The sequence below is a fragment of the Teleopsis dalmanni genome, chromosome 1, assembly GCF_002237135.1.
Source record: "Teleopsis dalmanni isolate 2A chromosome 1, ASM223713v2, whole genome shotgun sequence".
Taxonomy (NCBI): Eukaryota; Metazoa; Arthropoda; class Insecta; order Diptera; family Diopsidae; genus Teleopsis; species Teleopsis dalmanni.
In genome coordinates this window covers 111346692-111399045 of record NC_051846.1, presented here as the reverse complement: position 1 = coordinate 111399045, position 52354 = coordinate 111346692, and the positions used below count along the sequence as shown (strand labels likewise).

The following is a 52354-nucleotide window of genomic DNA, read 5'->3' as shown; positions in this document are numbered from 1 at the left end:
TTTTATACAAAATTATAGCCTTTTGGCGGGGCGTTGGTTGACCGTTTCTCCATGGCGCTACGGACATTCTCCTTGCATATTCTACCTTATTCTTCTGGCTGGATGGTTCCGATGCGTTCGGTAACAACTGGCTGCGTGGCCTAGCGGCATTAAGCGCTTCTATTTGTTCGCGACACTTTGTCGCGGTTGCTAAGAATTTATCTTCATCGATGGGCTTCTTAGTTGCTGTGTTATTTGTTTTACTTGACATACTGCTGGAACTGATTTTTGATCCGTGTGTTTAGTTTGTAGGTTTAAGTCTGACTGATGTATTTTTGGGTACTTGCTGAAGGTTATTTTTTCTTAACGGTGCTTCCTGATTTCGTAGGTCGTGGGTTTTTTCTTATTACTCTTGCTCTTTGATATTATCACTGTTGTGCACTCTAAGATGGGCAACGTGGGCTGTGATTGGTCTTCCTGCTTTGCATGGAGTGAGACGTGCTATCACCGGTGAGATAAAACTTTGTACTTTGTATGGACCATTGTATCGTGGTGCTAGTTTAGCGGTGAAGTCGTTTGCAGCCTTAGACAAGTGATGTTGCTTCACCAAAACGATCTGGTTGAGTTGCGGCTTCCAATTTCTTCTCCATAGGTTATAATAGTGTGCCTGGGTGTCTGCAGCGTTCCGAAGGTTCTCTCTGACATTTTTGAATACTCTTAGGAGTTTGTGTGCTCGTGTGATTGATGTTAGCGTGGCTTCGACATTTCCAGGGGTGCATTCGTCAAAGAATGACGCCGGTCATCTAGGTTCGCGCCCCTGAAGTAAATATGCCGGGCTGTATTTTGTGGAGTCTGACGAAGCTGTATTGATCGCCAGCATGATCTCCGGTAGCAGTTCGTCCCACGTGGTGTGTTGTTCCTGTACTAGTTGGGACATGAGGGTTTTCACTGTCCGATTTGTGCGTTCCGTCGGATTTTCTTGCGGCGTGTATGGTGCTGTGAGCTGGTGTTTCACATTAATTTTCTCCAGCCACCCTTTGAACAAATTACTGATGAATTGTGGCCCATTGTCGGTGATGACAATCTTTGGGGCTCCGAATCTCGCCAATACCCTTTCTCTAAATGCCCTGATGGTATTTTCACTGGTGGCGCGACGCATGGCAATGAGTTTCGTCCATTTGGAGAATTTGTCCACTATTACCAATAGCATGGTATTTCCTGATTTAGACCGTGGTAAGGGTCCAATGAAGTCAGCGGACACTACAGCGAATGGTTCGTTTGGGACGGTTGATAGCATCAATCCTGCTGGTTTATTTAGATTTGGCTTGTATTTTTGACATGATTCACAAGCCTTGACATGTCTAGCAATATCTCGTGACATTCCCGGCCAGTAGTATTGGTTTTGCACTCTCGTGATCGTCTTCCGAATCCCAAAGTGTACGTTGTCATGATTTTCCTGGATTATACGTGTCCGCAGGGGTTTGGGTATGCATAACCTCCAACTGTTGTCCTGGTACTTTGTTGTGTCCTTGGGCAGATGTCTATACAGTTAATTATTACAAACAGTGTAGTCGGGATTCTGTTGTGGATCACGCTTGAGCTCTTCCAACCGCTTTTGATACCATTTGTCCTCATGCCTGCTCTTGGAATCTGCTTGGATCTGCCTTAGTATTTCCGTTGGTTGACGTGAAAGAGCATCGGTCACCACATTGAGTTTCCCTCGGCGATACTGGACATCAAAGCTGTATTGTTGGAGTTCAAGATATGGTGGATGCGCGGAAGGGGGTAGGCGTCCGGTACTGAGTTGTTATTTAGTTGACGGTAGTCAATGCAAAACCGCCAGTCGCCATTCTTCTTCTTGACTAGTACTACTGGAGAACTGTAGGGACTTCGCGACGGCTCTATACACCCTCTGTGTAATAATTCGTCAACCTTGTTGTTGATGACCTGCTGCATGGCCGGGTTTTTGGGGTAGTACCTTTGCTTAATGGGGCGATCGTCCTTCATCACTATCTTATGGGTAGTGATGTTTGATACGCCGGACATGTTACTGAAACCCTCCAATTCCTCTGCTAAGCCTGTGTTGATTTCCTCAGTTTCTTCCCCTTTGGTCAACCGGAGTGTAGGGGATTGTAATTGCAGTGTTCGTACCTTTGGTTCACTTACTGTGATACTCGCTCCTCCAATAGTTATCGTGGTTCCAATTGCTTGGCAAAAGTCCATGCCTAAAATTATGTCGTCTGTACTTTCGTCTAATACCAATAGCCGTGTTTGAATGGTGTCATCTCCTAGTCGTAACGCTACCTCTGCATCCCAGGTAAGATCACGCGTTGTGTTGTCGGCCATTCGAACTCTAGTAGTGGTCCGAAATTCCCGAGTTCTTAGTTGTAAATTTTCTGCAAGAGTCCGACTGATGAAACTTCGTGAGGCACCAGTATCTATGGTGGCTTCTAGCGTATAAGTATCTAAATGTACGGTGGCCATTACTTGGACCTCCTTTAGGTAGAATGGTTGTTTGTCATGTGCGCAGGGTTTTTGTCGGTAGGAGTCACTGTCCCCGCGATGGAGTGCTCCTGATTGCCGTTTCCCGAATATTTCCGGCAGCAGTCCACGGTCCGTATGTTCTTTAATCCACATACCCAGCAGAAGAGTATCCGTCGCCCTTGGCATCTCTTAGCGAGGTGTCCATAATGCCCACATCGACGACAGGCCAGGTTGGGATTGACTATTTTGTCGGTCTGGATCTTTACAATGTGGTTACGCTCTTCGCGAACTTTATGGTGATTGGATTTCTCCTGTTCCAGACGAAGTATCTCGAAATCTTCGGCCAGCGCAACTAGTTCATCCAGGCTTGCGAAGTCGCGACGCTTAATATACATCTGGTAATCCGTGCCAGAGTTCCGATAAATTCGGTCCAGTTGTTGACACATGTCGAGGCCGGCATGACGCATTAGGTCCTGCATAACGATGACGAAATCTTTGAACCCCTCACGTTGCTTTTGCTTGCGGGCACGAATCTCGTCCTCTAATTTTTCGAAGTATCGCATCGGTAGGAAGCATTTGAGAAAATCGGCCTTAAATGTAGACCATAGTTTCCATTGCCTGTTGTTGTTACGATACCAAATCAGTGCCTTGTCTCTTAATAACTCTGGCATGGTCCGTGGCATTGGATTTACGTTAATACCATATACGTCGGCCAATTCTTCAATCCTTTCTATAAACATAAGTAGGTCCTTACCACCATCATACTTGATGGCCCACTTCCTAACTTGCTCCATGGTTTGTGTAATAGGTGGGAGTACGATCTGCACCTCGTTATTAGGCTCTTGTACTGTTGGCATCGTTTTGATGTGTTTTCGTGCGAGCTCCCACAACATTTCTCTTCTTGCCATATCATAGTCCTCTTCCTCAATATATGCCGCCAGCCTGCGTCGAAGTTCCTCTACAGAACCGGTTTTACCCAATTCCATTTCGTCCAAGTAATGGATGAGCTCCTCCTTTCGTAGGTTGTATAACCACGACTTGCTGGGAGTAGGAGGTCTTCGAGATTCTTGGTCACTGGTCACCTTTAAATCCACCGACATCACTAATCTTGGTTTTCTTTCCTGTTTGGTTTATTCTCGAACTCAGGTCCCTGCTCGGGCGCCAATTGTAACGACACGGATTTGTCGTTTTAAAATTTGCTGAGGTATTACTCAATCGTGGTCCGGGTCGTTGCAATAAATTTGGTTTTATTGACCAGTTCGAAGCTGGTAAACCAAGGAAAGTTAAAAAAAGAACGTTTGTTATTTTAAACAAAAACTTTATTTATTAAAAAGATTTCTTTAATAATTTAATCTTGACTCTACTCAATAATTTTTACCCAAAGACGTCAGAACATCAAATGGTTTTTTCCAAATCTACGCAATTAATTTTTAGCCAAAGACGTCAAAACATCAAAGGCGTTATACAATCTACTTAATACCTTCTACTGATTTATTAAGCCTTAGCGTCGAAACACCATGGACTTCTAAAAAAAAGACTTAGCGCTGGAGTAGAGTACTACTCGTTTCGGTGTGCCGGTGCTAAGTGATCTTTCATATAAAATCTCCGCTATTTATATACGACACTTTGCTTTGCTTAATAGCACGCACAACCGCACAAATATAATTCGCTGTCAGCTTTGTTCTGCTTGTCGTGTGTGCGGGTGTTCGCGGTTGGCTTTGTTTTGTGTGTCGTTTGTGCGTATGTTCGCGGTTGGCTTTGTTTATTTGTTTAAATAATTTTTACGTAGACGAAATTTTTATAACTATTGTTTTCTTTTATTCAAAATAAAATCTAAAAATAACTCTAGCCTAAATATAGTCACTTCATTTCATATAAACATTAATTTTGTATAAAAATAACTTATGTCTAGCAATTCATTTCATATAAACATTAACTTTGTATAAAAATAACTTATGTCTAGCAATTCATTTCATATAAACATTAACTTCGTATAAAAATATATATATATAAATTAAATTTTTATTTATGCATATATGTACATATTTTAAGGTAAATAAAATTTACTTTATAAGATCAATTTTATTTTTACTTCAAAAATTAATCATTACACAACTTAGCAAAAATTTTTTAATGTGTGAATCGTACAACTGAAAGTTTTTAATTGTTGCTTCGTATCCAAATAAAAATACCTTTCTAGTTTTTGAATCCTATTTCTTTTGACTCATTTGTTTCCTAATTTGCATAAAGTACTCTGTTCCAAAAATTTTAAAGTGACCCAAATATGGTTTTTTACCGAACCATTTTTCATACGGTGTTGTACCGATACATTTGCTGTTTGTAGTGCGTTTCAATAAATATGCAGCTGTATTCACTGCTTCTGGCCATAACATTTTTGGTAATCTACAGCAATTAAAATTGTCCTTGCACTTTCTTGCACAGTACGATTATCTCGTTCAATTTAACCATTTTGTTCTGGAGTGTAAGCGGTTATAAAAAAAATTTCGTTCTCTGACATTGAGCAACTGCTGGTATTAGAATACCCTTATTCTTTAACAAATTTTGTGCCTCATGATTCACAAATTCAGTTCTACTGTCAAAACGAAAATTTTTAATATGTGTATCATAAACATTTTTAACCATACCAATGAACGAATTTAAACAGTCAAATACTTTATCTTTGGATTTAAGTAAGTATGTATGACGGAACGTAGTTGCTTCACCTTTAATTAACATAAAACAACGTATACCTCTAACTCCAATCTCTTCCATTGGTCCACATAGATCTACGTACATAAACTCACCCTTTTCTGATTGTCGCACCAATGACAGTTTATGTGTTGAACTTGTCATTTTTCCATACCGACAATCTTCATAAAAAAAATTTCGTTCTCTGACATTGAGCAACTGCTGGTATTGAGCAACTGAACTATCTTTGCACATTTTTTTAATTGAATCAACGATTATGTGACCCAAACGTCTGTGCCAGTAATGTTGTGAGACAGTTTCAACTTTTACTCGTTCGTTTATGCGTAAACGAAAATTCATTTTTAGTTGATTCAACTCACAGCGTATACCAACTGCAACGACATTGTTTGATTTATCAATAATCTGGCATCTTAGATTATCTATTAGAACTTTGACACCTTAATCTGTCAAAAGCGCTGCTGAAAATAAATTTTGTTTAATATTCGGAACATAAAGTACATTCTCTAAACGACGTGGCTCCCACTGATTGCTTACTCTCGCATCAATCAATACTGTACCTATTCCACTTATTTTCAAATTTTCAGTTGTTAGCAGCTTTGACCATATTACCACCATTATCTTTTCTCAGTTCTGTAAACCATTCATGATGAAATGTCATATGACTTGACGCACCTGAGTCTGCATACCAAGAGTTTGATTCGTTTTCGTCACTATATTCAACGGTACACCATGTTAATTCATTTTTATCTTTATTTTTACTACATTTACCATTATCTTTTTGGTATTTGTTTGGAAAATTTTTATATTTGGGACACACTTTGTCCTTTGTCCAATGACATTTTGGCCACACGAATTACACTTGGTTTTCTTTTTCAAAATATCAATTTTTGATAAACTCAACTTTGATGCAACTTTCTTTAATTGAATTTTTACATTAAAAGCAACATCAACTGATGAAGCTTTTTCACCACTAATTCGATTTAAACTCTCCTCTTCTAACCGTAACGACGACATTAGAGTATTCATTTTACGCGTGTCATATGTATTGTACCAGGTGGTTTTATAATGGTTGAATCTAACTGACAAACTGCTAATAATGTGAACCACTTTCAATTTGTCCGACAATTTCTCACCTTGTTGTTCAATTTCTGATGCTAACTGATTAACTTTTGCAACATAACCTGTCACGGTTTCATCATCTTTCATTTTCAATGAAAAATATTCCTCATAAAGAGTCTTGAAACGAATTTCGGAATTCTTTTCATAAATGTTACTCAATTTATCCATCATTTCTTTTAGTGTTGTGCATGTTAACACAAAATTCGATCGTTCAACATCTAACGGTTGAATAATAGCATTCATAGGTCTTCCTTCATTTCTTTCGTATAGTTCTTTAAATTTTTCCTCTGTATTTGAAGCGGGAACTATACCCTCTATATTTTTCATTAAACCCTTTGCCTTCATATGGGTATGCTGTGATTTGGAACTTCCATAATCAATAATTCGATCCATTCAGAATGTGACCACTGAAATTATTATCTTCCTTGTTTAAATTTCAATAAATTTTCTCAAAAATTTTCTCAAAATTTGTGATGAAAATTTTGATGATGAAGAGATAAAAGGAACTTTCATACTGATGCGAGACAGTTATGAAGAAATCTTAGAAGAAATAGCTATAAAATACGACGAAAATATAGCAACTGAACACTAAAATCCAACTCGATTAGAAGACATAAGGTTACCCAGTTTTAATGGAACAGTGGATAATTGGAACTTTTTCCAGGAAATATTTTCAAAATTAGTAGATGGTAACAAGATGTTATCTAACGTTGAAAAATTTTACCGACTAAAAACCACCAAAAAAAGGGGATGTTGCACGGCTAATTCAACATTTTCAAGTAACGGGAGAAAATTACGATGCAGCATGGACAATATTAGAGAATAGATATAATAACAGAAGATTATTGTTTTGTACATTATTTGATAGAATCATTGATCATAGCAGTTTAAACATACAAAATGCTGCAAGTATTAAACATTTGCTAGACACAGCAACATAATCATATCAAGCTATAAAAGCAATGGGAATACTAATTAAGGATGCAGATCCCTTTATAGCAAGAATCCTCTAACGAAAACTGGACAAAGAAGGTTTGCTGAGGTACGAACAATGCGTTTAAAAAACAATGGAGGTTCAGACAGTAAAAGATGTTATGGCATTTTTAGAGCAACAATATTTAGTGCTGGAATCGGTTGGCTGCAAAAAAGAAAATATTACAGGCCAAAAAGTAAAATCAGCAAATGACTTTTAAATTTCTCAAAACGTATGTTTTGTAACATAATAGGTCACTCTGTTTTTGAATGCCGGAAGTTTACTCAGTTATCGGTAATTAATGAAAACTCCTGGATTAATAAAACTAAATTATGTAAAATATGTTTCGCACATAAAAGGAACAAGAAATGCTATAAGTTGAATAGAAAGTGTGAGCAATGTGGAGGGCAGCATCACAGTATGTTACACTTAAAAAAATTTGTGCAAAATAAACCGCAAACTAGTGCTGGCGCAGCTGCAAGCATGATTACCAAATAAAAAAATAAAATAGTGCAATCACTTTGTTAGCAACAGCACAGATTCAAGTAGATTCAGCAAGTGGTGAAAAGGTTTTGTTAAGAGCACTGCTAGATCAAGGTTCACAGAGGACCTCAATTTCAGAGGAAGCGGTACAAATATTAAGGTTACACAGAACTAAATCGAGAACAGATCTGATTGGACTAGGAAATTCATTAGTAGGAATATTAATATCAACTGTAGAAATCGTAATTCGTCCAAGATTTAAAAGCAATAACAGTTACAAAATAAAAGCTATGATTCTTAGCAAGCTTACATCAGCACAACCTAATAATTCTTTTAAAGAAGATTTAAAAAAATGGGACAATTAGTGTTTAGCTGATCCAATGTTCAATAAATCTGATCGAAAGATGTAGTGCTTGGAGCAGAAATCCTCGCCGAAATATTGCAACCGGATTTGAGAAAATGAGGTAAAATCTTAGGTCAAGAAACTTCCCTTAGTTGGATATTATCTGGAGTAATCAACACAAGCAGTACAGTCACAACTATAATATCAACAGTTACTACAGACGTTGAGAGGTTTTGGGAAATTGAAGAAGTGCTTGTAGCTCCTGAAAAAAATGAAATTGATGAAGAATGTGAAAATTTGCTTAAATCAACAACAACATTAAATAAGGAAAACAAATTTATCGTAAAATTACAATTTAAAAAAGAAAACGAACTAGGACACTCAAAGAAAATGGCTATTGCCAGGCTTTTGTGTTTGGAAAAAATATTTAAAAGAAGTTCTAAGCTGAAAGCAGAATATGTCAAGTTCATGAATATATGGATATGGGTCACATGGAGAAAGTTTCCAAAATGATGTTTGGTAAATTTCATATGCCTCATCAAGCTATAATTAGAGATGACCATTCAACAACAAAAGTTCGGGTAGTATTTGATGCTTCAGCAAAAACTACTAACGGAAAAAGCTTGAATGAAATACTACACACTGGATCTAAGCTACAACTGGATATATTTCAACTACTAATCAAATGGAGATTGTGCAAATATGTTATGACAGCTGATATAGAAAAAATGCATCGGCTGGTGTTGGTAACAGAAGAGGATCAGCCATACCAAACTATCCTATGGCGTGAGGATCCGAAACAAACCCATAGAAGAATTTGTACTGAAAACAGTAACATACGGAAATTCTTGTGCACTATTCTTGACTAAAAGAGCTCTACTAGAAGTTGCTCATGATTGTGTGAATCAAAATTATATCAGGTAATAATAAGACTATGATTGATCTTTTATGCTACAACAGACCCTAACTGAACAAAAGACATTCCGCCTTTCGAATGAAGGCCAAAATGTCGGTTGTTGAGGACTTACTAATGTCGGAAGGTGCTAGCAATTCCCTACCCAGTGATTTCCTCCTGGCCCAGATCAAAGCTGGGCAGTTACATACAATGTGGCTGGTTGTCTCCTCTGCCTCCAAGCAGAGTCTACAATTATCTCTTCGGATAGGCCCATTTGGTTGAGGTGGTAACGTAGCCAATGGTGACCCGCTATATATCCCACTAGCAATCTCAAATCTGTTCTGCTAAATGAGGATATCTTATTATAACTATAGCTCTTTAGCCTGACGGTTACTTCGACTGCCAGTAGCGACTTCTCTCGGCAGATCAAATCCGATTATTGATTAGAGACCTAGTTGTAGACTAACTTAATCCACAAAAAGGTTGTGGGCCACAGATTAGAGTGGCGGATCCTGCCCGTGCAAGACTATCGGCAGACTCATAACCATTAATTCCTGTGTGACCAGGCACCCAGCACAGTGTCACTTTATTATTGCTTGCCAGCTGCTGCAGTGTGTCATAGCAGTCTGCTAGAAGTTTTGAGAAAAACTTCCAGGAACATAACGCTTTGATTGCTGCTTGACTATCTGAATAAATACAGATCCGGGCGCCTTTCAACCCCTTGTTAATGTTGATACGAGCGCAGACCTCGATGGCGTGAACCTCTGCTTGGAAGACAGTGGGCCATATAGCCAGCGCGAGCGAGATTCTGGTGTTTGGACCAAATATTCCAGCACCAACTCCTTCTTTGGTTTTCGAACTATCAGTATACCACGGTATCACTTTTGGTTCGAGTCCAGGAGTGCCATTTACCCAGTCCAATCGATCGGGTATGAGGACTTCGAACTTCCTACCGAAGCGAAGTTCGATGTTCCTGCGATCTGTCCTATCGCAGATCTCTATACCAGGAACTAGTCTGTAGATAGAGTTTTGACTGACGAGACTTCCGTGCATGTTGATGACAGGGTGTAGCCTAGCTGCACTCATAGCTGCTGTCTTTTTAATAAAGAGGTGCAGAGGGGTGAGACCCACTACAGACTCTAGTACTGATGTGGGACATGTTCGAATAGTTCCCGTCATAGCGATGCACACGAGTCTTTGCAGTTTATTGCATTTGACTATTGCAGCATTTTGTTGTGCTTTATTCCACCAAAGAAGAGCTGCGTAGGATACAATGGGTATGACTATTGTGCGGTATAACCATGATATAATTCTAGGGCTTATGCCCCAGGTTCTACCATATGAGGTCCTACATGTCCACATGACCCGGGTGGTTTTGCCAATTATATTATCCAGGTGAGTGTTCCAGTTAAGACGCTTTTCTAATGTGACCCCTAAAAATTGGATTTCATCGGAGCATTCAATAGCCGTATCTTTAATAGATAGGGACCCAATATTTACTTTGTACCTTCTGAAAATGGTACAATTACCGCTTTTTTGGGTTAATACTTAGGCCTTCTTTGGTACACCAGTTCGAGACTTTGTGTAATGCCGCCTGCATTACATCTGTAACTGTGGTGTCAAATGTACCTGTGACAATGATTGCCAGGTCATCTGCGTAACCTATGGCATGATATTCCGATTGCTTTAGTTTAACTAGAGTTAAACTCTAGTAAGGCGATCTCTTTAGATTGAAAGGTGCTTTCAATTTTGCTGACTAAATGATACAGCGCGACCTCCGTAGATTTGCCTTTTGAGTAGGCATATTGGGTGGAGTGGAGTGGACAGTTTGTTCCAATTTATTCTGTATGTACAGATCAATTAGCCTTTCGACGGTCTTCAATAAGAAAGACGTAAGACTAATGGGTCTGTAGGACTTAGGTTGGCCCATAGGTTTGTTCCCAAGTTTGGGAATAAAGATCACGTTCACTCCTCTCCAGGAATGAGGGATATAACCCATAGTAAAACAAGCCTTAAAGAGTCTTATTAATGGATCTATAATGATATCTATGCAATTCTGTAATAGAGCAGGATAGATATCATCGCCTCCAGTCGCCTTAAATGGTTGAAATGAGCTGATCGCCCATTTCACCTTATCCCTGTCGAAGATAACACCAGATAGTGCGTAATCCTGACATGTAGGAGCAGTAACTTCCCTATATGAATGTGATGTTGATGTTGATATGAATGTGATGATTGCTGGTAACGGAGCCAGCGAAGTGTGTTTGCAAGAGAAACTCGAGGGTATCTTTACGACCAATTGTGAAGGATCCGTCGGGTTTTTTTACTTCATTTGTTTTGACCTTATTTAAAGCCTTGTGTAGTCTAGCAACTTCAGGCAACTCATCAATACTATCACAATGGCTACACCAGCTGGCCCGTTTGGACTGTCTCATTGAATTGTTGTAGTCGGTACGCGCAGCTCTATAATATTCCCAACTACCAGAGCGTTTAGCTCTATTGAATAAGCTCCTTACTAGTTTGCGCTTATTAGCTAGTTGCGAGTTTCACCAAGGAACCTTACCTCTAATTGAAGCATTGCCTGTAACCATGCTGTTGTGAAAGGAGGTTAGTAATACCTCACCTAAATGGTTTGCGGCCAACTCTATCTCTTCACAAGTTCTTAGTGGCCTAGCTAAAGAAAAATTTTCGGAACCCACCAAGTCCCTGTACCAAAGCCAGTTGGTTTTCTTTGGCCGGTACGTTTTATTTTGCTGTTCGGATATACCGAGAATTTCAAACCTAATATGTTGATGGTCTGAGAAGCACACCTCGTCCGACAGATGGCAAGGTGCAGCATCTAATCCTGCGTCAGTCTGCGAATCACCTTCCACCGTTTGGTGGAGAATTTGTTTTGGGTACCAATGGTAGCCAAAACTTTTTCGTTTGACAAAGTCAAACTTTGGGGAAAATATCCACGAACTACATGAGTTCGTGGGAAATCCGTTTACTTAACCATGTTAATGGCGAGCCCGCATTTGGCCCCTATGTGACCAGAAAATCGCTTGACCCACTCCGCGGTTTTTACATCGCTGCAGACGATAAGTAGCCACCCCGTTTTAGGTAAACACCCTTCGAACTCCGGCTGCATATCGTCGCAATGTTGTTCTATAGCAGCATCAATAATCGCCTCCTGGAGACGCGTTATTTGCTCTGTAGAGAGCGAAGTGCCAGCTGGATCTGCTGACGTGAATCTTAAACGTACGCCTTTAACAGCTAGGCTGTACGATAGCTTGGTGAGCCCCACATGAACCACCTTAGGTTTTTTGGCGGAATCAAACCAGGGGATTGCTCCTCCGATCTGTCCCACTTGTTCGCAGGCGGATGTTGCATAGCGATTTTTAGAGCCTCTGCCCTGCTATGGCCTGAAGACATAGCCGCCTTAAACGTTCTTCGCTCACTTCTTTTAAGGTGAGTAAATTTTGGGGATTCCAAAGTGAGGTTCCCAACTTTGGAGCCAACGACAGTTAAACCGGATTTTTGTGATACCACACTGCCGGTGTCGGAATCACCACACTCGGCGGCTTCGAAATTTGAAGACAAGACCTCAATAATTTCCTCCGCTTTACCTGAGATCGCGACGAAGTTACTGCTGGTGCGTACACCGTTTCCGCAAGCGGAGAAGTAGACAGTGGCCCATCCGGGTCCATTTTGACGCACAGAGTAGCGCTGCCAAATTGGGTGGAGGCTTCCAGCCCAGTGGCCGGCACACACTCAGCTACAGATAATTCCGTAAAGGAATCATTTAAAGGTGATACCGTTAGAGTGACATCAAGCTCATTTGAATTTATATTATTTAAATTTTCCATGCAAAATTTTTATATATTCGGGTCACCCACGACATAGCCCGTTTATCGTGAGAAGTCTAATTAAAACTAGAGGTCAACAGGTATTCAGAGTTCGCATATTAAAGACCAACTATCCATGGCCATTCATCCCTCGGCATATGCTGTTTCACCTTGGATTTGAGCTTTGATTTAAGACGCTTTTACATGCGTCCGCCCGATTACAATTAGCCAGCACCCATAGTAGAGACATGACCACACTATGAACCTATTTCTAGCCGTCCCTGCGTAGAGGATGTCATCACACTACCGACAGTGTACAACAGTTACGGCACATACACAAAGTACGTGTTTATCCCCTTGTGTATCTGATGGCTGACGGCCATTATATCAGGTAATAAATAATGATTTCTATATGGACGATTTGATGACATATTCAATCCGATATCAGTCAGCAGCTAAAAAAGTTTAAATTTCATTTACGAAAATGGGTGGCAAACGAAAAGCGAATTTTGGGTGAAATTCCGAACTCTGAAGACAATTATATAATTAAAGTAGAAGAGGAAGAAGCTATTAAGACGCTCGATGTACAATGGGAACCGAAATCAGATCATTTTACCTTTTACATCAAACCAGTAGATAGTACTAACATAACTAAACGCAAGGCACTGTCTATATTGGCTCGAATCTATGTCGTTGACACCAACGACAACCATGGCGAAATTATTTATACAAAAGCTATGGCTCATGGATTTGACGTGGGATACGAAACTAGACATTAGATTATCACGAGAATGGAATGCGATTGTTTCAATGATTTCTACTGTTAAAAATATAAAAATTTCTAGATGGATATCAACGTTAAGTGACACAATGCTTGAGCTTCATGGGTTTGCGGACGCTTCAGAGAAGGCTTATGCAGCAGTAGTTTATGCTAAAACTTCTACTGCTATTATGTGGAGCTCATCTACTAGGACAACTTATGAAAAGCATTAAAGAAGTTATAAACCGAGAAGTCAAAATATATGCTTGGAGCGATTCAACGATAGCATTATCATGGATCAACAATAAAAATAAAATTAAAGATAAATTTATTTGGAATCGGGTAAGAGAAATCAAGCAATACATACCTTCGGCAACATGAAAGCATATCAGGTCAGAAGACAATCCAGCGGATGTGGCTTCAAGGGGCTTAAAACCAGAAAAACTTGCAGCACATAAATTATGGTGAAATGGTCCTACATGGTTAAAAGATGAATCAAATTGGCCAACAACAACTGTTTCTGCTCTTTGTGCTACAAATAATATAAACTTTTCACAGACAATAATCAATGATATAATAGAGCGGTATTCCAACTATAGGAAGCTAATACGTGTCATTGCACTTATAAACAGATTCATCAGAAAGCTAAAAAAGTAAAAGTTTCCTGTATGGTTGACAGTAGAATTAAGAAAGGTAGAAAATATTATAATACGGAATACTCAACATTTGCATTTCACAAAAGAAATTAATTTGATCAAAAACAAAAGAGAACTTCCATCTGAAAATAAAATATGTAGTCTTTACCCGTTTCTAGATAAAAATGAAATACTGCGAGTCGGAGGCCGATCAGAAAATTCTTCTCTCTCTTTTACTAGAAAACATCCAATACTATTATCAAAATGTCACTTAATGATGCTATTAGTTGATGATTATCATTAATTACACTACATGGCGGTATAAAATTAATGAAAAATATGATAAGCCGGCAATATTGAATAATTAATGCTAGAAATATTATAAAAAAGTGTGTTCGAAGTTGTGTTAGATGTATACGATATAGGCGTAAAACCGCTACACAGTTGATGTGCTACTTACCAAAAAGCAGAGTTTCAATATCAAGGCCATTTGAGCACACAAAAATAGATTACGCACGACCCATACAAATGAGAGTATCTAAAGGAAGAGGTCAGAAATCATATAAAGGTTATATAGCCGTTTTCATTTGTATGGCTACGAAAGCAATTCATTTAGAAGCTGTAAGTGACCTATCAACAGATGCGTCTCTTAGAAGATTTTTTGGTCGAAGAGGCAAAAGTTCACATTTATACTTAGATAATGGTACAAATTTTGTCGGTGCTGCTAAGAAACTTTATAGTGAATATGAAAAAGCTATAAGAAATCTTTCTTCAATTGAAGCCGCAATCAAGTTAATAAAACATCATTTAAGACGTGTCATTGGTGAAGTGACTTACGAACTTACTTACTATGAAATGTCGACACTGTTAATTCAAGTGGAAGCAGTTTTGAATTCTAGGCCGTTATGTGAAGTACGAAATGATATAGAAAATGCTGATGTTTAAACTCCCGGCCATTTCCTAGTTGGAAGATCTTTAATTGATAATCCAGAAGAAAGTTGTTCAAAAGCAATTGATTCATCTTAATCGTTGAAAAATAATTCAGAAAATAAAAAGCGATTTCTGGAATAAATGGAAAAATGATTACCTCGTAAGCCTTCAACATCGTCGCAAGTGGAAGCATTCTGCCACAAATTTAAATAGGATCAGGTGGTTCTTATTAAAGATGAAAGAACATCACTAGTTAGATGGCCTTTGGGTAAGATTATCGAAACACATAATGTTATAGATGGAAAAACTCGAGCTGTTACAATTAAGATGTAAGATACCATTGTTAAGAGACCGATGACTAAAATATGCCCTTTAGATATTTATCATGATCCAGATATCGATTCTAAATTAAATGCAGCATCTAAAAATGCAGATATAAGCATGTCTAAAGTATTACTAACAATGTTCATAATAGTGTTTGGTCAAGTAGCAGCAGTTCAAAATACAACAAAAACATCTATGTCTTCATTTAATGAAAGAACAGCGGTATATTTAGATAAATTAGACAGAATGGACGTTACATCTTGACCACCATGTTCCATTTTGAAGAACACCCTAACGACCTAACGATATATATAGCGTCAGTTTCGCAGATAACAGATGTAATTGAGCATAGTTGGTAGATATGTGGAAGACTTGGGGAGTTTAGATATCATTGTGAAGAAACTTTGATGAGAATGAAAGAACAAATTGCCGAAGTAAAATCCAATAATAAGTTATTTGGCTTAGAACACAATAATCGTATCAAGAGATGTTTAAATGCTATTGGTTCCGTATATCATTTGCTGTTTGGATTGATGGACAATGATGATCGGGGAGAATTTAAAAATGACATGAGAAATGTTTTAAGCAATCAATTCAAGATTGAAAAACTGCTTCGCAATCAAACCCCATTGGTTAATGCCACGATAAATGTTCTACAGAAAACCACCAACGATGTAAACGAAGGTTATAAGCAAATTCAGAAAAAGGTTGCCAATATGATAGAGATCACAAATGAACAATATTTTGTCTATAAAGAGTTCATAAAATTTGTGAAAGTCGCAGATCAGATAGAGGCTGAACTACAAAAGATAGAAAAGATTCAATTCTAAATGCTAAGGCCAAATGCTATTAGATATTAATCATGAAAAAATTAGTTCAGTTTTGTTAAAACCAGAGCAGCTTAGCTTGGAAATTGCAAAAATAAAAGCATGGCTACCAGAGAAGATGAAATTACCTGGTGATACAACCAACCAAATTACCACAATTATCCGTCTTCTAACGGGAAAGGCAGTAATTGTGAACAGCAAGCTAGTCATCAAACTGCAAATTCAGTCAAACATGGTAATTCGAACGTATTGGCTTCTACAGCTCAACTTTACCTAGTCTACAGTCACGAGGGTGATGTTGATTATTGAATGTCTGAAGTGGAGTTCCATCAATGTAAAGTCAAATCTGACCGATAATATTTATGTGAAGAGACGGGCATGGCAAGATGCAAGCGATAACTCCTGTGAAGTATCTCTTTTGAAACCACATAAGAAGATTGTATGTCAGTTTGTAGACGCCAGTAACAAACACATGTGGGTGAATCTAAGTAATCGTCGGCAATGGAATTTTAGGGCATCGCTAAACGCTACTTTACACATATTTTGTGACCAGAAGCATCAAGATCAGTTAGGTTGTTCTGGTCAAATTGGAAAGACGCAACTGCTGAGCAGCAGATTCAACGCATTCAAGAAGCAGACTGGACCCTGAAAGGTTCACACTTCCACCACGCAAGTGGACATATATCATTAAATATTTTAATTATATGTATTATAAATATGCTAGTTTACTTTATAAGAAAATGTATGTTAAAGGGAAAAAAGAATGTCATTATTATTCGTAGACCACAAGAATCTTAGTATTAAAATAATATACATTTTTCACTTCGGCGGCCCGCAGAATGTTCAAATTTCAATAAATTTTCTCAAAAATCCTTATCTTAAGAAAACTCTGCGGCCGTTACTATTTAGTTATTTTTTTATTTTATATTTAGATTAAGATAAAAAATCTGTTCACAAGAGCAGTGGTGGTTATTTAGATGGCTTATCATTCATATAAGCAAAATGCCACCAAAACACAAGACATTAGAGTATTCATTTTACGCGTGTCAAATGTATTGTACCAGGTGGTTTTATAATGGTTGAATCTAACTGACAAACTGCTAATAATGTGAACCACTTTCAATTTGTCCGACAATTTCTCACCTTGTTGTTCAATTTCTGATGCTAACTGATTAACTTTTGCAACATAACCTGTCACGGTTTCATCATCTTTCATTTTCAATGAAAAATATTCTTCATAAAGAGTCATGAAACGAATTTCGGAATTCTTTTCATAAATGTTACTCAATTTATCCATCATTTCTTTTAGTGTTGTGCATGTTAACACAAAATTCGATCGTTCAACATCTAACGGTTGAATAATAGCATTCATAGGTCTTCCTTCATTTCTTTCGTATAGTTCTTTAAATTTTTCCTCTGTATTTGAAGCGGGAACTATACCCTCTATATTTTTCATTAAACCCTTTGCCTTCATATGGGTATGCTGTGATTTGGAACTTCCATAATCAATAATTCGATCCATTTAAATTTCAATAAATTTTCTCAAAAATTCTTATCTTAAGAAAACTCTGCGGCCGTTACTATTTGGATATTTTTTTATTTTATATTTAGATTAGGAAAAAAAATCTGTTCACAAGAGCAGTGGTGGTTATTTAGATGGCTTATCATTCATATAAGCAAAATGCCACCAAAACACAAGGAGATAACAAATGGAACTTTCTTTGTTTATACGCATGCTCAAATTACGCATGTTTATTTAGCGATAGAAGGTTTTCCTTTGTTTCAATTTATGCATGTTTATTTTGTGATAGAATATTTTCCTTTGTTTCCATTTATGCATGTTTATTTTGGGATAAAATATTTTGTATCTCTATTGGCAATAAACCTATATCATGTATTTAGCGATAAGATTATATGTTACGTTACTATATAAGCAATTCAATTTTGTAAATAAGTTCAGTGTCTTACAAACATTCAAAGCGTTAAATTTTACTTCGAGGTAATATTTAATATCCTTGTGCATGATGACTGGATATACGAAAATTGCGAGGTTATTTTTGATAACCAAAAATATTTGTACACGATACAACGAGACGACTGAAAAAAACTTTTTCTTGTTTATTTATTGCGCAGTGTGCTGTATTCTGGGCCCATAACCTAATGTTTTTTTAATGATTGCTTACTTTTATTGTTCAATCGTAAAACAATCGTATTACAAAAAACAAAACTAACTATTTGACTAACTAAAAAGAATATACATATATATAACATACAAATTTTTATCTGTCAGAATAAAAACTATTGGCATTGCCATCTCCGTTCTTATTCTTCAATACCTTCAATCATATACCTGAAGTATTTAACTGCCATATATATGGCAAGGAGCTCGCGGTCATAAGTACTATATTTCTTTTGCGCCTCTATCAGCCTGTTAGAGTAGAATTTGAATGGTAGCATTTGTCCGTTTATTAGCTGGTGCAGCTACTCCTATTGCGACGTTACTAGCGTCCACATTTAGCACTAGTTTTTCGTTTGGACCCGGGTGGGCCCACATCGCAGCATTTGCTAAGTCATTTTTACACTCTTAAAATGTTTTGTCGGCTTCTGCTGTCCATTCAACTGGGGATTTATCGTTCTTCTTATTACATTTTATTAACGCGTACAAGGGAGAAAACGCCTGTTAAAGTTTAGCAGAGCGATAAATATTCTTAATTCTCGTGCCTCTGTTGGGATTTTAAAATTTTTCATTGCTTCAACCTTCTCGGCTGTAGGACTAATTCCGTCTCTATTAACTTTGTGCCCCAGGAAAGTAACCTCTTTCTTATAGAATGCACATTTACCCAAATTGATTTTCAGATCATGGTCACGCAATCGCTTGAACACATCTCTTAAGTGACTCTCATGTTCTTCCTCATCAGATGATGCCATGCATATGTCGTCTATGTGCGTTACTACGTAATCTACGTTTTTTAACACGTCATTCATAAATCTTTGAAACGTTTGTTCATCGTTGCATAGACTAAAAGTCATTACGTTAAATTCATATAAACCGAATGGGCTTATTATTGTTGTCTAAGAGCTATCTTCTTCGGCGATTGGAATTTGGTTGCATGCTTTTTCTAGATCGATAGTTGAAAAAAAATTTTTATTGTGTAGTATGCGGATGTATTGAATTGGCAATCGGTCTGCCAGTGTTATGAAATTGAGTTTTCTATAGTCTCCACACGGTCGCCATTTACCATCCTTTTTCGCTGCTAAATGTAAAGGGCTTGTCTAGTTGGTGTCACTTGGTCTGGAAATCCCTTTTTATATCATAAAATCTAACTCCTTCTTCGCTATTTCGTATTTCTCCGGGTTTACTCGCCGGGGTTTCGCGAATACTGGTTGTTCTCTTGTGACAATTTGATGCTGGACTAATGTGCCTTTCTATGCTATTTCATTTAACGTAACTGGTTCCGGTATTCTTTATAGTCTTTAAGCACGTTGTATACTGCGCTAGCTGCGTCAACAGTACTTAGTATTATACAGTGCGCTTTCCTTTTTGTACCCCATATCTGGAGGCCTGTGATGTGTCGCAAATTCTTTTATTTTTAAGATTCACAATTAAGCTAAATTATGTAGAAAATTTGCTCGAATTATTGGATGATTCACGTCTTCAATTAGGAACTCCCACTGGAACTGTGTACGCAACCCTAACTTGATTTACATTAATTTTGTTCCGTATGTGATAATTTTCGTTTCGTTCGCCTCATATAGACAGTACTGCTTGGCGTTTACATTGGCGGTTTGCATTCTTTTTCGTAATATTGAAACTCCGGTGTCTATAAGGTAGTTTAAACTAGCATCCTTGTCTTTGAAGAATAGACGGTATGTTTGACCATTTGCCACTTCATCTGACGTAGGGAATGAAGTGGGATTTAGTTTCCCGCTGAATTTTGCGGTTTCTTGAACTAAGAGGGCTGTACACAATTTGTAAAATGTCGGTGATAAAAACAGATATCACTTCTTTGTCCACTTGGTGAGCGTCCTTTACCGCGATTTGCACCATTTTGTTTACTTGAATGGTTAGATCTTTTACCATCGCTTTTAGTTCTATTATTTCTTTTTTCATCTCGGCTATTTCGTCTGTTTTGCTGTGTTGTACTGCATACACCGTTTTTGTATTTTGTACCTCAACTATTTTTTCCGCGACTTTGGCCCACTGTGCCGAATCACCTTCCACCGATGCTACTATCGTTCTAATAGCCGCAATCTCTACAGCCATAACGATTTTTTAACGTCATCTCCCATTGAGTTGCCGGCCATTTTTTTAATATTTTTTAGCAGTTTCGTTGGCTTCATATCGCCCAGCTCCAACTCTGTTAATAATTTGCGTAGCCTTTTATACTCAGACTCAGTGAATTCATTCATTACCCGTTTTTTTATTGTTTCGTACTCGATGTTGCTGGTGGGTCTCGAATTATATCGGCTATTCACCCTAGGTTCTTTGGCTTTAGCCCTGCCACCATGTGATCGAATTTGTCCCTTACTATGCCGGCGTTACTAAATTGCGCCTCCATTTGTAGAAAGTAAAGGTCCGGTTGCTCTTGCGAGAAAGGTAATGGTTGTAACGACACTAATCGAAATCCTCGGCAGCTTCCTGCGCGAGAGGTTTTCTGTGTAAGAATCAACAGTACCATCTCGTCAGTGCGCAGAATAGAAGCCGGTGTTCCTAAAGGATCTCTACTCTTCCCCATGTTATGTAACATCTTTACGTCTGACATCCCAATACTAAGTCCCTCGGTGCTATCCTTATGCGCAGATGACACGCGCTTGTTATATTCCGATAAACTTCCCAGAAATGTGACCAACACGCTGCAGGAGCATGTTAATCTCATTCTGGAGTTCTTCCAGAAATGGGAAATAAAAATAAACAATGAGAAAACTAAAGCTCTATTTATCACTCGTAAACACAAGCAACATCCACCGAGAGTGAGACTCGGTGACATCGCGATTAATTAAGAGGACAGCATTAAATACTTAAGAATCACATTTGATAAGCGGTTCACTTGGCATAAGCTCATACAAGTCAAAAGAAATAGTTGCGTAAAAACACTGCACTGCTAACAACCACTTTTCAAACACAACAGCCTTAGCGTGAAGAACAGAAAGCTGATCTACAGCCAGATAATTAGACAAGCACTACTTTATGGGTAGTTCTTCTGCTGGAAAAAATTTCTCAATCTGGTTAGTCATTTTTTCTTAACGCCTTTCACTTTTTCTTTTGTTTTTTTGTGCGCGTTTTATCACGTTGGGGTCGATATCTCCATTACCTCTTCTGATGTTATTAGTGGTATGTTAGTATTTATAGTCACATCAAAGTCCTGGACGGTTAGTGCTTCTTTTGGTGAAAAAAATACCAGTACGACTTCTTCCAAAAGGATTGGGCATGCAGGGTATAGAGACCTCAGTCCTTTTACTCTCTGCATGATGGTGTTGTAAAATAGACCCTATAGATCCTTATCAGGACTGTCTTACATGTGCTTAAAGCATCGATTTTTGTTCTGTTCAATTGCTTTTTCAAGATCATGTTTTCGCATGCGGAATCTTGCATGCAGCTCATTTAAAGCTTCTAGTCCTTTGCGTGTTTTTTCGTGCTTTTATACAGGCTCTGCATATATCGGCTAGACCACTAGTAAACAGGTTGTCGTATGCCACTATATATGTATCTTAGTGTAGATATATCGCACGCGGTTTCCATTTATATGGCGATTTGTTCTACTATGTCTTTCAATATTATTTCAGAAATGCGAGCGTGCTCCGAAAAGGAAAAGCTTCCGAATTGAAGCCCGATATTTTCCATTTTTTCTGCCGTACTCTTTTGTCTACTTGCTGTCTCACCGTGCTGCATATTTCTAACACTATAGCACTGTGATCACTATGTGCATAGAGAGGTTCCTCTATTTTCTATTTGGTGAGGTTTGCTGTGACGCGGTTTGCAAAAGCCAAGTCAATTATTGATTTACCTTTGATACCGTCAAAGATATGAATTCTGGGAGTATTCATCATTACAAAGTCCATTATCGCAAATATTTCTTCTAACAGTCTTCCTCTTGGATTTGTGTATGTGCCTCTACAGATTGTTGACCAAGCGTTGAAATCCCCTGTAATGAGAATAAGGCGCTTCCCTCATAGTTTTTGCTGTATTGCAGTCATCATACGCTCAACAACTTCTAGAGACCACCTTGTAGAAACATAGCAGACCATCTGATAGGGACCTTCCAGATTCGCAGTATGTGTTTTAAGGTTGAACGTTACAAGAGCTTTTTCAATGGATGAATGGTATTTATTTGCTGATATATCTTTGCTCCTCTTAAAATGTATGTTGTGTTGGTTTGAATAGTTCTGACATTTTCACCAAGAGCTTTGACCTCCAAAGTGGGTTTTACTTTCCTTCGTATGTCCGCATACGTTGAAGTCTATATGGAATAGACGCCTGTATACACTTTGCTCTACTCTAGTCCTGTATTGAAGGACTCAAATTAGATGACAAAGTCGGCAGCGACATATTTTCTAAAAAATGAAAAAATCAAAACATATTAGCATCTCGTTTCGATTAACTACTATAGCAACTCTGATATGCCTACAGATATTATTATTAAGACATGTTATAAGAGTTAAAATTTGAAAATTAAAACTTACACAAATAATATTTACTTCCAAATAATATATACTTCCATACTTCTGCCTGCTCGTTCTTAGCAAACACCAGCTGTCTATTTTCGTTTTCAATTGGAGCGCGGCTTTAGAAAGATTTTCCACCTAGTTGTTTAGTTAGCTTAAACAGCTACTTTGTGACACGTTTTATGAGGAAATAGGGATCCTCTAATCCTGAAATCATAATTCACACAAAGTTCCAAAAGCAGCTCCCCATCCATAAGATGAGTGCTTAACATTTTTCTTACGTAAACTGCAACGCCTCGGACGTGAGGGTCCTGCATACCGTGGAGATAATATCGGGTCTTCCCAACAGACCACCCAAAAACAATTTGTACACCCGCTGTCGTTATTGGTGAGGTCGTAAGTGACGTTGCTATTGAAGTTACTGATATTGATGCTGTGGTTGTAGTTGTCGATACTGTTCGTTATTACCGCAATGACGTTAAAATGAAACGCTAAACATTTAGTTTTTTATTGTTTCCATATTTATTTAAACATTTAATTGTTGTTTCCACAAAATTACATAAATTAACTTAACATGTATGACTCGATTTAATAAATAAGTAATTGCCTTTAGAACATTTGTTTAATACAATTTTACGGTCCTTGTTTATTTTTCAACACACTTCACCTTTTGTAATTGTTTCTTTAAATTAAAATCTAACATGTATGATTCGTTTTAATAAGTAATTGCCATTAGAACATTTGTTTAAGACAATTTTATGGTTCGTGTTTATTCTTCTTCTACCCGTGAAGATTTAATTCGTTGTTATAGAGCCCAACGGCTCTACAGAGCACAAGCTCACTCACAGAACACAACTGACAAAACACTACTCATACTTATTTTAAACCTATCGCATCCAGCAGCTAACGTAGCCATTTTTCCTGCTACGTTAGCTGCAAAGTTCGCACGTTCAATTGTCCAAATCTTGTTCTTTTTACATTCCTTAAGTTGGTAGAGTTTTGATAAGGTCGGTTTCTATTTCTTGTAAATACTTGAATCTGATGTGTTTCAGCCGCCACGAGTGATTAAACCATACCCGCCAAAATCGGTGATAGGGCTGCTACCTTTCATAAATTTCGTCAATCACCAATTGGCCTCCGACCCTCCCATGATGTCAATGTGCAGCTAGCATTTCCTCTAGACAGGAGATGGAAGAGTTCAGATATCCTGCCGATATCTGATATATATCTGATATGCCTACAGATACTTCCTTAACAATTCCTCTCTTACTGTTTCCTCCAACAAGTTGACTAGGTTTCTCAGTGTCCAACTCATACGGGTACCCAAACACAACGCAGAAACACTTGCTAAAGCTGTAGGTTAGTACACAAGATTAATCAAAATTGAAAATGAAATTTTTATTTAATCTTTAACTAATGCGAAACTTGCTTTGTACTACTGTAAGGTTTCTGATTTACAAAAATAAAATTTAAATAATGCACTACTCGAAACGCAGGGAGTGTTGAGGGATCAAAGAAAACTCGATAAATATTATTAGAAAAAAATATAATTCTTGTTCTTATTAAAAATTATTTTTAATATAAGAGGTTAAACTTAAACCAGATTCTTCTGTGCAAACCCCTTCTTCTACAACTTTTTGCACCTATGCTTTCTAGGTCCCTGCCCGCTATAACAAAAACAACAATGTTATATTAGAAATGTAACTGAACTGTATTAAAAATTACAGCGCAAGCCGAATACCTAGCAAAATTATTTTAAGATGACCTACAATTTTTTTTAAGTGACTGGTAACTAATGTAAGTTAGATTATCGATAAAAAAAAAGACCTTATCGATGAATGCGTAACTGCGATGAAGAAATTGACATTGAGATCAATGTTTATAATATGGAAAAACCCGAGATTTTGCACTTCAAAAAATGGCAATCCAGCGTTTTGCTAATTGTTAAAGTAGATAAATGGTGTGGCGCAGATGCTTTAAGTTAACAATGATTGCCCTTAAATACATTTTTGCGAATGATTTTTATAATATAATAAAGTAAATAAGCGCAATTTATCGAATGTATTTTAGTCAGCGTTGTCAGTTTTTGTGAATAGTAAATGTTTTCTTCTTTATTTACTTATTAATTATTATATAGAAACTAATTCTATTATATAGAAAAAAATTATAGTAATTAATATATAATATAAATCAAAAACTATTAAATTTGAACTTTTTTATCGCCTTCATCGATATTTTTAAACATTTTTCTTTCTGTAATACAACTGTTTGAATATAGAAGGCATTGATATTAATAATAAGCTGGGCTTTATTTTTAAATACATTTTAATAAAAAACTTAGATAAATTAGCATACATATTACAACCACTCCTTATATACATACATGCAATTACATACAATATTTAATTTGCTTATTAGAGTCTATATATAACATTTTACTTTTTTTAATATTTTTTAAAATTATGATTAATTCTTTTTTTTTGGTGTTTTCTTTTTTACACCGCAATTTACAACTTTTTTGCTGCCTTTAGCAATGGCAAGCAATGTAACAAGCTTTTTATGGGAGTCTCCAACAATCCAACCATGCTTTCGATATTGCTCTCCATTATCATGCTCTTGTTCATGATTCTGCGATATATTTATACGCCCAAAATCTTCATCACTGGATGATGACCAATAGTAGAGATTCTCTGTCGCTACACGCTTGCGTCTGGATGGAGACTGATTCTGCTGGTTTTTTCTCTTTTTTTTCTTGTTTGGATCATCATTCGTTTTGCGGACAAGTTTTGTATTTTCGCTAATGCGTTTTTTTTTCGAATCTATAAGCGTGTCATTATCTTCTTTAATTAATTTTATTTTATTGCAATTTTTTTTACTGCCTGATTTACTTTTGTGTGATTTTACGTTTTTGTGTTTTTTTAAATCAGATAAATACAAATCGTCTTCATTCTTTAATTGTTCTTCAGCTATCCGTTTTTTAACTAGCATTTGATTTTTATCATTTGGAATAACAGCTATTGCTTTAGGTTCTGTAGGATTAACAGATTTTTCAAAGTGAGATACATTATTAGTATTGGGTTTATTTTTACTTAGTTTAGATTCAAAATTATTCAAAGGAGTTTTCAAAGATGGAATAGTTACTGCCATTACCTTTTCATGTTTTTTTTCCAACATACCAGAAAGTACTACATTGTTTTGATTTAGTTGTTCAGTATTATTATTTTTAGATACATTTAGATTATCTCCTACTTTATGTGTGTTTGATCGCGTTGATTTTCTTTTCTTCTCTGAATAAGCTAATGGCATCTCAGTGACAGAATGATTTTTTAATTTATTCGGGGTATAAGTTATACTTTTATCATATCTCCTTTTATCGACTTTATTAATAGTTTTTATACCCACGTCTTTTTCACCTATATTTAAAGTTCGTTTGCTTTTTTTTTTATTTTCAGTAATATGTGCTATATTCACTTCTTTGTCTTTGTTTTCATTTAAATTTGACTGATACAAGCTGTGCTTACGTTTTTTTTGCTGTTCCTGTTTCTCTTTTTCTTCAATAAGAGCTATAATATCTTTGGTGGATAAAAATTCTTCGTATTCGTCAGAGCTCCAAATTTCTACAAATTTTTTCTGACTTTTTGTTGCACAACGCCGTTTTGATTTTCTTTGTCCTTCATCTATTAATTTTTCTACTTCATCAGAACTCATTCCTAGTTCTGTTTGTAATTTTGATATATACTTCTTACTTTTACAGTTTGTGTTCTTTTTCTTTCGAGATGTAATATTTACATTTTTTATTGAAGATTTTGGGTAAGATGGCACTGTTAGTGGTTTTTCTTTAACTTTTGTGCAAAATATTTTTTCTGACTTTTTATATAATTCAAAATTTTTAGACTTCTTTTTAGGAGCAGAACATATTACGTTTTGATCACATTTATCTAAGTTTTTCGACTTTTGTTTATAATCTCCCCTAAGCTCGTCAAATATTTGATTAAGGTCAGTTTTTTGTAACTGTTCCTTTTGTATGACAGTGTTCTTAACTTTGTTCACACTAATTGATTTTGTACTTGCGTTTTTAAATATTCGACCCATTATCAGAGATTTATTTTCAGTTGCTCCACTGGAGCTACTTTCTGTAGGATTAATATTATTTATTTTGTCATTTACAGTAACTAAAGTACTGGTATCGTCGTCACAACTCATTGAAGCAAAATCAAAATCATCCCTGTCTGAATAACTAACAGTAGTAACACTGTTATCATCAGTAAGTGGAATAGGTGCTATTTTTGGTTTTTGAAATGTAATTGATTCTTTTTCTTCCAAACCAATATTTTTAAATGGTCGATCTGGTATAATTATTTTACTCGATGGTAGCTTGTTTTGTTCCTCAATTACCGCTTTAATTATAGAAGAATGCATTATTGTTTTTGAGGAAGTTGAACTTTGAGTTTCAGTGTTTTTTAGATGATCACGGCTTTGGTTAACTAAATTAGAATTGTTCTGATTGCCACCTAAAGATGTTGATATATATAGATGAGAGCTTAAATGCTTAACATTACTTTTATTCTCATCTACAATTCCAGAAGAATTGAATTTAGTAGGATTCGATTTTTCACTACCAAGTGCAATTTCTGCCAATTCAGTAAGTTTACATATGGTATGAGATTTGCTTTCTATTTCTTGAACAGTTAAATCAAAATTCACATTTTCGTAACCTTTCATGGCTGCTTTAGTTTTAAATCGCGATGCATTATTTGTTACAGCAGAGAATTGGGATAAACCTGAATAACTTGGTGATAGTCTTTTCCTGAAAATGTAAATATATATAAATTAATACAATACTTATGTACAAATATCGCATTTTATTACCTTTCAATAGCTATATTATTTAACATATGCTTCTGACTTGAACCTCTAGGCAAACTGTTTAGTGCATCGTCTTTACAAAATGTTTGTTGTATATTTGAATTGGGAAGTATGCACAAATTAGATGATTTTGGAGTTGTACTCAGCATAGAGTGCGAAGTTTTTTGCTTATGCAAATTTGAATGGTTAGAACTATTGTTACAGCCATCATTACTATTTAATCGTGAAGTTTCGACTCCCTTTAAAATATTACAACATTCAAAGAATAAACGTTCATCAGGGTTAAGTGTTAGCCGTTGGTTAGTATTTATGTCGCATTCAATTTTGTTGGAGTCTATCATGTCATTTCGAACAATTGGTGCATTATTCACCGTTAACATGAGAGCGGCTTTTGCAGATTTTTCGTTTTTATTTGGAATTGTAGTTTGAATATTCGAGTCGCTCGAGCATTTGCTTTTCTTCGAATTTAATTCATCAGCAAATCCTTCTAATTCTGTTGGCTTTAATGCTTCGGAAATTTGACGATCTTTATTATTTGATAAAACATATTCCCATTCAGATACCTTAGAAACATGTGCAAGAGTTGTTTTATGTTTAGCAAGGGAATTAGATGAATAAAATGTTTTTTTGCAAAGGTCACAAATAAATGTTTCACCAGATGAACCCCGCTCCAATCGTTTTTTAGGTTTGCGTTTGAGTAAAATGCTTCTACGTCGTCGTCGCTTTCTTCCACGTACACGACCAATATCTTGTGAAAAGCTTGTGTAAACACTCAAATCATCATCTAAATCCATATCCATTACTTCTGTGTTTGTGTTTTCATCACATATGGAGCCAAAGTTAGAACGATCATCATTTAAATTTGGTGCACTGCGAACACTCATTGATGTTGGCGGACGATAATATTTACTATTAGAATCATCTTGTAATTCTTTTGCGAGTTCAAAGCCATCATTTGCATAAAAAAAATCTTGATTTACGTCTGACATTTTTTCATTAACAGTTTTTGCAATTTCTGTCAGATAATTGTCATCCTCTATTTCGCAAATATCAATTTTTGTCACCATATCAGACGGTTTCACTTTGTTGTCTTTATGGATATTTTTATTTAGGCGAGGGTCTCTACTTGAAATGACACTTTTAAATGATTTTTCATTTTTTTTAATATTATCCATATTTTGCACGTTAGCTCTCTCAAATGTTGCAGAGAGTATACTTGGCCTTAATATTGATGTATGCTTTGTTCCAGTATTCACAAATGAATTAATATTGTCTGAATCCAGTGTTTTAATAGAATTAACAGTCTTTGCCTCTATATCTGTTAATTGTTGCTCAATATCTATTGAAAATGATTCAAGTGAAGATTTTAAGACTGTTATATTTGCGTGGTTTAATAGTTTTGCTTTGCGGCGGTACTGTCTTCTTTTAACCTTTTTACCATCAGTGTCCATATCTGTGTCAGTTGATATGTTAACTTTCGGAACGTCCGTTGTTTTATTTGTTGTTATTTTATCTACAATATTTTCATCAAACTTTTGACCGCATAAATTAGATTTATTTTTGTCTTCCTTTTCATCAGTTTTTGTTTTAAACATGTTTGACTGGATCTGCTTTTGACGTTTAATTAAGTCAATCGACTTTTCTTTGTATGTGTTGCTACCGGAAGTCAAGGGGTGGTATACACTAGCCGCATTACGTTTTGTACTTGACATTAGCAACATTCCTGTTAGCAATAAATCCTCACTCTTTTCATATGCAAGATGTTCTAATTTTTTTAAATTATCACGACGAGTTTTATCAATTTTAAAACTCTCCAAAAGTTGATCCGCAACAATTGCGGCCAATTCATTTTTCCGGCGACGTCTTGGTTTTTTCTTTGGATCTAATATAATTTCAGATTGGCAGCTGTGAAATCCAGATGATGTATTATTAGTGTTAATATTTTCTTCACAAGCAGAATTTGCTAATGTACTTTTTAATTCTAAATTCTTAATTATAGTAGTTTCTTGTGTTTTATTCTGCGATAGTTCAGTATGAGAAAACGGAAGAGGAATTAATGAACTAATGGAATCATTACGCGATATAATAGGATTTTCACCCGGGTTTAAGTTTTCATTAGAAAACTTTTCTCTTTCCAATAAATTTACATTTACATCTTCAACTGCTGAATAATTAACAGTTGCTGAATTTTTTTTATCCACCTTTTTGTTGGTACTGGGTTTTAAGCACTCTATAGTTTCTTGATTTTCCGCAGAAATAGGTATATCATCCGATATAATATCCGAATTTTTTGTCGTACATTGAATAAGATTTTTTGCAACCTGAAAATCATTTTTTTCTTGGTTAGAATTGGTTTCGTCACCAATTATTGTAGCAGTAGGTCTACAATCTAATGTCTTAGAGCGCATCCGTCTTGTGGGAAGTTGCATTTTTGATGGCAATAAAACAGGTTCTGCTTCTTTTACTTCTTTAAGTTTACTAGCATTCAAATCCAATGAAGATTGCTTTGAAGACGATTTTCCAATAGGGCACACTTTATTTTCATTGTCTGGAAAACTAGCTTTAACAGCATTAATAACAGAATTTATTGCATCATCTATATGATTAATGACTATTTCATCCATTTTCTGTACAGGTTTATTTTTGTTAGTGTTTTCTTTTTTTTGTAAAAACATTTCTTTGGCATGTTCGGGCTTATTGATAACACATATATGATTTATATCATTTTCAGCTTCTGCACCAAAAGTAGGTATTTTGTTCACTATACGCTTTTTATTTATTGGCTTGGAAATTGTATTTTGCTGAACCTCAATTGGGATCTTATTCACTAAATTGCGAACTTGGGGTATCTTTAACAACTCTAAATTGGAATAGAATAATTTTTTTGAAAAAGTTTCTGTATTTACTGGTATAGTCGCAGTTAACGCACTAGTAGAAAAACCATTTGTTGGTAAGTTCGAAACTGGTGATGCTACTAACGATGTTAGATCGGTAATTTTGGTATATCTCTTCTCTGTTTTAGATTTAATAGAAAGATCTAAAGGCTCCAGTTCATTTAAAATTAAGTTTCTTGCTTCGAATCCACAAATTGTTTGTCTTCTGGCTGGTATACCTATTCTATGCGCAGTTGTATTTGAAAAAGTGGGAGTTTCAAGATTTTGCAAATTTTTAGAACTACTAAGATTAAGTGGTTCTACACTACAGCAAGAATTAGGTGCCGTCATTTGTAGGAAATTAGAATTTTGCAATTGAGATACTAATTTTGTGTCATTACATTGAACAGGTTCCACAGGTAAAAATAAAGGTAGAGATTGTAAAGTTGGTAGTGCTTGCGATATTTTACTTTCAATATTACTTAAATTTGGAAACTTATTTAATTTACTTGGGTCATATACAACAGGTTGAAGTTGTTGACTTAATGGTTTTTCATGCAGAAAATGTTCAGAAGTTTTGTGAATAGTATGGTGTGTACTATTTAAAGTGAGAGTATTAGCTTCTTGGATGCCTATATTTAATACTTTTTCCAAACCGTCAGGTTTTATAATACGTCTGCATGTTGTTTTACGTTTAGGCAACTTATATTTATTCTGTAACTCCATTTTACTATTTAAGTCAGTTTTTACACTTTTGGTTTGCACATTCCGTTCAGTCTTTAATTTTTCTTCTAATTTATCTGTAAGCATAGCAATACAATCACTTATCTTTTTACTTCGTTTTTTATTTACATTTAACATAACGTCGGTAGATTCAATGGTTCTCGGGGTTTGGTCGACATTGTTTATTTCAATGTTTTTCTCTGGACATATTATAACCCTTTCATTTTTAAGGGAAATATCTTCATCAACATATAATTCTTTTGTCTTGGACTTCTGAAAACTTAAAATATCATCATTATTTTTACTGGTGCCCAGATCTGAATTAATGGAATTGGTGCTTTCTTTTAAAGAACCACCATTGTCAGTGTCAGTTAAAATAACTATAGTTGGTGTTATAAACTTATCTTCCGGTTTCATTAAAGTAGTTTTTTCGATAACATCAAAAGGTGGTTTTAACTGAAGAATGTCTTCACGACATTTTTTATTTTTTGCTGTTTCTGATACATTACTTTTATGATTAAGTCTCAGTAAAAGCTTTTTCTGTTCGGTACTCTTTCTTGGAAACTGCCTTTTTGTCTTTGAAAGTAACTTAGTCGCTTGTGATATTTGCTTAGCTCTAGTTTTTCTTAATATTTGATTAGAATACATATTGTGCTTGGAAATCAGTTTGGACTTTCTCGTTTTAATTGTTTTGTTCAGTGCAGGAAAAATTTTCTTACAGACGCGTTTTGGGGGTAGATTTTCCAACATTTTTTTTATAGATTCAGCTATAAAGACCATTAAAAAAATTAAAATTAAACTAAATTACAAATTTTTATTACAATATAATTCTAATGATTGTCTAGATTTTAGATTTTATGTGTTTCGCTTGCTTTAGCTGTGCAAGAAAAATAATAAAAAAACAAAACATTTTAACTTACCATCACTTGGACGTTGTCTTTGTGGTGTCTTAATTTTTGAAGAATTTGATCCACTTTCCTCTGTGTCATTAAAAGTTTGACAATTTTTGGATTTCTTACGCTTTTTATTTCTTAACTTTGACAGATTGTACTTATTGCATTGTCGACGTTTCTTAGAACCACAGTAATAGCGGTACTTGCGCTTTTTTACCATTGACCATACATAATCACCGGAACAGTCGAGCATGTGGCGATAGAGATCTAATATTCTCTTACATTTGCGTTTGCATTTAGTACAGGTAGTTATTGTAGCAAGTGAATTTTTAGATTCGTCACTTGTTTTAATAATTGGAGTGGTATAAGATGAATTAGATGAATGTATACTCTGAGATGGTGAGCCATGGCTAATATCAAGTGCAGTTTTGGTATCAGTATCACAATCTTCACATACATTTTTCTCAGTACTTGTATGTATACAATTATTTGGATTTGATTGCCTGCTATCTGACGATTCTTCTTCTGTATTTATTCGCATTGCTAGATCATTTTTTGCCCAAGAAATATTAAGACGACTTAAATTTATTGAATAATTATTATCGGTAGCATAATAACTTAGTGCTTGTTTTGGTATAAATAAATGGCGTAATAGATTATCTTGTACTAAATCTCTACCGACAACCTCGTAATGTGTTGCAAATATAAGAGCGTGTCTATAGAGTTTATGTTCCTCTAATGATTTAAGTTTCTCGAATTTAGCTCCACAGCACATACATAAATAACAACGTGGTCTTACACATTCACCGCTCAGTAAAAGTTGTGGTTGACTAATAAAATCTTTTTTACGGGGTGTTAATTGCAACATAGTAAGAAAATCATGATCTGTAAAAGATTCATCTAATAAATTATCACGATTTCCATCAGTACCAAATCGTGAATCGGTATCAGATAAATGTTCTATTTTTACAATAGCTTGTTCATTTTGTTCAAGTGTAATATTAGGGAATAACCGCGTATCTAGAATATTATTAAGGTGGTTGTTTAGTCGTTGTTTTTCTACTCGATGAGAATCAATTAAAGATGAATTATCTACATTATTAGAAATTGTGTTTTGTTCAAACTTCTGACGCATTGTTAGTTGAGTCCACATATCTAACTTTGAAAGATCTCGCAATCCGTGCATTGGTTGTTTCATTTTTTTTATTATTTTACCTCCTTCATTAATAAATTTAAATTTTTTCACACTATCCCATTTCCATTTCCATGAATTTTTTGTATGAGGTCTTCGAAATTTGGATGTTACATCTGAACCATATTGTTCCGTCGTAAGTAAGGTAGGAAAAGCAGTAGTAGCTGAAAGACTAGTTGCTGCATGAATTTCTATATCTGCAGAAGAATTAGTAACAATTGGGCTTTTAACAATTGTGGTACATATGTGCGAAAATGTATCTTTAACAACAGCAGTTTCTGGTACAACATTGTTAGTATCTTTTATTTTACCATCTATATAGTATAGTAAATTATTTCGAACATTTGTTACTATTTCTTTATAAAAATCATCATCAAAAATGCACGAGGATAGATCTGTTTTAGTAGGAACACGGAACACAACATCATCGTCGTTAATTGATGAATTTTTTACAAGTTTACTTCTTCCTTTCATCCTTTCAGATGATGATGATAAAAGAGTCGATTGATCTGATTTTAAGAGTAGGTTCGCTAAATTGTTTTCCCGCCTTAATCGACCACCTTTTCTATTGTTAGGTAACCTGTTTTGAGTTAAACCCAATCTGGAAAGAATTGGTTCTTCGGCGTCGAAATGAATATTGTTATCAATAGATGCAGAATTTGAAGATATATTTTTCTTTGAAGAATCAGTGCTTAGAACGTTTTGTAATTTTTTATGACGAGTTTTCTTTAATTTTGTTATTTCATCAACTGTCAAATTATCTGATAATGACTTGGTATCATTACATTTTGACAGTTTATCATGCATAAGTTGCATATGTTTTGACAATTTTCCTCCATTTGGAAAACGTATAATACAAATTTTACATCCAAAATATTTATCAGCATGACATTCCGTTAGGTGTTTGAAAAGTTCATTAAGATCATTAGTTTGAGTAGTTATTTTATGACTTTTACCACTTTTACAAAATAAGCATCCAGGAAAATTCTCAATTGATTGTTGCAAAATAGGAGTATTTACATTAACTTTTTTCGAAACGAAAGGTAACTGAGAATTTCTACAACTACTTCTTCTGTCTTTCTGTTGTATATGAATTTTTTCTACGTGTTTTAATTGCATTTTATATGACGTAAACTTCTTATTGCAATATAAACATAAATTTCTATTAGCTCTTTCATGTACCTTTTTGTTGCTATTTGATTTATATGTATTATCAATTTTTGCTTGAATATATTGACAATCATTATTTTTAGATATGGATGTGAAAGATCTCGATAATTTTAGTCTTTCTATAACGCTAGATATTCGACACAATGGAACTTTGCACACAATAGAATTAATTCCGAAATTTTTTGATACCAACTCCTTTGAATTCTCCCCTTTATCAAATGTAAGCTTGTTATTCTTCTGATACATTTTTTTAAAACATCCTTTCGAAGATTTATTAGTTGAAGCACTTTTGCTTACATTTTCTTCAAAAAATTGGAAACCCTCAGTGTTACTTCGCAATTTAAAGCGCGACATATTTGCTAATATATAGAGAAATCGGTAAAAATAATTTTAAGTTAATATATTATTTAATCTAATATATAAAAATCTCATATGATATAAAGAACATAATACTTTTTTCATGTATTAAATCTACACACTACGCTATTTGTCTATTATGTCCCATACTAATGCGGCTAAAACATGTGCCACTGTTAAACTTTAAATTAATTCAAGCAACATGTAATAACGAAGTAATTATAATATATATATTATTTGTAACATGACTATAACTATGAGAAGTGACATAAATCCGAATAAATCAGAATTTAATTTATTATAATTTACGTTTAGTTAATAACCAAGATGATTTCCTTATTTATTAGAGTTTGATATTAAAAAAAGTTGAACCTAAAGCAGAACACCTCCCATATGACCCATTTAAAAAATCTCGAAAAATATCGGTACTTCAGCATAAGCGAACCAATTTTATTACTTTTAAGCCTATTAAAATTTAGGTGTTATAGCAATAGATGGAATGCAAATATGAGTAAACTAACTTTATAAATTAACGTTAATTTAAGCATTATATACCTATACTATCATTTACGTTTTGTACTTATATTAAATGCATATAAATACCTTGTGCGCATGTAGATATTATACTGGATATTGTATTATTGGCTCACCTTAAATTTGAGTACAACTAAAATTCAAGTTGAATAAGTTGCATATTTTAATATTGTAAACACATATATCAATTTTGATTCATGAATATTCCTTTTTGTAAGTCACAAAACCATTCATTATTGCATATATTCGCCTAACCCCAATCGATCTGTTAACCGTAGCCAATTTAAGGATACATGCAATTTAATACTGCAAGTTGTGGGTGCAGCAATAAACGAGCAGAAAAATATTTATATGCGTTTAAAGAAAAAACGCCACAGGACAAAAAAACGATGCATTATACATTGCACATTTAATAATTCTTTTTAATTTAAATTAATCAATTATTTTTCACAGACTTTTAACCGTTTGATTACAGTACACCAACTTTATGTGCTCTTTTAGAGAAAATTGAAGAATATTTATGTACTCTAGTATTCGCTGATTGACAATGCGAGGAGAAGATAAAAAAGATTCGACACTCAAACTCTAAAGTCAGTTTAACGTTTGTGGCACATGATATACATAAGCGAAACTTCTAAGAAATTTTGAATAATTTTATATTACGAGTATCGCAAAATCTTTTTCACGTAATCACCATATACAATTGTCAAAATTTTAAAAAATTTTAAGTCATAAAAAATATATATGCCTTTTTTTGTTAGTTATTTTGTATAGTTTTGAACAATTCTCTCAGTGAGGTAAAAATCATTTCAGAAAAATTCTTAAATAGTTAAATGAAAAAGCATGAAGGGTGAACGTTAGTTTTGACGCGCAAAGTCCGTGGTATTAGAAAATTTAAATTTAAATTTAATTTAATTTAAATTTAAATTTTCTATACAGACTCTTTTAAAGCAAACTTATTATTATATAAATTGCATTGATTTATTCACAAAATTAGATCAAGCTAATACTACGTTTCCACTATGTACTTAATAAGCCATATAGTAACATTGAGCTATTTGCGTTTACATTATCATGAGTTACTTAAGGAATGGGAAAGAGCTTTTATGTAAACAGATGATATTAAATGTTGTATTGTTAAAAGAAAATAAATCAGCATGGAAGAAAAGACAGAAAATTTAAATAATTTAATACATAATGTTTATAATGTTTTTTATGATATAAAAGCGGCAGTTGCTGCATATACAAAAGAACAAAAAATTACAAATTATTCAAAATCAAAACATCTTCAATGATAACTAGAAATCAAAGAAAGTGCTGGCCTTCTGGTAAATACGGGCAGTAAATATTATTAAATAAAGAATAAAATTTTACTGAGTTGCTATTTTAGATAAAAATGAATTCCGTATGTCGGTTCTGAGAAGACAACAGAGAGCTTGAAAATAAGTTTGAACACTAAACAACCACAGTCCAAATAGAAAAGAAATAAGGTGATGTTTGAAACAAATTTTCAATAAGTTTTATTTTAACTAATAGCTAATAATAACACTAATAACTTATAAATTAAAAATAAAAACAACAAAAAATATAAACAAAATTTCTTTGTAGTTGCGTTCTTTTTTGACTTTAAAGATGTTGACTATAATGTAGACGACGCTGACAGTAACGGTGAGGATGACTATTAGAAATTAATTCGAAGGTGTTGTCAATAGGCAACTTCTCCAAAATTCTATACACGTTGTTCACGATGACGGAGCCTCCGTTGAAAACCACAATACATTGCTGATCCTTACTGTTTTAAAATAAAAGAGAAAAGTAGTTAACATAACATTAACTATTAAATAAAACATCTAATATTAATCGTAAAAGATTATGTGGTTTTAATTACAAAAAAGTAATGATATAATATAAAAATTTCATTAATGAACACTTACCTAAAATGTTGAATGAAGTGCACTTTCGTTTACGACACGGTTGCCATAAAATATTGAAAAAATATATTGAAAAATTAAATTGTGAATTTTCCTTTTCTTAATTTTTATTTCTAACAACAATAATAAAAAAAAAATTTGACCAATTAGCCTAAAAAACACTTTATTATAATTATTTGGTCACAAAATTATTAACATTTACATATTTGAAAGTGCAAGTTCGTCTGACACGGATTCAGAACCGGAGCAACATGAAAAATGTTCCAGTTTTGAAGCTACTATTGAAGCTATAAGTGCTCAGGACTTTAAACATGTAAACTAAAGTGCCTTAAATAATTATGCCATATTTATTTCAACACGGTTTTCACAGTCCGAGTACTTTTCAAATCAATTTGGTGGTGGAAGACAACGCGTGGGATTCAGAAAATCAATTTATTTATACATCTGGTATGTAAGTAATACAGTTACTTACAGACAGCTGGCAATTCTTTTTGGTGTTGCAATAGCAGTGGCTTGGGGTATAGTCCGGCATGTAACAGGCTTCTTAATATCAATAAGCCATGAATATATTATGTGGCCAAGAGGATCAATTGCAGCCGATGTTATGAAGAAGTTCGAAGAAAAGCTGGAATACCAGACATAATAGGAGCAATAGATTGCACACATATTCCAATTATAAGACCAACATGTCATGTCATGAAAATTTTTTCAATCGCAAACAATACTATTCCATTGTTTTGCAGGCTGTGAATTATTTCCAAACTCATCATTTATTATTGGAAATACTGCTTATCCGTGTTTAAACTGGCTTCTGCCTCCATTCAAACACTATGATAACTTAGATTAAAAACAAAAAAAATTGAACGGAAAGCATTGCTCTACTCGAATGGTAGTAGAAAATGCTTTTGGTCTGCTAAAAAGAAACCCAATTGTTTCAGCATTGCTCCACCGTTTTCGTGATGTTACAATATGACTATATAAAAATATATATAATCAGAAAAATAGAGTTCCTTAATATTTTTACTTTTAAGTTCTACAATTACGTAGGTTTCACTCATTTTTAAACAGCAAAATATTATATTAAATCACGTTATATTAAAAAACTGCAGTTGGCAGCTGAAAATTAAAAAGAGTTGTATATTATTATTTTACAAATACAGTTAATAGCTGACCGTGAACTGGAAATTTCATATATACTTCCAGAAATCGTTCACAATAGACGAGTTTTTAGTCTTCGCAACCATGCAATTTGAGCTGCTTATTAGTTAAGCGGTTTCGAAAAGCTTGGACTAAATAAGCCAGCAGTGTTGTTGTTTCATATGTTATTTTTAAAATAAGCTGTTGTTCTTTTGTGATATGCTTACAAAAGAAAACGCCTAATCTTCTAGTTTGCTTGAACCTTTGCAGGGATTGATATTACTAATACATTCAACAGACGTAAGCTAAATTATCATTAAGGGGCTAAATTATAATTTATTTGCTCATTTAGCAGTTTTAAATGATCATTTATGGTCATTTCCGAATTTAACCCAATTTATTCATCATTTAGGTTCTTAAAAATGGTAATGCTGCATATGAGAGTGAAACAAAATAAAAAATGGAACAAATTTCAAGCTATTTGGTTGTCAAAATGTAAACAAAACATATTTGGAAACATTGGTAACTGTAAGTACTCGTTATATTCTTATATATTTCATATTTTTTTTTATATATTTTATATTTTTTTTATATATTTTATATTTCTTTTATATATTTTATATTTCTTTTGATTTTAGATGGCTCAAATTATAAAACTCAAGCGCCAAGCATGGACGGCGCAACTTCTTAATGATAATTTATACCGTCTGTCAGGATAATTTTAAAATGATCATTTAAGGCTGCTTAATGATAATATAGTGCGCTCGTCTGTCAATGCTATAACATTTATCATTATCATCAGTTTTAATTATTTTATGTGCCTTTTATTTTTTAAATAACTCTTAAAATTCTGCTGTTACTTTAGCGTTATAAATATAAAAATTATAAATAACTGGCACTCTCCTGCCAAATATTTTTAAAACGAAAATATAAAATATAAAAATAGTATGCGACCCAACCATCAATGAATGCTGCTGTTAATTTTTCTGCTATAATGCCCACTAAAAGAATGACCAACGAATAAATACGATCGATGCAAGAGAAAATATTGCGCTTCCCCTGCGATGATGACAATGGGTCCACTATATCCATGTGAATGTGTTGAAATCGGCCATCTACCGCTACAAAGAAACCAAAAGGCATACGGTTATGGTGTTACACTAGGGTGGCTCAAAAAAACTAATATGCGATTTTTAATGAGCGCACCCCCTAGGAATATGCCATTGACCAAAAAAATGATATTCCCAAAGTTTAGGAGCAATAGGATTAAAAATGACGTTGCGCCACTCGAGCAAAGTTGGGTTTTTAGTACAGAAAACAGAAATTTTTCAATTCAAGGTCATTTTTTATCTTTGTTACTTGTTTTAACAGTTATTAATATATACTCATTTGATAGATAATTAAAATATCTTTTTAATAAAATATTGATGAGTAAAATCGGTTAAAAATTATGCGCAAAACACAATAATTAGTTGAGCGACTGTGCTCTGTTTTCTATTTCATACCTTTTAGCTGGCATGCACAATGCAATCACAAATGTTTACAAGAAACGGAAGAAACATAAATAAAAAATAAAAATAACATAATACATTTCTATTTAATAATTTATATAGATATTTAAGTAGAATTGAAAATGTAGTCAAAACAAGAATTTTTTCGTAAGCAAAGAGAAATATGACTGAAGTTAATATCCTTTTAGCAAACAAAGCAAGAGCTGCTAAAAATTCCATTGATTTTATTTGGAATAAATTCGATGAAGAAATTTGTCTCAATATGGAAGCTGAATCTTTAGTCACAGTTCAACAAAATTGGTATAACACAGACAGAACGATTCAATTTATTACTCCTAGTTTAGTTCCCGCCCTTGACAAATGCAAGGTTTCGGATCGCTACGCTATACATATTTTGTAGTTGTAGGTATGGTTACCTGTGGCGCCCAGGTGCCATCTAAGATTTTCGATGGATGGCGAAAATCATGTACTTACTAAAAACGTTTATTTTAAGAGATCAATTTACATATAATTCGGATGATTTGTACGAACATATGTGTGAAAAATTTAACCCACACTAGGTAAGGTTATGTTCGGAAGGCACGTGCTGACAGTTGTCAGCACTTCTACTCGGAGACATATATTGCCCATAAGGATGCTCTCAAAAAATTTTACCAGGAGATGGGAGTTGCTAATCTTTGTTATCCTTGTTAAACCATTTGATTTTCCAGATGAAGTTGAGGAGATCGTATAAGTTTGCTTTCGTTATCTCTTTCAAGCCAGTAAAATAAGGATCCCCAAGACATTAAAGTAGCTTTATTTAAAGTCCTGGACAGAGACGCAGGAAGTGGTTGATAGATTTTACCTCCTCTTTATGTTGGCAACTCCCGCATAATCCACTTGTTGAAACTCGTCACCGTTGAAGCATAGGCGCAATGGCACAGTGCCCCTGCACATAAACTGCAGGTTTGCTGAAGCCTAAAAGGCTTTTCGTTTTATTTTTGTTCAACTTAGCCCATAAGATTCTAGCGACCTTACAGTCTTCGCGGTTAGTTTATAAATTGTTAGTCACTGTATTGATTTCCTCTATTATCCTATACAGTTTACATATCGGTGTATGTATTGAGAGGTCGGCCTTTCCTGTATGCAGTTCAGAACCTCTTCTGGCCATCTCATCTGCTGGGTCATTCCCTTCAATATTGCTATGTCCAAGTATTCGAAATGTACTATGTCCAACAAAAAGAAACCTTATGAGGTTTGATGCTCATCAGTGAATAGCGACATTTTAATACTATCTTGGAATTTAGATTCAATTGCTTTCAGTGCGGCCTATCTGCAAAAATCGTGATATTCGAAGGACGACCTCTTTTTCGATAGCATATACATATCTCGCCGTGAAAGACGCTGTAAGTAGCAGGGATTCGGTAGCACTGTCTTATCTGCATATTTTTCGAGAAGATACCTGCTCACGTACCGCCTTCCATCTTTAAGCCATCTGCGTAGATAGTAACTGTAGAGTTACCGGTCACAGATCCAATCTCCGAGCTATCTCTGGTTAGATAAAGAGTGGGAACCCACTAATGAAGTAATTTTCCTCAAAGAACCTTATTAATTTCGTGACCGAAGAGATAACAAATTTTTTTGATCGTTTTTGCCTATCTAATAGTTTTATCAGTTTCGATCCTTCGCCATGGATGGAGACGCAAGATTATAGAGATGCACTTGAATTCTGTGCCAGATTTCATATGATAAATGATTGAATAGAAAGAGAAATTAGGCTTATGATGGATTATAATTCGATTTTGACAAAATATGAAGAGGAAAAACAATATGTTCTGCAAGTAGTCGAACATTATCATAAAAATTGTCCTTCACATAGTCAGATTTATGTTATAAAACATAATAAACACAATATATTAATTACTGAAAAAAGGGTTTTCTTGAAATTATAATTTTTTATAAATAATGAACTAAATCGTAGCATAAACCTATTACGTAATTGTGCATGCCAGCTAAAAGGTATGAAATAGAAAACAGAGCACAGTCGCTCAACTAATTATTGTGTTTTGCGCATAATTTTTAACCGATTTTACTCATCAATATCTTATTAAAAAGATATTTTAATTATCTATCAAATGATAGATAAAACAAGTAACAAAGATAAAAAATGACTTTGAATTGAAAAATTTCTGTTTTCTGTACTGAAAACCCAACTTTGCTCGAGTGGCGCAACGTCATTTTTAATCCTATTGCTCCTAAACTTTGGGAATATCATTTTTTTGGTCAATGGCATATTTCTAGGGGGTGCGCTCATTCAAAACTTCATTTTTAATTTTCCCCTTTATAACGTGAGCCACCCTAGTGTTACACCTTAGATTTGAAAGACGAAGCTTGGACAATATCTACTGCCTGGAAACAACAGTTTAACGTCTGAATTTGGTAACTTCCATTTCTTTAATTTTAAAGCTTTCCCAGACTGGTCGTTTATTTATTCCTGCAGTTCCGGATCTCTTACTTGGTCAATAGCAATTCTTTCTACTTCGCTTGTTTCACACTAGAATGGATTCAGCGCCAGTTATGTGACGCATATCGGTAAAATACTGGCTCACAAATTCAAGTTGTTTTGCTTGTCTAGGAGATGCGTTTTCACTGGCCTGCTGGAGGGCATATGCGAGTGGTTTATGGTCAGTGAATATAGTAAACTCGCGACCATCTAACACATATCGGAAATATTCGGTGGCTTGATAAATCGCTGTCAACTTTCGATCGTAAGCAACTTTTTTGAGTAGAACGCTAATGGCTGATGCAGTTTATCCACTACGTGCTGGAGGACGTCGCCAACTGCATCTCCTGAGGCATCTGTCGTAAGCGTAAATTGTGCTTCTGGCGCTATAAAGTTAAGAAAAGTGGCCTGTGCTGGTTCATTTTTATACCGCTGGAATGTCACTATGTCATCAGACAACCAGGCGATTGCTGATTTTTCATTTTTGCAGTTCCCAGGCATTAGTAAAACAAACGTTGATGACTATGTACGCAGCTCGCAAGAATTGACGATAAAAACTTATTATCCCTTGAAACGGCATAATAGGTATATCCCTTTTTGGTATAGGGAGCTCACGTACCCCCTGTACTTTAGTTTCTAGATGGCGAAACCTATTGGCGTCGATTACATGATCCAGAAACTCAATATTACCTCGCTTAAAACCGTACTTCTTCGGCTGTACCGATAGATCCGCTCCCATATCGATGAGAAATCGATGATGTCGACGTTGCCGGATCTTGTATAAAGAATCAAGCTATAATAGTGCTGTCCTATAATCAGCTCGACGTCGATTGAGACGAGCTTAGTTTTTTGCCTTTGCGTTTGTTATATAGATACTTGGCTGTCGGCACTTGCGCTCCAAATCTGCTATGAAACCAGCACCAATCGGATTGACTTGAAGTTTGTGGGTGAGTGCGGCTCCCCCTGCCTGATAATTGATGAGTTCTCGATAAATCTACCAGGTCAACGATCGATGCCTGCAAGATAGCACATACTTGTGGTGGCAGACGCTATAGCCATAAAGACTTTAGGAAATCAATACTATCTCTAGCTCTTGACAATTTTGTCAGCTCGTTAAATCGTTGCGAGGAAATAAGTTGATGAATAGGAAATAAGACGATGTTTAGCTACATTTTTTTAGGAAGTTTTATTAGAAATTAACCTAATCCTAATACCTATTTAATTTTGTAGGACTAAATAACTTATTCTAACTATTCCAAATATTTACAAAAAAAAAAGCACATATAATGATGATGATATAATGATGATAATAGTTATACATTATTTAATAATATTAATAAATAACTAAAAATTATATATAACTATAAATTATAATAAATAATAACAGTTGATCGCATCAAAAATGCCTAGTCATTGTCTCCAGTGAGCCGAGTGTATAGAAAGCCTCTTTCATTCATTTTATCTTTTTTGTTTTTTGCAGGTGTTTCAGAATCTTTTGACGTAGATATTGGAGCTACCGATAGACGTGGAAATGATATTGGATCTACCGATAAACGTGGAGATGTGCATGACGACAGCTATGATGCATCCTTTGATGACGGCCCCTGATCTAATTAATAAACACATTCATTATTTTGAAGAATTTAAACAAATTTGTGAAAACTCACCTGCAATACTTTCAAACACTAATTTTGTAGTGTTATGTATGGACAAATTGTCTAGAAATCTCTTTAATATATGGAAGTAGTTCTAGTCGAATGGCGCCCCTCCTGAAACTCCGACACACTATTGTTCTTTCCTGATTTAAAATAAACAAACAAGCAAATTGAAGTGATTAACAGCAACTTTATAAAAATAAATAAAAAAATTTACAAAATTACATTGAAATCTTTTTTTATTATATGAAAGTACGTAACATAATAAAAAACAAAACAGTTTCAATACACAAATTATTATTGAATTTTTAATTTCATTTATGAAATACTTTTCTTTACGTTTGTGTAAAGTTGTAGAGCTTTGTTTGCACTTCTAAGGAAGTGGCACGAAACCTCTATTGTGAAGATCGGGCGCCCCGTAATTGTGAAAGTCTTTCCTCCCATAATTTTACGCACTTTCCACCTACACGTTTCTGCGTCTCTTCATTTTAATGTTTAAAAATACTATTTGAATTAATTAAATCTAAAATCAATTATTTAAATATGTATTGCATATTTAAGTTATGAAAAAATTTTTTATTAAATCCTAGTACGTACTTCTTTTTGCTACTAACATGAAATAAACAAATTTCACGTAATAATATGTCATACTAAAAAATTAAATATATAATTGATATATTAAATTATTTATATACATTTTTTATAATTCAATGAATAAAAACAGATTTTATTTAATACTTACTATCTCAGTGTGCTTGTTTACAGGTCAGCTGTTGTTTGTTCACATTTTATATTTAAAATATATGACACATACTTCAAATTTTGGTCATTTCCTTTGTTGAAAATTTATTTTTAAGAGTTGCATTCGATATTTTTGGTCTAAAATGAACCGATTGATTGTAAATGGGCTCATTTATATGAAAGCTCTTGGTATGATAAATCATGCTCATTAGTGATTATAATGCGCAAAACTGCCTAATTTGGCGTTTCCACTGGCCGAAAATGGCTCATTTTGAATTAGCCATTTAAAAGTGGCTCATTTCTTTTCATTTCAAACAGCTGATTTTTCAACTTGCCTATTGATTTGATTTTTGGCCTGCACCAAAAAAATGTTGCATGAAGGTTAAATATGCCTTCAAACCTTAAAATATAGACTTAAAACATATTGTCAAAGACGGCTTTTATTTTGTATATTTACATTTTTACTTTGTAACGACACAGATTTTTCCGTTTCGTTATTTTCTTTGCCGGGGTAACCTCAGCCTCTTCTAGGAGTCGTTACAATAAATTTATATTTACAAGAACCGGACTTCTCAAATAAAAGATTGTGATTATAGTTTTCAGAACAATTTATTTATAAAAAAAAATCAATAATATATATAAAAAGAAAGAAATTAAATGCAATAATTATTATTAGTATGACTGGGATGGCACATCAATGGCAATTGATTCTTTGAAACTCTCAAGGGGATTACTTCCAATGACTACTTCGGTGATATTCCAAAAGGTCTTTTCTGGTCTTGTAGTTGGCTTCTATGTTCACCTGTTTGAAAAGAATATTAAGGAATATACGCTTTATTTATTTAATATATATATAATGGTATCTAAGCTCGCTGACTTAAAACCGCCTTACGCTCGTAAACTATTATATATAGACTTTGTACTAGGTTATACACATGACTTAACACCGCCTTTGTGTCAGATAATATTTTATTTTTTTATTTTATTAGTTGACATATAATGCCACTCAGTGATCATACAAGACTCACTCCCCTTACCAAAAATGCGTCGTCTTTTATACAGATCAGACGAGCTTTTTGTGTAGCGCACATACAATTGTTTTCTGCTGTTTTGTGGAGTTTTGTTTATTTTCCCGTTTGTATGTCTTGCTTTCATACTGTTCTTCAAGTTGTGCGCTCAACAGATCTTGTCTATCTCTTTGCGGCGAATTTCTATTGACGTTTCTGACGTTTGTTTATGTTTTGATTTTATAATTTTCGCAATTTTTCTCGTGGTGTTTCTTTTTGATATTTATAAAATTTGTGAATAATTTCTCATAATTAATAATTTAATAATAACAATTCGGATTAGAATGTGTGGCAGTACATTAGCAGGTATGTATTTATATTTTAACTGAATACTTTTATATTTAAATTTATCTTTCCTTAGTTCCACGCGTTGCAGTAGTGTGCAGTGTGGGCAGCTGTTGTTTGAGTTTTGTGCAAATGCAAATTAAAAGAAAGTATGTATCAGATTTCGAATAAAATACATTTTTTTTAATTTCATTCATATATTTCAGACTTCTACTTCTTTTTTTTTATTACAATTTGTTACAATTCATTTTGTACTACAATTCATTGGAATAAACAACGATGTGTGTATTTATGTAGGGCAAAATTTACTTATGTAAATTTAGTCCTTACAACTTTTAATTAGAGAAGAACACGCGTTGTTATGCTTTCTTAAAAACTCATTAGCACACTGAACTTATATGGCGTTTACATTGGCCGAAAATGGCTCATTTTGAATGAGCCATTTGAAAGTATTTACATTCGTTCTAATTCATTTGTTCTCATTTCAACAGCTGATTTTTCAACTTGCATGTTGATTTGATTTTTGGCCTGTGCCAAAAAAATGTTGCATGAAGGTTAAATATGCCTTCAAACCTTACATTAGAAACTTAAACTATATTTTTAACTTCGATTAATTACTTTTTGGGAAGTAAAAGTTCTAAAAAGCAGTGCATCGTTTTCAAGAAAATGCAACCACCACAAACATTTGTTTACCTTTTTTTGTAATATGTTAAAAACAGCTTTTTCAAACTGTCAAAATGCCATGAAGAGCTTTCATTTAGGGTATGTTCAATGATTCCTTTGCATTTGGAACGTATGTGGAATGCATTCGAACGTCATTCATACAGAATGTGAGAAAATTGCTCATTTTTGTGCTTGAAATTTTATATGCAAGAATGAGCCATTCGATACTCATTTTCGATTTTTGACCAAAATGAGCCATTTTCGGCCAATGTAAACGCCGTATTAGGTGCGACTCAACTGTCATGTTTGACATGTAAAGGTGTTTGGAAAAAATATAAACGTGTTCCGAACACATTCTACACGAATGTGTTCGGAAATCATTTTATTAAGGGTGACAATTCGGCCAATCCTGCTATAAATCGTCCGCGATTTCACAAGCATCAAGCTCCGGAGAATTGTAGCACCACGGTTTCATTCGGTCTGACGCGAACGTAGAATTGAATTTCCTTTTAGCCAATTGGATACCTGGGATATCTTCTATTTGGTATCGGTCATTTCCAAGTACATTGACTACGATATATGGACCTCGATATTTCGGCTCCAATTTTCGTGACTCGCCTGTGGCTGACGGTTCGTTTTCAAGCACTACGAGATCACCAACATTGTACAGGAAAGGTTCGGCATGCTTTTCGTCGAAACGGTGCTTCCACTTTTCACGCTCCTCAGCAATATTCCTGACGGCTAGGTTTCGTTTCTCGTTGATTGTAATGGTTGATAATGGGTTTTCCGCGTCGGCATGGACGGCAGCTAACAATCGATTTTGGAGGATATCGCGCAGCTGGAAGTCGAACACTAGTTCGTTTGGGCTGAAACCAGAAGTTGCGTTTTTTTGTGAGTTCACTGCCCATTGTGAATTCCGTAAATTCAGATCCCAATTGTTTGGACCTTTGTTCGATGTTCGCAGATATGATAGGATTATCTGGTTAGCTCTCTCAACTTGTCCATTATCTCGCGGCGTTCGTACAGCTGTTTTGACATGTTGAATATTATTGTTGTCACAATACTCCTCAAATTGAGTGGATGTAAACGATGTACCCCTATCAGTAACAATCTTTGCAGGTAACCCGAAATAGCTGGACATCTCGTTTAAAACGGCGATTACAGGAGTTGTTTTTGTATTATGTACAGCTTTCACAATCAGAAATTTCGAGAAAGCATCTGAAATAGCCAAAACGTAGCTATTACCTCTTTTACTTTTAATGAAAGATCCGAGGTGATCGATGTGAATCAAACGGAAAGGTATCGGTTCAACGTCGTCATAGTGCAGAGTACCCTCGCGTTTACTTCCTCGTGATCCATCTTACAGCTTTTGGTGCAACAAATTGTAGACCTTCAGCGGTACGTCGATATAAGCGATGAAGTGAACATGAGCACTTCATGTTCAGCATTACTGTCGTACAGAGCTAGAACCGGACCGCTACATAGCATATTTATAAGTTTGTCAAATGCATTTTTCTACTCAACACCCCCTACGAACTCTTGTTCTGATTTTCGTAGCAACATCGCGATTGGTTTTGAGATGATTGAGTAATCCTGAACAAATTTGCGGAAAAATCCAGTCAAACCCAAGAAGCCTCGTACTTCTGTTACGTTGGTTGGCTGTTTAAAATTTTTAATTGCAGCTACTTTTTGATTACCTGGTGCTATTCCATTTTGATCAATAACGTGCCCTAGGTGTATTAGTTCCGTTTTAAGAAATTTACATTTGGACATCCTTAGCGTCAAATTGCTCTTTTAACAAACAGAGAAATTTTTCTAACCGTTCTATACCTTCTTCTATACTTTTACTGGGTATAATAACATCATCGAGATAAATTAGAACTTCACCACGGCCCATCGACGACGCAATCTTATCCATTGTCGCTTGAAAAACTCCAGGGGCGTTAACCATTCCAAATGGCATTCTGTTGTATTCGAAATGACCATCCGTAGTAACGAAAGCTGTATATTGTTTTGAGGACTCTTCAATTTCTATTTGGTGATATCCCATGCGAAGGTCAAGTGTCGTAAAGAATCTGTTACCTGAGAGCTGAGCAAACTGCTCCTCCATATTTGGCATAGGGTAAGGATTTTTAATAATGATTTTGTTTAATGCACGATAATCTACGCAGAGTCGATGCTCACCATTTTTCTTTTCTACCAGAACCACGGATGAGGCATACGGTGATGACGAAGGGCGTATGATGTCATTTTTAAGCAAATCAAGACCAATGTCCGAAACGATTTTGCGTTTGGCAAATGCTATCCGATATGGTTTTTCCCGAATAGGTACGTCAGTGCTGACTTTAAAACTCATTTTGTTGATAACACATTTGCCTAGTTCAGACATACTTTCTGCAAAAACGCCACGGTACGTTGAGAGTAGACCTTTAAGTTGTTTGCGTACATCCGACGGTATTTCTACCGATGTTTGCAGATCTTCTATATGGCATTTGTCTCCCTCTATGATAAGACGTTTACCTTCACGGCACAATACATCACGACCCAGCAAAATATTTTCGGATGTTTTTCCGTCATCCACGATCAACAAATCGGTTATAAATTCGTTATTATCAAAATCTACGACAGCATTTATTTTAGAGGTGCAGATAAATTTTCCATCGGCGAAACCACTCAAAGTTACAGAACAACGCAATATTTCATTTTTAAAATCTTTTGCAAATGTCTCACGAATTAGAGTGTATGCACTACCAGGATCTATAAATGATCGCGTCGGTTTTTGATTTACTTTTACAACTTTCGTCACGAGCTCATTTCTTTTTTTCGCAAGTACTTTCAATTTTGTTAACCGTTTGTTTATTCTCGGCATTGTTTTTCTTACTAGGACAATCGGTCTCCTTATGCGTAGTGCGATTGCATATTGAACAACGCTCTTTACGTTGTGGTTCAGGACACTTGTTTGAATAATGGCCTATTCTAGAGCAATTGAAACATTTGACTTTTCTAGTCGTCTCGCTTTCCTTATTTTGGAGTGTTTGTATCTTAGAATTGTCTCTAAGATCGTGATTAGTATTTACCGGGTATTTAGGTTTTGGTTTTTCGTTAAAGTTTTGAACATCATTATATACAGTATAAATATTTATATCACGTAAGAGTTCATTACAGAGAGTGTATTCATTCGAGATTTTCTGCTTTAAGCGTGGCTCATTGATGCCATTAATTATATACCGAGCAATTGCATTTTCGGGTACGTTTCCACGAGTACCTATAGATATCATTTTGTAGTAATATTCTTGCGGACTTTCATTAAATTGTCTCTTCGTTTGGGACATTTTGAAGTATACGTCTGCTATGTTTTCTGTAGAAGCAAAGTCTTTCAAAAATTTTGTAGCAAATTCCGTCCAAGAAAGAAACACGTCTTGTGAATTAACCCAATATTTTGTGTATCCTTGCAACTTTTGTTGCACTGCAAATACTAATGTTTGATCGTCCCAACGATATGTAGTTCGTAACATATCGTTCCGTTTTATGAACTGATTTGGCATAAGAGATTTGTCGCTTGACGGATTGAACTCAGGTAAAAGGGTTACAATCTCTCTAACGTTTCCATAAGGATTTTGCGCGTATGGTGGGTAATATGCAATATGACCTCCGTTCATATGTTCATGCCGCATATTACCTATATAACTCGTGCTTGGAACACTACCAACTGGCATGCACCCCAATGCTGCATACTGTGGTTTATATTATGCGCATTAACCGGAAATGTATTCATTCCCGACGATATTGGCATAAAATTATTTACAGACGTTGACATTATTGGCCTTTGCTCCTGCATATTGACATTAGGAATCGGCACTCCCATTGTCGTGACGTTGCTTACATTCAATTCTGCCTTAGATTTATTTTCATTCATATACACTGGAGAAGATATACTTTGTGGCTGGAAATTCTGCTGACTCGTTTGCAGTTCACGTAACGTTTTTTCCAAGAAATTAACTCTCTCCTTCATTGTATCATTGTGTGTTTGGAAAAAACATAAACATGTTCCGAACACATTCTACACGAATGTGTTCGGAAATCGTTTTATTAAGGGTGACAATATTATTAACTACGGTTAATTACTTTTTGGGAAGTAGAAGTTCTAATAAGAGGTGCATCGTTTTCAAGAAAGAAGAATGTGTTCCTTTGCATTTGGAACTTTTTTGGAATGCATTCGAACGTCGTTGGGACGGTATTGACACTGGCCTCAAATGGTTCATTTTGGTCAAAAATCGAAAATGAAAAGAGAATGGTTTATTCTTGCATACAAAATTTTGCTGGTGGATTTATAATAAATCCACCCAACCTCATGCAACAATGTTTGATCGAATCACAACTGGTATGATGTTCAGTTCATACTCATTGCAACCCACAATTGTTTTTGCACGCATGTTTCTTTTGGATTTTTGGTTTTATTTGTATATTTCATTAATATACGAAGTGAATATTAAAAAAATCCCTGAAACAATTTTAGCACATACATCTTCTTATCTTCTTAAAGAAAATAATAATAATAGAAAATATTATTTTTTTATTGCAAAATGCACAACAAAAATCACTATGTATGTGCAAATGTGATATTGGAGAAATTAAGTCTGCAGTATATGAATATGTATGTTTTTATTGCACATTTGTGCATATATTTTACCTCAAAAGGAACTACTTCCTAATAGTTTGAATTTTTGGTGACTTTTTGTAATTATTTAAAAAAAATTATTTTAAATAAGACGTGTCTTGTGAAGTCTGTTACAATTCTTAAAACCAAAAAAATATTGAAAGTTTATATAAACATTATACAGTTTTTTGGCATCCATATACATTTATATTAGACATTTAAAATTTATTCATACTTAGTTTGATTTGTTCAAAAAGTCATCTCATCTGCTGGGTCATTCCCTTCAATATTGCTATGTCCAAGTATTCGAAATGTACTATGTCCAACAAAAAGAAACCTTATGATGTTTGATGCTCATCAGTGAATAGCGACATTTTAATACTATCTTGGAATTTAGATTCAATTGCTTTCAGTGCGGCCTATCTGCAAAAATCGTGATATTCGAAGGACGACCTCTTTTTCGATAGCATATATCTCGTTGTGAAGGACGCTGTAAGTAGCAGGGATTCGGTAGCACTGTCTTATCTGCATATCTTTCGAGAAGATACCTGCTCACGTACCGCCTTCCATCTTTAAGCCATCTGCGTAGATAGTAACTGTAGAGTTACCGGTCACAGATCCAATCTCCGAGCTATCTCTGGTTAGATAAAGAGTGGGAACCCACTA

The 52354-nt window shown here is 34.8% G+C and overlaps 4 protein-coding genes and 1 long non-coding RNA gene across 6 annotated transcripts; 2 read left to right on the top strand and 3 right to left on the bottom strand.

Annotated features, from left to right (window-relative positions):
- Positions 1–5752: 5752 nt before the first annotated feature.
- Positions 5753–6684, bottom strand: LOC119665561. The gene is made up of 2 exons (XM_038074789.1): positions 6030–6684; positions 5753–5946 (listed from the first exon to the last, which is right to left on the bottom strand). The coding sequence occupies exons 1-2, from the start codon at positions 6682–6684 to the stop codon at positions 5753–5755; spliced, it is 849 nt and encodes a 282-aa protein (XP_037930717.1).
- Positions 6685–8566: 1882 nt separating this feature from the next.
- On the top strand, positions 8567–8959 carry LOC119665560. The gene has a single exon (XM_038074787.1). It carries the CDS (start codon positions 8567–8569, stop codon positions 8957–8959), a length of 393 nt encoding a protein of 130 aa, XP_037930715.1.
- Positions 8960–25243: 16284 nt separating this feature from the next.
- LOC119676369 lies at positions 25244–36231 on the bottom strand. 2 transcript variants are annotated; one of them, XM_038087615.1, is made up of 4 exons: positions 35629–36231; positions 32334–35027; positions 27821–32180; positions 25244–27758 (listed from the first exon to the last, which is right to left on the bottom strand). In XM_038087615.1, the coding sequence occupies exons 2-4, from the start codon at positions 35020–35022 to the stop codon at positions 25418–25420; spliced, it is 9390 nt and encodes a 3129-aa protein (XP_037943543.1). In that variant the 5' UTR covers positions 35023–35027; positions 35629–36231; the 3' UTR covers positions 25244–25417. The 2 variants fall into 2 exon arrangements, with proteins under 2 accessions (XP_037943543.1, XP_037943536.1); XM_038087608.1 differs by having other exon boundaries at positions 35676–36231.
- A 549-nt stretch (positions 36232–36780) lies between these two features.
- Positions 36781–37363, top strand: LOC119676361. Its single transcript, XR_005252243.1, has 3 exons — positions 36781–36887; positions 36950–37049; positions 37168–37363. It is a non-coding gene; the product is annotated as an uncharacterized LOC119676361 (long non-coding RNA).
- An 11427-nt stretch (positions 37364–48790) lies between these two features.
- On the bottom strand, positions 48791–50705 carry LOC119665559 (uncharacterized protein K02A2.6-like). Its single transcript, XM_038074786.1, has 2 exons — positions 49865–50705; positions 48791–49788 (listed from the first exon to the last, which is right to left on the bottom strand). Exons 1-2 carry the CDS (start codon positions 50703–50705, stop codon positions 48791–48793), a joined length of 1839 nt encoding a protein of 612 aa, XP_037930714.1.
- Between the last annotated feature and the right edge of the window lie 1649 nt (positions 50706–52354).

What these genes read in the sequence shown, in the direction of transcription:
- LOC119665561 (XM_038074789.1), bottom strand. Translation starts at nt 6,684, where the DNA reads ATGGATCGAATTATTGATTATGGAAGTTCCAAATCACAGCATACCCAT. An exon ending in TTTGAAAAAGAAAACCAAGT is followed by an intron (nt 5,947 to 6,029) that starts GTAATTCGTGTG and finishes AATACCAAAAAG; the next exon opens with ATAATGGTAAATGTAGTAAA.
- LOC119665560 (XM_038074787.1), top strand. Translation starts at nt 8,567, where the DNA reads ATGGATATGGGTCACATGGAGAAAGTTTCCAAAATGATGTTTGGTAAA.
- LOC119676369 (XM_038087615.1), bottom strand. Translation starts at nt 35,022, where the DNA reads ATGTCGCGCTTTAAATTGCGAAGTAACACTGAGGGTTTCCAATTTTTT. An exon ending in AAGACAACGTCCAAGTGATG is followed by an intron (nt 32,181 to 32,333) that starts GTAAGTTAAAAT and finishes TGGTCTTTATAG; the next exon opens with CTGAATCTATAAAAAAAATG. An exon ending in AATAATATAGCTATTGAAAG is followed by an intron (nt 27,759 to 27,820) that starts GTAATAAAATGC and finishes TTACATTTTCAG; the next exon opens with GAAAAGACTATCACCAAGTT.
- LOC119665559 (XM_038074786.1), bottom strand. Translation starts at nt 50,705, where the DNA reads ATGCGGCATGAACATATGAACGGAGGTCATATTGCATATTACCCACCA. An exon ending in AACGGTTAACAAAATTGAAA is followed by an intron (nt 49,789 to 49,864) that starts GTACTTGCGAAA and finishes GATCATTTATAG; the next exon opens with ATCCTGGTAGTGCATACACT.